We start from the raw sequence: 72,089 nt of genomic DNA on the forward strand, positions 1-72,089 counted from the left end.
TTTGATTTATAATGCTACTAGTAAATTGTGGTAAGTTGAGATCTTTGGCATTGAATCATATGATACGATCAAGCTGTTATCTAATAGTTTTTTCCCTCTCTTCTGGAATGTACTGGAAACACAAAGGCACATTATGTTTTAATTCTACAACTTTCCTTTAAATTTTTAAAACATTTAGTCCAAACTTTCTGTCTTTCGAATGCCACTTGACTTTATCATTTGTCTAATGATTTAGGAAAGACCCATGGTGTACAGTGGGATAACCATTGGGCTATTAACCAAAGGTTGGCAGTTCAAACCAACCAGTCACTCGGGGTGGGGGGTGCGGGGAGATGAAGCTATCGGCTCTCAGAGTTCTGGGCTTTAGAATCTTATTGACAGCTTGCCTCTGTGGTTTTGAGTCAGAATAGACTCAGCTGCAGTGGATTTCGGGTTGTTTGATTGACTTAGGAAGGAGGAAGGGACTCTTTGTGGACTTAATTTTAACAAGAAAGGCTTTCCGTAGGTGTAGTATTTATTATTTTTTGTATGCTCTTTGTGCACATGATTTTGCTATTAGTTTATAAGCTTCCTCGATAAAGCATGTTAATACCAGTCACTTTATGGCTCCTATAGCATTCAATCCAGTAGCTTGCCCTTAGGAGGCAAAGGATTATGTCTTATACTGATTTGAACAAAGAAAACTGGATTAATTATTTGAAACTAAAGCGAACCTGTAAGTTCAAAGTTGTTAATGTTGTTGGTTGCCAGAGAAGAAACCATGAGCAGAGTCACACATGTATTTTGCATTTTGAAGAAGCGGTTTTCAAAAGTTCACACAAATTGAAGGGAAGGGAAGGAAAAGTTCAGGTTTTCAATTTATTTATTTATTTGCAGTGTGATAGCTTACATGTTGCAGTTTTTGTTAACTATGCTATCATAAAGGTTATCAATGATGCACAGATTTTTTAGGGGGGTTTCCAAGCTAAGATAGGGAACACAGATCTGGCAATTTACTTCTAAAAACTTGGCCAGTGGCCGCCTTTGAGTAGCAGCAGAACATTGATAGATAGCGTGCTGGACAATGAGCGCCTTGTGTGGGAGGGACCCAGAAAACGACTGAAGAAGAGCTGCCTCCTCAAGGTAAAGCCGACCTTACCAATGCGCATGGGAGCAGCGAAGTTTTTGCCACCTTCGTGTGCGATGTAGCACGATTCAAAATGAGAAGAAATGGAAGCAAACAACCATCACTAGCTGGCATGTGCAATGTACTAAGTATAAACCTAGGAACATTGGAAGTTGGAAAAATGGAAATGATATGCTATATGCACTAAATCCCAACGAATAAAAAACAACAAAACCGAAAAGGAAATCGTCCATAACTTTATAATATAAAATCAGGAGTTTAATTTGGTTAAACGGTCAAGATAACCAAAGGGCTGAAGGAAAAACAAATGCAATTTGGTTTTGAATTAGTCATTTTAGGGACAGGAGATACGAGTTGTGTTTTAGCTATGCAGTGACCATCCACATGTGTTCCCAGAGGCCACCCAGCAGAAGCAGGTGCAACAAAGGGAGACAGGCTTTTTGTCTAATGTTTGCTTGTTATTTGGATTTATTTCTGGTTCTACATTTTTTGAGATCTGGATGAATTGGAACATAACTTGACAAAACTCCAAACCAAATCCACTCCCGTAGGGTCAATTCTGATTTAGAGAGAGACCCTATAGGTCAGAGTAGAACTGCCCTATAGTTTCCAAGGCTGAAATATACACATATATACATATACATACATATATATAGTAACTTAGGTGTGAGGGATTATTTTTCAGATCATCAGTTCTGCATTCCACATTCTAAACTACTAATCGACCCTCCATCTGCTGACCCTGTGCTCCTTGACTGCCCTCCTTCCTCCCGTGGGTCACCATCATCAAGACTGCAAATATTGAGGGAAGGCGACTGCCACCTCTTCTTCCACAGGACAGGAGAGCAAGGACTCCCGACTTTGGGTTAGCAGTCAAGCGCTTTAGCCATTGTGTCACTAGGGTTCCTCTGACTGGCTATAACCTCTCACAAACTCACCGAATCAATTCTGACTCATGGTGACCCTACAGGGCAGCGGGGACTCGCTGCTGTGGTGTAACTCTGTACAGGAGCAGAAAGCTGCATCCCCCTACCTCTGGGAGAGTGCCCAGTGTTTCAGATGCCCACTTGGTGGGTAGCAGCTGAACACTGCGTAACCAACTGGACATAGGAGGGTTCATTTCCTTTCTTTCGCTAGGAGCCCTGGTAGCAAAATGGTGACGTGCTCACTTGCTAATAGAGAGGTCTGTGGTTTGAATCCACCAGCTACTCCCAGGGAGAAAGATGTTCTTATAACAGCAGTTCTAAAACTGCATGGCAACACATGTACACTGTCCTATAGGGTTGCTTTGAGCCAAAGTTGATCAATGGCTGTGACTTGGCCTATTTGGCATTTATTCCAATATTTGTGTTATATTAAAAAGGTGTATAGTGTGTATAAGTCCTTCATAGTAACCCTGCCAGGCAGGTGTTCTTCTTCTTCTTTTTTTTTTTTTTTTTAGAGAGAAAACAAAATCTAGGAGACATGAAGTGACTCACCATCACACACCTTTTGGTAAGGTCACAACTTACCTGTCTATGCTTTTTTCTAACATGCCTTTCATCCCGTGATTCAAATGAATGAAAAGTAATAGGATAAAAATATTTCAAACATATATAGTCATACTTAGAGATTCTTTTATAGTGACAATTATAGTAAACAAGACAAATAAAATGTGACAAATATAAAAAATCCAGTGTGCATGTGAATTTTTTGCTTTTGCCTTGTGTTGTTAGGTGCCACCACGCAGGTTTCGACCCAGAGAGAACCTGGAAGGAACACTGCGTGATCCTGCTACTCCTCGTGGTTCCTCTGCCTGAGCCGCTGATGCAGCCAACATGCCAACCCATCTCCTGAGGCCTTCTGCTTTTTGCCACAACCCCACTTTCCCAAACATGATGTCCTTTCCCAGGGACTGGTCTCTCCTGACAAGTCATCCTAAGTATGTGACACGAAGTCTGTCCACCTTTGCCCCTAAGGAGCACTCTGGTCATACTTCTTCCGATGCACATCTGGTTTTCCATTTAATAGTCCATGGTACTCTCAGTATTCTTCCTCAAACCACAACTAAAATACATCTCATCTTGTATGGTCTTTGGTGCAATGGAGAGAGCCTTAAACCTCAAAGTAACATCCTTGCTCTTCAACACTCTAAGAGGTCTTGTGCAGCAAATTACCCAAATCAATACGTCTTTAGATCTCTCAATGGCTGCTTCCAGGACATTGATTGTGGATCCAAGGAAGACAAAATTCCTTGGCCATGCAACCTTGTCTCTTGCTCTTTCTAACATCGAATTGTCATCCACACTGAAGGCTACAGTCCTCGCTCTTCATCAGCAACTGCTTCGAGTCCTGCTCACTTTCAGCAAGTGAGGTTGTGTCCTCTGCATTCCCCAGGTTGATAATAAGCCTTCTTCCAGTCCTGATGCCACGCTCTTCTTCATACCATCCAGCTTCCCTGATGAGCTGCTCAGCATATGGACTGAACACTACGGTTAGAGGCTATAACCCAGTGGCATGGCTTCCTGATTTTAAACCACGCAGTCTTGCCTTGTTCTCTCCACACCCTACATGTACACCTTGAAGATGAGCACAGTGAAGTGTTCTGGAATGCCCTTTCTTCTCAAGGTTGTACAGGGTTTTCTCTGGTCCACAGAGTTGAATCGTAATATGACTATTTTTGGCATAGTTAATGAAACACAAGTAAACATCTCTCTGGTGTTTCCTGCTTTGAGCCAAAATCCAACTGACATCAACCATGATACCCTTTTTCCCACGTCCTCTTCTGAATCTTGCCTGATCCTCTGGCAGTTCCTGTCAATGGGCTCTTGCAACCGTCGTTGTACGATCTTAAGTAATAGTTTTCTTGTGTGTGATATCAATGATAGCGTTCTATAGTTTGCACATTCTGTTGGGGCACCACAATTCCCCACAGTCTAGAAGCTTATTGCATATAATCCTAGAAGTATACATGACTACCAACTCCAAACCAAACTCATTGCCATGGAGTTGATTCCAACTGATAGCAACCTTATAGGACAGAGTAGAACTGCCCCTGTGAGTTCCTGACACTGTAACCATTTATGGGATCAGAAAGCCTCGTCTTTTCCTGTAGAGTTGGTTGGTGGTTTTGAACCGCTGACCTTGCACCTAGCAGCCCAACTTGTAACCACTACACTACCAAGGCTTATTCACCCACACAAAGGTATATTAATTATGAAATCTATTTCATAATTAATATAGCATTTGTGGCTGAATGAAAGATCATTGAATATAAATGTATGTGAAGGAACATATAAATCCACTTTTAACAGGCTTACAGAAACAGGCATAAGAAGTCATGATTGCTTCCTATGATAATAAGTGTGTGGTGTCCATAAAAAATTAATAGATGATAAAATGCAAAGGAATACATTAGTACTTTGGGCTCCATCGTTCCTCTGTAGATATAGTCACTAGTGCCAGAAACTTGTCTCTAATGTCACTGCGATATCCACTTCTATAGCTTCAATTTACAAATGTTTCAATGAAAAAATAGGAATATTATTTTTAAAGTATCCCATTCCCACTCCCAAAATGCTCAGCCACCATTCAGCTGAAGGGAAACTGTCATCACCTCCGAGCAGACCCTAGTGCCTTTTCTACATGAAATCATGTATCTTAAGAAAAATGCAGACGGTTGCTTGTATTTTTCTACATGCATTTATTTCAAATACAGACTCCTCCCCACACCACTATCACCAACCACCACCAAGAACAGAACTTTTTTTTTAATCATTGTATTGGGACTCATACAACTCATCACAATCCATACAGTCATCAATTGTATAAAGCACATTTTTACATCTGTTACCCTCATCATTCTCAAAACATTTGCTCTCCACTTAAGCCCCTGGCATCAGTTCCTCATTTTCCCCCCTCCCTCCCTGCTCTCGCCTCCCTCATGAACCCTTGATAATTTATAAATTATCATTTTGTCATGTCTTACACTGTCCGACATCTCCCTTCACCCACTTTTCTGTTGTCTGTTCCCCAGGGAGGACGTTATATGTAGATCCTTATAATCAGTTCCCCCTTTCTACCCCACCCTCCCTCTACCCTCCCAGAATCGACTCTCTTGACACTGGTCCTGAAGGGATCATCCTTCTTGGATTCCCTGTGTTTCCAGTTCCTGTCTGTACCAGTATACATCCTCTGGTCTAGCCAGATTTGTAAGGTAGAATTAGGGTCATGATAGTGGGGTGGGGAGGAAACATTTAGGAACTAGAGGAGAGTTGTATGTTTCATCATTGCTATACTGCACCCTGACTGACTTGTCTCCTCCCTGCGACCCTTCCATAAGGGGATGTCCAGTTGCCTACAGATGGGCTTTGGGTCTCCACTGCACACCCCACCTCATTCACAATGATATGATTTTTTTCTTCTTTGATGCCTGATAACAGATCCTTTTGGCACCTCATGGTCACACAGGCTAGTGTGCTTCTTCCATGTTGGCTTTGTTGCTTCTGAACTAGACGGCCGCTTGTTTACCTTCAAGTCTTAAAGACCCTAGATACTATATCTTTTGATAGCTGGGCTCCATCAGCTTTCTTCACCACATTTACTCATGCACCTGCTTGGTCTTCAGCGATCATGTCGGGAAGGTGAGCATCATGGAATGCCAGTTTAATAGAACAAAATATTCTTGCATTGAGAGAGTACTTAAGTGGAGGCCCAATGTCCATCTGCTACCTTAATACTAAACCTATAAATATATGTACATAAATATATTTCCCCATCTTCATATATAAATATATTTACATTATACATGTCTTTATTTAGACCTCTATAAATGCCCTTTGCCTCCTAGCTCTTTTCTCTATTTCCTTTGACTTTCCTCTTGCCCCACTATCATGCTCATTCTTCATTTGGGTTACAGTAATTCCTCTCAGTTACATTACCCTTGTTCACACCCTAGCAGGCCTCCTACACCCTCCTCTCCACTGATTTGGATCACTTGTTGTTCCCTTGTCCCTGGGTTTGTTAACACCACTTCCTTTCCCCCCACCTCCCCCTCTCCCTTGTTCCACCGGAACTGTCGGTCCCATTGTTTTCTCCTCTAGATTGTTCATCCAGCCTATCTTTTTAGACAGACCTGCAGAGATAATAACATGCACAAAAACAAGACAGAGCAAAACCAAGCAACAATATACAACAAAACAACAACAACAACAACAAAAGATTGTAGTTAGTTCAAGGACTGTGTGTTGGCCTTTAGGAGTGTTTTCTGATGGGGTGCCAAGACCTGCACTCAAAGTCTATTTTTGGTATTCCCTGGGGACTTTGTTGCTCTGTTCCCCTTGCCATTCTGTTGCATGCCCTTAATATTTTGCCTCAGTGTGGTGGTATTAGATCGGGCCCAAATCCCACACTGTGTCTCCAGTGTTGTCCCTTGTAGGACTATGGGTCAGTGAGGGATGTCCTGTCTCATAATGGGGCTGGCCATATGATCTTCTCTGTAGATTGGCTGCTCTGAGTGGGAATATTGTCCTCAAGGCTTGGTGGGCCATGATGTGCTCCACTCTATTCCTCCCCCTTCATTTGCTCCCATGTGCTCTGATCAGACATGTCCCTCTCCCTGAGCTGCATCTTCAGTGCTGTCCTTTGAAGTGAATTCTTCTGAGGGGAGGGACAGGTGTCCACAGAGTTGGAATTGGGGTTGGGCCCTCAAAATCCTCCACTAGTTCCCTATTCCATGCCAGCATGTTGCATTCACATCTTGGAGCACCAGGTTGAAGTCTGGTCCCTCTTTCCCAAGAACAGTACTTCTAAGCAATGAATTATCTCAGAAATGCTGGAGCTCTTGGGCTACTGGAAAACATATCCACTTGGTATTTAGTGTCAAAGCCCAGGCTGTCTACTTCTTAGAGAAAACCGGTTTTTAATTTGCAGGTGTTTGGTCTGGGTTTTGACTTAACATGATCTAGTGGTTAGAACCAACACTGTTGAGCTAAAAGCCGGGACTGTAACATGTCTTCAGCTGGGAGAGAGTCATGCAAGGGTTCTGTTCCTTGTTCAGAAAAAGGGCGATGGATATGTATTTCTGTAGTCTGTGAACATCATCGGCAAGGGCTATCCTGCTGCCTGGGAGTGGTGCCACAGCCTCCAGTGCCTCTGGTCTCACGCTCTTACCACTTCCAAATGTCTTGGTATAGATTGATGAGACCTTCCCGATCTGGACCAATTTGTTGTAACATTTCAACTGATATCTTGTCAATTCCTGGATTCTTGGTTATGCTAATGCCTTTAGTTTATCTTAGACTTTTTTCTTTGATATCATTGGTCCTGGATCATATGCTACCTCTTCAAGCGGTTGAAGAGCAATCCGTTCTTTGGGTTTAGCGACTGTGCATTCCTTTCATCTTCTTTTGAGACCTCCGACACCTTCAATGTTTTCCTCATACAATCCTTCAGTGTTTTCTCTCAAGGCTCGAACTTTCTTCAGTACTTCCATCTTCAAATGTGGTACGGGTATTCTTGGTTTTTTATTCTTCTAACTTTAGGTCTTCAACTATCTCATAATGATTACATGTTCTTCTCCAGCTGTCCTTGAAATGTTCTGTTTAGCTCTTTATTTAATTTTTTCATTTCATAGATTTTTTTTAAAAGAATTTTTTATTCTACAATGAAAACCAAGTTTTAGAGTCTCTTCTGACAACCACTTTGCTCTTTTCTTTACTTTGTGTTTTATGATCTTGTATTTTCTTCCTGCATGATGTTCTTGATGTCATCCTACAATTCATCCGATCTTCATTCATTAGTGGTCACGGTGTCAAATCTATTCTTGAAATGGTATCTAAATTCAGGCAGGATAGACTCAAGGTTATTTTTAACCCTCATGGACTTGCTTTAATTGCCTTCAGCTTCAACCTGAGCCTGCAAATCAGTCATTGACGAGCTATTCCACAGTCAGCAACTGGTCTGGTTTTGGTGACGATATTGAACTTCTCTATTGTCTTCCCACAAATGAAGTCAATTTATTCTTGTGTCTTTCATCTGGTGAAGTCCACTTGCATCCTCTCTGCTTTTGTTGTTTGAAAAGGTATTTGCAAATGAAAAAGGAAAATTCTGTCATGTTCTGTCTGGCTTCATAGTTTTGACCATAGTCATATTTTTCAATTATAGATCCTTTCTTTGTTTCTACCTTTGACATTCTTATCACCAGTAAATATCAATGTATCTTGATTGCATAATCGATCAATTTATAATTGAAGAAGTTCATAGAGTTCATTAATTTAGTCATCATTGGCTTAAGTGGTTGGCATAGAAATTTGACTAATAGTAGTATTACCTAGTCTTCTTTGCAGGCACGCAGATGCTGTCCGACAGCATTGCATTTTAACATAGACATTGAAGGGTTCTTTTTGATGATGAATGTGATACCATTCTTCTTGAATTTGTCATAGTTGGTATAATAAACCGTATGACTATTGAATTCAAAATGACCAATTTAGCTCACTAAATAGCCTAGGAGATCAGTCTTTTTGGTTTCTATTTCATTTTTATGGCTTTCCATTTTCCCACAATTATACATTGGATAGTTCATGTCGTGATTGTAAATTGATATTTTCAGGTGTTTCTTCTCATTTTGTGTCATGCCTCACCGGCCAGTCAATGACAGGTGTACTCCATCCATGGCCTCATGGTTGACTCTACCTTGAGGAGGCAGCTCTTTCCCCAATCATAGTTCGAGTGTCTTGTAATCTGAGGGGCTCATCTCTGGGCACTATATCTGAAGTGTTCTGCTGCTATTCAAAAGGCTGTCAGTGCTCATACCTCGGAAGTGGACAGCCAATTTCTTTTTTCCAGTCTGATTTTCCTCTGGGAGCCCTACTGAAGCCCGTTCACCATGGGGCACACTGCTAGTGTTTGAAGTGGTGACGAGGGCATGCCTTCCAGCATCAGAGTAACACACAAGCACCATCGTACGACACACTCAAAGATGTGTGTTCCTTTTAAACTTGAGGGAGAACCAATTCCGAAGATTTTCATGTAGTCAATGGAAAATTCAGGTATGTTTATGTGTTTTTTTTTCAAATATGATATGTAAACTGAGGGACTGAAAAAGAATTTCCAATGATGAAATGCTCAAAGTTCAGACAATAGATCTGTACTGAGGTCATACTGACTGACATATGAAAATGTCATTTTATCAAAAGTATTTATTTTCTCTTTCGCTAGGAGCACTAATGAGTACGGTAGGAAAACACTGTTGGTTCATTTACACTTGGTCCAAACTACCAACTTTCATCTCATCATTCATGGAGTGATTACAGAAATAATAAGAATTGATAAGCATTTGAGGAAGAGAACTTTCATACTAATTCAAGTGACTAATACTATATACTATCAAAAGCATGGCAGCCATATTCTCTGAACTCTTAATATGAACACATTACCTAATATAAATGCATTTATGGGATTGTCATGGATTAAATTATGTTCCCTCAAAATAAAAGCAACTTGTCAAGACCAAGGTTCTCCATTATGAAATGACTTAATCATCCACCACGATGTGATCTGTTCTGATCAGCAATTGGTTTTAAGGGGGTCAGGATGAGATACAACACCTTACATCAAGTCACAGCCTTGATCCAATGTAAGTGGAGTTTCCCTGGGGTCCGGCCTGTATCACCTTTCATGTTAGAAACCAGGGGCCACCAGGATATGTTTATATCATTTGGGCCCAAGTCCTTGTGCTGAGAACCTTCTAGATCAGTGGTTCTTAACCTTCCTTGTCAGGGGAAGCTAGCCCCTAACACATCATTACGGGTCCGGTAGGCGCAATTGTACAACGATAATAAGTAAAGATCATAGTAAAGTTACAGAGTGCATGAGAGATAGAAATGAAGTATTGAAATAAATGGAGTCAGACATGATTCATGGTAGCATGCTCACCTCAGCCCCGCCTGATGGTCCACGTGGAGGGAGAGAGAGAGACCTTTAATGCTAGCCCAGGCTTTTTATATTCTCTGGGGACATGCAAGCCCCTTAATTATAGGTGAGTACAAATGTCACAAAAAGGGGTTGTGCTATAGGTAATGCAGTAATGAGAGGGGGTGGTCTAGGGACATACATGCAATAATAAGAGGAGGGATTGGGGGTATACATGTGATAAGATGGGCGGATAACTTTACTTTGGATGTCACAGAGCCAGTTTGGCCTGTCCCCTGACTCAACTGATAGAGACCATTATTGGTAGGGTGTGAACACTTGGTCGCAGGCCTCAGGGAGAAATAGTTTATAGTCCCCCACAGCAGGGAGCAAGGCCTACCCTGTAGTCTGGTGACTAACTGCCCTGGGGAGGATGTCTGTAAGCCTCTGACCTCCCCCACACTTCCTAATGCTGTGACCCTTTCATACAGTTCCTCATGTTGTGGTGAAAACCCCCACCTCCCATAATATTATTTTCGTTGCTACTTCATCACTGTAATTTTGCTACTGTTAGGAATCAGGTGACCCCTGTGAAAGGGCCATTCGACCCCCAAAAGGGTCACGAGCCACAGATTGAGAACCACTGTCCTAGATCCAGGGGAATTTAAGCTCACGCCTGTGGACATCTTTAAGACACACCAGGCCCACAGTTGCTGAAAGCAGAAAAGATCTTTGCCCATGACATAGAGGGAGAACACCTTTCTTAAAGCTGTCACCTTGAATTGGGGCTGCTGGCTTCCCAAACAGTAAGAGAAGCAATTCCTTGTGCTTTCTTGTGAAAACCGTTCTATTGACATACAATTCAAGTGTTCAAGCACATCAAGATCAGTTGTACAGGTATAACTACAATCGATGTTAGAATATTTTCTTTGTTCTTATACTTGTTGTTAACTCCCTATTCCTCTCCCCAACCTCCTCTGTCATACCCCATGGAACCATTAATCCAGTTACGGACTTTAGAGATTTGCCTATCTCAGATTTCATCAACAGAAAAACAAAAGAGAAAACAACCAAAAATTAACAACTGTAATTGTTGTAGTAATGCTAGATGGCTAAGTTGGATTATTTTGTCGAATAAAGGGACTTTGGTTGTCGTAAACATAAGCATTCTGAATCCGTTTCATCACATCATACCATCCCTCCTGCACCCAGGACCGACACTGAGTCACTTGTACTCTCTTCCTTACTGAGTGTGAGCGGGCGCCACAGTCAGTCAGCTGGAGTTGGCACGTAGCTATAAGGAACATTTTTGTATAAACATTTTGTTTAGGTGTAGTTTCCGTTGACTCTTTTAAAAACATCTAATTGATAGGCAATTCACACATTATATACATCAATGGCTCTAATATATCAAAAAAAGTTGTGTAATCAGTACTACAGTCAACTGCGGGGCATTTTCTTCAGTCTTGCACCCACTATTATTAGCATCTCCTCTGCCCCAACCTACCCTGATGTAGCTCAAGTGACCATTGACCTAGTTGTTTTCCCCACAGGCTTAATGTGTCAGGATTTCATATAAAGAAAATCATACCAAAACAACAACACTCCCAAGAGTAACAGCACTAAAATTAAACACAGAAACCCCATTCCAAAGGAAGTTGAAAGTAATAAAACAAGGACAAGTTCAAAATGGGTCAGCGGGAACCGATCACAGGATCACTGCATAACACCCCACCCAGAGGGGAAGAACAACAGAAACATGGGCAAAGGGAGACAGCAGACAGTGTACGATATGAAAACAATATTATCAGGTGGGAGGGAATAAAGGAGCTGATACTAAGGGCTCAATCAGAAAGTAAATGTTTAGAAAATGATGGTGGAGGTCCCTCCCGCCACCAACATGGAGACCTTGTACCAAGTCCCGTTCTTGGTGCTCGAATGCCCCAACCTGAAGCTGAAGAAGCCGCCGTGGGTGCACATGCCGTCGGCCATGACGGTGTACGCCCTCGTGGTGGTGTCTTACTTTCTCATCACCGGAGGAATAATTTACGATGTCATTGTGGAACCTCCAAGTGTTGGCTCTATGACTGATGAACACGGGCATCAGAGGCCAGTAGCCTTCTTGGCCTACAAAGTCAATGGACAATATATTATGGAAGGACTCGCATCCAGCTTCCTGTTTACAATGGGGGGCTTTGGCTTCATAATCCTGGACCGATCCAATGCACCCAACATTCCAAAACTCAATAGATTCCTTCTTCTCTTCATTGGATTCGTCTGTGTCCTGTTGAGTTTTTTTATGGCTAGAGTATTCATGAGGATGAAGCTGCCGGGCTACCTGATGGGGTAGAGGACGTTTGAAGGAGAACTCGGTGGAAGCTGGATTTGGCCCCGTGAATGAAGTTGTCAAGGGTGTGTGTGCCGATCCCCGACGAGGAAAGGATGAGCAGCAGCAGGGAAAGGAGAACGAGAGCAGTCCCAGGAGAGTGGGGCTGGAATTTCCTCTCGGGACTGTCAGAGACAAGCTCATCTCAGTGTTCTAACCCTTCCTCTCTGCTGACTGAGACTGACGCACCACCAATGTTTAATGGCATTTTCTCTTTAGAGTTTCATTTCTTAAAGAAAATATACTCTATTTCTCCAACTAGAAAAAAGAAAAGAAAATGATGGTGGCAACATATGTACAAATACGTTTGGTACAATTGATGTATGGAATGCTCCAAGAGCTGTAAGATCCCCAAATAAAAAAGATCACTTTAAAAAGAGGGAAAACAAATGGTAAGATGTCAAATTGAAAGCAAACTGTAGCTGCAGTCATCCACTTTCCCAGACAGGGTGGGTCCCCACTCCACACCCCCTCAGTCACAATGATATGATTTTTTGTTCTTCGATTATGCACCTATTTTATCTTCCGCAATTGTGTTGGGAAGGTGAGCATCACAGAATGGCAGGTTATTAGTGTTTTTATGTTGAGGGAGGACTTAAGTAGAGGCCCAAGGTCCATCTGCTTCCTTAATACTTAACACATAAATATATGCACATAGGCCTATATCCCTTATTAGATATTAATATATTCACATATGTATATGCCTATATTTATACCGCTATAAATGTCTTTTGCCTCCTACTTCTTTCCTCTATTCCATTTTACTTTCCTCCGGTCCCATTATCATGTCTGACCTTCATTCGCTCTCAGTAATTCCTTTCGGCTACATTGCCCTTGATCAAACCTCACCAGGCATTCTATGCCCTCCTCGCAATCAATTTTTGATCTCTCCTTGTTCCCTTCTCCCTGGGTTTGTTAGCAGAGCATGTAAAGCCTAGTCTGATCTCACTGACTCCATCCTGCCCCTTGCGAGCCTGTTATTCCACGTCACTCCCGGTCAGGGGCAGTGCCTGAGACCTCCTCTCAGCTGGTGGAGGCCCACTCCTTTGTTTTCCCTTTTTAAGTTACTCCGTGTTTCTCCAGGGTGATCCTCGGGGCTCTCTGTAACAAAACCCAATGAAAATGTGTCCTAAATACAATATTGAATATGATAACAGAGCTAGAACGTATTGTCTGGCCCTAGTTTCTGTTTCAAGTAAACTCATGAATCTGCACAACTCTGAAGGTTAGTGCCATTTCTAATTTCATCTGATAGGTGAGGAAACTGAGGCACTGTGTCTAAATCACAAACCCTGGCAGTAAAGGCTCCATGAAATGTTCTCTAATGCACAACCCTATGTTTCCTCTCATTAAAAATATAGATTCATAAGCGTAGGAACACACATTTTAAACAAAATCCCCAAATGATTCTCCTATCCGATGAGATTTGAGAACCCTAGCAAGTACACTTTTTGTACAAATAAGGAAAAGTAGGAGGTGAGCGCCCTCTAGTGTGTATACAAGTGTCACGCACTGACGAACTTTCCATGGACTTGATGGCAATGCAAGTGAGGTTGTGTCATCTGCATTCCCCAGGTTGTTAATACGCCTTCCTTCAATCATGATGCTACAGTCTTCTTCAGATAAGCCAGCTTCTCTGCTGATTTGCTCAGCATATAATTGAACGCTATGGTGTGAGGATACAACCCAGACACACACCTTTCCTGAGATTAAACCACGCAGTATGCCCTTGTTCTGTTCTCACAACTGCCTCTTGATCCATACACAAGTTGAAAATGAGCACAGTGAAGTATTCTGGGATTCCCATTCTTCTCAGGGCTATCCAGTTTATTATGTGTTGTGTGGCCCACACAGCCGAATGCCTTTGCATTGTCAGCGAGACACACGTAAACATCTTTCCGGTGTTCTCTGCTTTGGGCCAACATCCCTCTGACATCAGCAATGACATCCCTGGCTCCACATCCTCTTCTGAATCCAGCTTGCACTTCTAGCAGTTCCCTGTCAATGTGTAACTGTTGTTGGATGATCTGAAGTACATTTTGCTTGTGTGTGATATTGACGATGTCTTTCCATAGTTTGAACATTCTGTGAGGTCATCTTGCGTTGCAATGGGCACCAGTAGGGTCCCTGCCAGTCAGTGGGCCAGGACACTCCCGCGTTTTCTGGCATGGAGGAGTGAGTGCTTCCCATGCTCTTCAGCTTTCGGAAACATTTCAATGGCTATGTCGTCATTTCCTGTAGCACGCTGCCATTCACATGGTCAGCAGCTGAAACCAACAGCGGTTCAGTGAGAGAAACACTCGGCATTCTACGCCCATAAGCACGTACAGTCTCAGAAACCCAGAGGCAGTCGCTATGAGTCAGCAGGTCTCGAGGACAGTGATTTTTGTTTCTGGCTAATGCTTTCAGTGCAGCTTGAACTTCTTCCTTCATCATCATTGGTTCTTGCTCATACGCTACCTCCTGAAAAAGTTGACTGTTGACTAGTTCTTCCAGGTACAGTGACTGTGTATTCTTTCCATCTACTTTTGATGCTTTCTGTATCATTCAATATTTTGCCTATAAAATCGCTCAAAATCGCAATTCCAGGCTTGAGCTTTTTCTTGAGGGCTTTCAGCTTCAGATATGCTGAATGTGTTCTTCCCTTTTGGATTTCTAATTCTAGGTCATAGTGGTTTTTAATTTAATAAATCTTTTTATTAGGGCCCAGGCAACTCTTATCACAATCCATACATACTCAATTGAGTAAAGCACCCTTATACATTTGCTGCCCTCGTCATTCTCAAAATACGCCTTCCACTTGGGTTCCTGGAATCAGCTGTTTACCTTTTTTTCCCTTCCCCCTCCCTCCCTCTTCCCCCTGAACCCTTAATAGTTTATAAATTATTATTTTATCTTATCTTATACTGCCTGGCGTCTCCCCTCACCTACCTTCCCATTGTCCATCCCCCAGAGAGGAGGTTACACATAGATCTCTGAGATCGGCTCTCCTTTTCTACACCCCCTTCCCTCCCGGTGTCGTCACTCTCACCGCTGGTCTTGAGGGGTTCATCTGTCCTAGATTCCCTGTGGTTTTTAAAATTAATTATCATAGCTGGATGCTTTGGGGGAAAGGTGAGGGTTTCTACTCCTATCAAGAATTACAGTCTTGGATAAACCTGATTAAAAAAAACCAAAAGATTTGTATGAGGAAAATATGAACACTATTACAAGAAACCAAGAGTGGCCTCAACAAATTGAAGAATATCTCATACTTGTGGACTGGAAGACTCAATGTTAAAGATGTCAGTTCTGCCCAGGCACTATATAAGTTTAATGTTATCCTGATATGAATACCATCATCCTTCTTCAAAGAATTGGAAAAACTGATGACCAACTTCATATGGAGAAGGAAGAAGTCCAGAATTAGCAGAGAACTCCTCAAGAAGAAGATCAAAGTGGGTCGACTTGCTCTACATGACGTTAGCACATATTATACAGCCACAGTGGTCAAAACAGTGTGGTACTGGTATAACGACAGATATTCAGACCAACGAAAAAGAACCGAAAACCTAGAAATAAAAACATCAGCATACACATAACTGATAAGGGCCCAAAAATATCAAATGAGAAGCAGATGCCCTTTTCAATAAGTAGTGCTGGAAAAAGTAGATATCTACCCACATAAAAATGAAACAAGACCCTTACCTCACTCCATGCACAGGAATAAATTCAAGATGGATCACAGACCTTGAAGTAAAACTCCAAACTATTAAGGCCATCAATGAGGGAATTGGGGCAAATCTGAGAACCTTGGTACAGGGAACACATAGGCTATCAGAAATAGGGAAGGACACAAACACAGAGGAGGCACAAATTGACAAGTGGGATATACTGAAGATAAAACATCTGTGTACATCAAAAGAATTCACCAGGAGAGTAATAAGAGAGCCCACAGACTGGGAAAACATCTTTACCAATGACACATCAGACAAAGGCCTTATTTTAAAAATCTACAATACTTTGCAAGCTCACAATAAGAAAAAAAAAACAACTGCCCACTAAGGAGGTGGGCAAAGAACCTGACAGGAACAGAAATTTCACAGAGTCTGAAATCCGAATGGCCAAGAAACATATGAGAAAATGTTCTCGATCTTTAGCCATAAGAGAAATGCAAAGCAAAACAACTATGAGATACCACCTGACACCCTCAAAGGTAGCCCAATTCAAAAAATCAGAAAGCAGCAAGTGTTGGAGGGGCTGTGGGGAGACAGGAACTCTCATCCACTGCTGGTGGACCTGTAGGTATGCACAGCCACTATGGAAATCGATTTGGCAATATCTAAAGCAGAAGGAAATTGAGCTACCATATGACCCAGCAAACCCCCCCCCCCCCCTACTGGGCATATACCCAGAAGAGGCAAGAAGCAAACCACAGCCAGACATGTGTGCTCCAGTGTTCATTGTAGCAGAGTTCACAATTGCAAGGAGCTGGAAACAATCCAAATTTCCATCAACAGACAAATGAATTAAAAACCCTGTGGTACATACATACAATGGAGCACTACAAATTCCTAAAAAGGAGTGATGAATGCATGAAGCACATTGTCCCGTGGGAAGAACTGGAGGAAATCATGCTAAGCGAAGTAAGCCAAGCACAAAAGGACAAGTATACACAAGTCCACTGAGGTAAGCTTAAAAATAATGGGGCATATGCTACTGTTTACATACATGCTGTATACATACATACTGTATACATACATTCCTGGGGTGAGGTCCAGGTGTTATGGCAGGGGCCAAACCTAATCCAGGCAGCCAAATAAATAGGGGGGAGAGAAAGAAGAGGGGGGAAAAAGATATGGGGTGGGGAGCAGGGCACTAACCCACCCAAGAAGAGGGTATTGTTTATGTCTCCACAGGAGAGGGAGAGAGAGAGACCAGGCTTCAACCTGATGCGCCAAGACATGACCACAACATACCAGCATGTACCAGGGAACCAATAAAGAGATCTGCAGGGGGGCCCCAATCCCAACTGTGTGGAACACACACACACACACACACACACACACACACACACACACACACACACACACACCCGCCAGAAGACTGCACCTCAGAGGACAGCATTGAAGCTACAGCTTGGGGAGAAGGGCATGTCTGATTAGAGCACATGGGAGAAACGACGAGGGATGGAGAGGGATGGAGGCCCACCAAGCCTTAAGGATGATGATACCGCAGACAGTGCACAGAGAGGACCATAGGGCCGGCCACACCAGGAGACACAACGTCCCTCACTGAACCATAGCACTACAGGGGACAACACTGGAGACACGGTGTGGGAATTGTGCCCAATCTGACCCCATCACAGTGGGGCAAAACGCTAAGGGCACGCAACAGAGCAGCAAGGGAAGCAAAGTGATGAAATCCCTGGGGGATACCAAAAATAGACTTTGGAGAGCGAGTGTGGCACCCCATCAGACTCCACTGGAAGGCACTCTTGGAGGCCAACAGACAGACCTTGAACAATTTATAAGCTTTTCCATTTTTATCAGTGCCTTTCTTTTTGTTATTTTGGTGTGTTTTTTTAGTTATTGTTTTGTTGGTTTTGACTTCCTTTGTTGTTTTGTTTGGCTTTGTCTGGTTTCTGTGCTTATTAGTGTCTCTGCATGTCTAGCTAGATAAGACAGGTGGGATAAACAATTCAGAGATGAAAAGAATGGGACCCATGGTTCCGGTGGGATACAGGAGAGGGAGAGGTGGGATAAAGGAAGTGGGGGTGGGAGGGAACCAGTCCAGGGACAAGAGAATAAGTGAACTAAAATCAATGGAGAGAGGATGTGGGATTCCTAGTAGAGCTTGATCAAGGTCAGTGTAGCAGTGAGGAATTGCTAGACCTGAATGAAGGCTGAACATGATAGTGGGACAACAGGAAAGTGAAAGGAAATTGAGGAAAGAACCAGGAGGCAAAGGACATTTATAGAGGTACGTATGTAAATATATTTATATATAATGAGAGGGGGAATAGAACTATATACTCATATCTATATGTTAAGGATTAAGGTTGCAGATGGACATTGGGCCTCAACTTAACTACTCCCTCAACACAAAAACACTTTGTTCTAATAATCCGGCATTCTGTGATGCTCCCCTTCCTGACATGATCACTTAAGACAAAATGGGTACATAAGCAAATGTGGTGAAGAAAGCGGATGGTGCCCACTTATCAAAAGATATAGCATCTGGGGTCCTAAAGGGTTGAAGATAATCAAGTGGCCATGTAGCTGAGAAGCAACAAAGCCCACATGGAAGCGGCACAACAGCCTGTGTGATCAGGTATCAGGCATCTAAGACCCAGAACAAAATCATACCCATTGTGAATGGTGGGTTAGGGGTGGTGCAGGGAGTGGAGAACCAAAACCCAGCCCAACTGTAGACAATTGGACAACCCCTTACAGAAGGGTCAGAAGGAAGAGACGACCCAGTCAGGGTGCAAAATCACGCAACTTTCCTCTAGTTCTTTAAAGCTTCCTTCCCCTCACTGTCATGACCTCAATTCCACCTTACAAATCAGATTAGGCCACTACCACATGCACACTGCTACAGATAAAGAGCCCACAACACAGAATATATATCCAGGAAAGATAAACCCTTCAGCGTCAACAATCAGAATAGAGATACCAGTATGATTAGGGGAAGGTACAGGGAGAAAGGAGGAATCGATCACAAGGATCAACATATAACCCCCTCCCAGGGGGACAAACAACAGAAAAGTGGATGAAGGGTGCCAGAGGATGATGTAAGATATGAAAATAGTAATCTATAACTTATCAAGGGTTTATGAGGGAGGGCAGGTGGGGAAGGGAGGGGGAAGAAATGGGGAGCTGATATCAAGGGCTCAAGTAGAAAGAAAATGCGTTGAAAATGATGATGGCAGTATACATGCAAACGTGCTTGACACAATGGATGAATGTATGGATTGTGAAAAGAGATGTAAGAGCCCACAATGAAAGTATTTAATAATAATTAAAAAAGCATTAGAGTGTTGGAAACCCTTAAGGAGCAGTTCTATACTGCCCTATAGTCTCGTTATGAGTTCCACTCAGTGTAAGTGAGTTTCTTTGGTTGATCCGTTCGTTTTAATCACAGCAGGAGCTGCCTATGTTCTTACAAGATCCCATTCCCATCCCAAGCCATCATGGTTGGTTCCGGAGGTGGGTTGGGGGTGGGGTGGGTATCTGATCCAAGGTGGAATAATTAAGATTCTGTGCCAGAAAGTGCAGGGAGCTCTGACGGGGTGGTGTTTCTGAGTTGGGCTGTGATCTGCAAGGTCAGTAATTCGTGAACCACCAGCTGTGCCTGCTCCTCAGGAGGAAAGACAGGGCTTTCTACTCCTGAAAGAAACATTTTTTTACACTCCTTAAAAAAAACCAAACAACTACCTATTAATGTTATTGAATTACAGCTTTGGAAACTTGCAGGGGGCAGTTCTACCCCATCCTATGGAGTCTCTGGGAGTCCCCATTGACTCTCTGGAGGTGAGTTTGAGTTTTTTAGTTGTTTTTTTAAACGGTAAGCGTTATGCTGCAAAAACAAATTACAAATAATCCTTTAAATTTCTTTCTTCATTGTTTTCCCCCTGATACAAGAATTCTAAGGCAGGCAGCCCACGGCTGCTCCAGCTACTTAAGAACATCATCCAGTCCGAGGCTCTTCCTAGCATCCCACTTGGCAAATTGCATCGTGCAATGTTCATAATCTGGCTCACAAAACAGTTGTGGCATCTCCACACATTACGCACATATCATAGCAGGAAGAACTGGGGAGATGTTAAAGGGAAAGAGGAAAGGGCTGGAGAGGCAAGCCAGGCGACTCTGCCCTCCCCCTTTATTATTAAATACTTTTTATTGGGGGCTCTTACAGCTCTCATTGCAATCCATACATTCATCCATGTGTCAAGCGTGTTTGTACATATGTTGCCATCATCATTTTCAAAATATTTCTCTCTACTTGAGCTCCTCGTTTTCTTCCCTCCCTTCCCAACCCTCTCTCCCTCATGAACCCTTGATAAATTATAAATTGATATTTTCATATCTTACACAGTCTACTGCCTCCCTTCACCCATTTTTCTGTTTTTTGTTCCCCTCGGAGGAGGTTATATGTTGATCCTTGTAATCGATTCCTCCTTTCTCTTTCCACCCTCCCCTTAGCCTCCTGGAATCTCTATTCTCATGATTGGTCCTGAGGGGTTTATGTGCTCTGAATTCCCTGTTGTGGGCTCTTATCTGTAGCAGTGTATATATTCTGGAATCTGCCCCTTTTGTAAAACTTCCTAGAATATCTGGGAGGAGTATAGATATATCTGTAAGAAACTAATTTTAGAATTATCTCAATTAACAGAAGCTATCCTCTGAAGTCACCTTTTAAAGAAATAATGGATTGCCACGTAAAATGTTAACCATGAACAGGGTGCTTAATTTAAAAACCTGGGTGCCCAAAGGAACAAAAGTCCCTGAGGCACTTTTGTCAAACTGAGAAGGAAAGGGGCAAGGAGACTAGAGTACTTGAAGTGAAACCAACAAGAATACAGGAAAGAGCGTGCTAACATTGCGAAAAGTCTACCTATAATTGTTCTTGAATAATTTGTGTTCAGGTAAAGAAAAATTTTTAATGATGTTTTGGTAAAAACGATGGTATATTATGTCCCTGTCTGACAAGTTCTGACAAAACATATGTACACATATACTTGTATATATATGCACATATACACACGTACAATGCATATGCATATGTACACATGCACATTCTTATAAACATATATGTATATGTGTACATGTATATATACATATAAACATGTCCTGCTCAAACAATTTCCAGAATTAAAATGCTAGTGGAGACTAAATAAGTTGCATGTATATTTATAATATACATATGCATATTTGTATCACTATTGAATTAATTCTAACACATAGTATTCTGACTTATTCTTTCTAGGGATAATACTGGCTGTACTTCTTCCAAGATATTTCTACTACTAGAAAATGAAATTATTCTGCAGACTTAAGGACAATTATATGTTACATATGTCATATATTTAACTCCTATTTCCTCGTATGTATATATTAATAGACGTATTGACATATAATTCACATAGCATACAACTCAATAATTCATTCATATTAAGAATAGTTGTACAAACATCACCAAACTCTATTTTAGAATACCAGCATATATTTTGATTTCTCTTGGTGATAATTGGAACCCCATAAAGATGATTCAGATTCACACTGACCTGTCAGAGCCCTTCCTAGCCTTATGTAACAGGGATGAAGGGAGGCAGGGGACTGGAATCAGAGGGGAAAGGCGGGAGGCCCATTGCACAGAAGAGCCAATGAAGATGGAGCTGGGAAGCTTCTACGCAACCCGCTCACGGCCAGCGCACGTGACTGGGCAAATGTTCAAACTGTCCGTTTCTGCTTGTTTTCTTACTAACTTTAGGGTATTCTCAGAATCAGAGTAATAGGAAAGAGGGTTCTTCGAGAAAAGTGACCAGAGCAGTTCATTTTCATTAACTAGGCCATTTATCACCACCACCAGGCCTGACAAGCCCCATCACAGGCATCCAGAAGCAGCAAGCAACTCCTATTTGAGAGTGATAATTCTTATCTTTCCTTGCCTCCTCTTTCAACCCAGTCCCCCCATACGTTACACTACAGCTCCATGCTGGTCATTTGTCTTCCCTCAAAGCAATTTATTCTGTTCTCGATCCAGGCCTTTGCCCTCCGCTGCATCTTAGCTGCTGTGTGTGGCTGGGTAGGCATGTTTCAGCAGTTAACTTTGGTGATATCTTTACTGTGAAAGCTGCCAGATGCAGTTAGTTTAATTCAGAACCACTCAGCTTCCGTCTCTGCTTTTGGCTACTCAGATGGAACTAGTGGGAACAGTCACCAGTGCCTTACATCATTATCCATTGCTGTGGTTGATTCCGACTCCCAGCAACCCCCGGCAAAGAGGGTGAAACGTTGCCCAGCCCTGTGCCTTGTATCTCCCCACTGGTACAGCCCTGGGGTCAGTCTGTCTTCTCACAGAGATTCTTCCTTTTCACCCCCCTTCTGCTTTACCGAGCCTGATGTCCTTCTCCAGGGACTAGTCTCTCCAGATACCATGTCTACAGTTGGTAAGATGATGTCTCCAGACCCTCCCTTCTCAGGAGAATTCTGCCTGTACTTCTTCCAAAACATTTCTACTAGTAGACAATCGAATGATCCTGGAGACTTAAGGACAATGTAGCCCATGACAATTGTCCTTAAAAAATGTTTGTGCTAACACCACGGGCCTGTGGGATGGTTGCTTTTTGTTCTCATGAGCTGATTCAGACCCATGGTGACCTCATGCGTGTGCGGAGACCTGTTCCATAGGGTTTTCAAGTGAGTGACCATGTAAACTGCCAGGCCTGCCTTTCCAGGCCCATGGGTGGGTTTAGACTGCCATCCTTCCTGTAAACAGTGGAGCACTTAGCCCTCAGCCACCCAGGGACTTCTCTTAGTCTGATTACAGTCATACAAAACTTGAGAATCCTGTTAACTTCTTTCCCCATTTTGTGGGAGGGGAAGGAGGTAAACGGAGCGCTAGATTGGGGAAGCAGGATAAGGTATTCCTCCTGCCTCAAGAGTTGTCAGGGTTTTGAAATGGGAGAAATATGTGGCCGTACAAAAAGTGTATTACTTAGTCATCAAACGGCTCACGAAACGATACTAAGTGTTTTATCAAGGTGCCCCGGTGGCACCTTAGCACTATGGGCCGAGTACTTGGCTGTTAACTGCAATGTCAGAAGTCTGAACCCGCCAGCCTTTCAGGGTGAAAGATCTCCAGCTTCAGAAACCTCGAGAAACAGTTCAGAATTGAAACTCAGGGACAGCCCTATGAGTTGGAATCTCCTCCCGGCAGCTGGGTGCAGGGGTCGAAGTGTTTTAAAATCATGTCTTAATCACTGAAACATTCCACCACGAGTTGTAATGAAAGAGTTGCTTTGCTTTTCCTACTCGTCTTTGTAAAAAGATCAGTAGGCTTTGGAGGCGCAAAGTGTAAGAAGATTTCCGTTTCAGAACGGAGATGGGAGCACAGTCCCAGAAGGTCTTTTCCTAGACATCTTTTAAATGGCCTGGACGAGTTTTGCCTAGGGCGCCCTGATGGCCTGCGGGTATTGCCTTGTGCTGGGAACCACAGTATCAAGGTTTCAAACCCACCAGCCTCACAGGGGCAGAATGTTGAGGCGACCGGCTTCCTTAAAGATGTACATTCTGGGAAACCCTACTCGGCCCTACAAGGTCATAGGTACCGGTGGTGGGTTAAACATTAGCCTTTTGCTAGGAACTTCCAGGTTCCACGCCCAACCATCGCGCCTACGCAATCCAGAAGCTCTAGGGGAGCTGGGCCCCCGCGAAAGGGACATTGATTGCCTCGGTATCCGTCTGCAAACCGACACTGGGCGTTTCAGTGGAGGCGGAAGTGGGGAGTTCACGTTAGGCTACCTCTGACACCACCAGCGCTCCTAGGGAGCAAGGTGAGGCTCTTTACTCCGCAAACGGGCTTGGAAACCCACAGGGGCAAACCTACTGCTGCCAGTTTTGACCTCTACCCTGACCTATCACAGGGCCGCCAGGAGTGAAACTTGACTCCACGGCCGTGGGTGGCTTGCGCTTGCACACTGCGCCCCCGCTCTCCCACTCCCGGGCGGGACCAGTCCTTCTGGGCGGGGCTTCGGCGTGGCCGCACTGGGCGGGCCGGCGCCTGCAGGCGGAGATAGCGTACGAACTACAACTCCCAGCGTCCCCCGCCGCCGGCGCCCCGCCGGACCCGGCAGTCCCTCCTGAGAGCCGCAGGTTTCCTACCTTTGCCCCGCAGGGCACCCCGGCTGAGAGCGCGGGGAACATGGCCCTCCAGCTGAGCAGACTGGGCGCCGGCCCCGGCTGGGCGGCCGCGCGAGGCGGCTGCGGAGCGCTGCGTGCCGCCGGCCACGTCTGCCGGCTGCCTGGCGCGGTGCAGAGCCGCGGGCTGGGCCACGGCTCCACGGCGGGGGGCGGCCGCTGGCGCGGGGCCCGGCTGCCCGCGGCGCTCGCCGGCCTCGCCGGCCTGGCCGCAGCCGCCCTCGGGCACGCGGAGCGGGCGGAGATGGTCCCCCGAAGCTCGGGGGCGCGCAGCCCCCCGCCGGGGAGGCACGAGGAGCAGGACGAGCTGGCCCGCCGCTGCAGCTGCTTCATGGCCGCGCCGGTGACCGACCTGCGCGAGCTGCGGCGGCGGCCGGGTGACATGAGGACCAAGATGGAGCTGTTGATCTTGGAGACCCAGGCCCAGGTGTGCCAGGCGCTGGCACAAGTCGACGGAGGCGCCAACTTCTCTGTGGACCGGTGGGAGAGGAAGGAAGGTGAGGAGGTCGGCTGCTAATGGAAGGCGGCGTTGGGGACAAGCGGTCGGGTTCTAGACCGCCGACCAGCTTTTGTGGTCCAGAAGTGGGCGTTGGCAATGGGGGCCGGCGTATCCATTCCAAAGAGGGGCCACCTCGGCTCAGGAAAAGATTACACCATCAGGTGTGGACGCCGTAAAGTGCGGGCTCAGATCCCCTCTTACCCTAGTACTGGGCCGTTGAAAATCTTCACAGTTCTGTAATGGCATCGTCCTAGATAGTTTAGGAATATTTACAGCCATAGTCAACGTTTGCAATGGAAGGTAAATTTTCCCTGCTTGTCTCAGCTTCTCTGCGTGAGTTTACCTTGTCCACTCCTTTGGAGCTAAAAATCAAAAGCCCAACTCACCCCATTAGGCTTCCTTCCTTTGGAGAGAGGAGGAGGAATCGACCCACATGTCAACTAGTCATCCCAGCTCGGGGTGTCATGTCACAATCGTCCCACTTCGTTTTCCCATTGCACAAGAAACATGTCATTGACTTTTCCATACTTATGTATTTATCCGCAGTCAGATTACAACCTTATAGTGAAACCCCACATTCTACTCGTACACTTTTATGAATTTCTGGCTCTTTCTAGCTGGAAATACTACAGCAACTTGTCACTAGCAGATTCTAAGCTGTCACATCTGTATTAAATGATGGCAAATCTGGCTGTCAGGGTGTTTGCCAATCTTGAAGAGTTTTCAAATCAAAAACGCTGAAGCAGGTTCTCAACCTGTGGGTTGCGACCCATTTGGGGGTTTGAACAACCCTTTCACAGGGTTCACCCAATTCCTAACAATAGCAAAATTAGAGTTATGAAGTAGCAATGAAAATAATTTTATGGTTGAGGGGTCACCACAACAGGAGGAACTGTATTAAAGGGTCTCTGCTTTAGGAAGGTTGAGAACCACTGTCTTAGGCTGAGCCCTACACCAACTGTGTGACCTTGGGAGGTTACAACCCCTCCCCCACCGTTTCTCTCCCCTTTGCTTGTCATCCGTGAATTGAAATGATAATATACAGGGGTATTTTGATGATTCAAGTGAGTGAGTATATATGTAAAGCACTTAGACTGTTGTCTGCTGCCCAGACAGTTCGGAGACATTGTCTACATGACTCATCCTGTGATCTTTCATAAGATGGTTTTCCTCTCTGGGGCCTCAGCTTTCTCATCTGGAAGAGTGAATGAAGGGTTGTGCTGGGTCATCTTAAGGTTCTGTTCTGTGTAGTTCCCCAAACTGTTAGAACTAAAGCAAACAGACCTTGTACCTTGGCGAAACAATTGCGCCTGTGGTAACCCAAGCGGTTTTAGGAAGCAATAGCTACCTTTAGTAGCGTGCAGCACTGCTAAATTCTAATGGTATCTCACTCATTGTTGGTGTCTCTGCATGGTGCAAACGGTGGACACATGTGGCTGCTAACTGAAAGGTTGGAAGTTTGAGTCTACCCAGAGGAACCTTGGAGAAAAGCCTGGTGATTTACTTCCAAAAAATTAGGGGCTTCTACAACTCATCCATACATGCATCAATTGTGTAATGCACATTTGTACATTCATTGCCCTCTTCTTTCTCAAAACATTTGCTCTCCACCTAAGCCCCTGGCATCAGGTCCTCATTTTTTCCCCTCCCTTCCCACTCCCCCTCCCTCATGAACCCTTGATAATTTATAAATTATTATTTTGTCATATCTTACACTATCAGACGTCTCCCTTCATCCACTTTTCTGTTGTCCGTCCCCCCAGGAAGAAGGTTATATGTAGATCCTTGTAATTGGTTCCCCCTTTCCAACCCACCTTCCCTCTACCCTCCTGGTATCGCCACTCTCAGCACACGGTTCTAATCTTACACATGTGGTAGCTCCCTTAGGATTGATGACAATTGGTTGTTTCACTCATTATAAGGTTCTGAATTCCTTTGAGTTCCAATAGCTATAGTTTTCAGTTACATGTCAACAAAATTAAAAGACAAACAGCACACCGAGGGGAAAAATGGTATAGTACAGAGCAGGTAGATTTACTAGTAATAGAGGATACTCCCTTCAAATACACGCAGGCCTGTTTCTAGTCTTAGCTTTCCCTCACCTGTCATAATTGATGGGTGCTATTGTGAGCAGTAAAGAGCCCTGCTCGTGTATTGAATTACTGTGCACTGGGCTGCCCGGAAGCTCAGGGTCAGCAACGGTAATCCACTAGCCCCTCCGTGGGAGAAAGATGAGGCTTTCTGCTCCTGTAAAGATTTATAACCTCAGGAACCTACAAAAAAGTTCTACTCTGTAGCCCCCCCCATAGGGCCTCTGTAAGTCAAAATTGACCCCATGGCAGTGAGATTCTTTTGGTTTATTCCAACAGCAGAAGGGAAAATAGTGTAGTACCTTATTGTTGATGATAGCCGAAGAATATAGAAGAAAGTGTTCATTTCTCTCTATGAAAGCCAGAGTGGATACATACAGAGAGACTGTTACTAGATCCTTAGGACAGGGGAGGTTGGAGGGGAATGGGGAGCTAATAATGGGTACAAGAATGAAGAAAATCTTCTAAAATAGTGATGATTATATAACACTTTAAAATAAATATAAGCCATTGAATTATCTGGCACATGAATTACATGCCAGTTAAACTGTTTAAAAAAAAAATTCTCAGTCGGATGCAGCAATGAAACCACCCCATGGGATTTTGACTTTTTCAAGCTCCCGTGGAAACATTTGGGCAGTAAAGACATGACAAAAGGATGGAAAACTCATATTCTAAATTATGTGAACGTCATGCCAGGCAGCAAGTTCATGCTTCGAATGGTCTTTACTGTGGTTTAAATGCTCTCTGCAGCCTGTCCAATTAATAAGCAAAGGCGATTATAACTCATCACAGCTCACTGAGAGCATTAGACCAAGATGGAGATAAGCTGCTAACATTAAGCTAAATCATTTTGAGGTTGAGCTTTCACATTAATGGGCACAACCCACTTTAAATTGGGGCTCCTAATAGAGCCAAGGTAATTGCAAAGGTCCCCCGTAAGCTTTCATATGTGCCTCTCTTGTGTTCTCATATGACGGACTGGATAGAGAATCAGCACCTGGGTGGAGACTGGATGGTCAGCCGGTCCCTCTTGTCAATACAAGATACAGAAGTGCTCTCAGATCCTATATTGTGCTCATGTAAGTCTTCATCCCTCTCCCTGCCTCAGCCTGTATCATCATCTGGGACTGCATGGCTTACAATGAAAGGCAAGACTTTGGGGCTAACTACGAAGAACAGGTTTCTCCTGGTCTCCTAGGGCATCAGTCTTTCTTCTAAATCCCTGGGTGGCACAGGAAGAGAGGTGACCAAAGAGTTTCCTCCCGTCAGAGACAAAAATGGGCTCTAGTTTTTCTTTGATAAAAGCCTGGGCCCGTGTGAACCAGAAACAGGGAATGGCATCTGACCAGACCGTCAATTATCTTGCAACAGGTTTTGTAAAATAAAACTGTCTCTGCTTCTTAAAAAAGTAAGAAATGTTCAGTTTAGAATTGGGAAGAGGCTTCCTCTTGCCCAAGATCAGCAGCTAATGGCATAAAGCTCAACTGGTCATCCAATTTTATTGTGTTTAAAAATCACCCTCTCCCTCCCCCCCGCCCCCACTGTCATGTTCCGAATCCTACCTTGCAAGCCTGATTAGTCCAGAGGATGTACACTGGTACAGATGGGAACTAGAAACACAGGGAAGCCAGAGCGGATGATCCCCTCAAGACCAGTGGTGTGAGTGGCCATACTTGGAGGGCATAGGGAGGGTGGGTTGGAAAGGGGGAACCTATTTCAAGGATCTACATGTGACCTCCTCCCTGGGGGACATGCAACAGAAAAGTGGGGGGAGGGAGACGTGGGACAGAGCCAGATATGACAAAATAATGTATAAATTATCAAGGGTTCATGAGGGAGGGGGAGTGGTGAGGGAGAGGGAAAAATGAGGACCCAATGCCAGGGGCTTAGGTGGAGAGCAAATGTTTTGAGAAGGATGAGGGCAATGAATATACAAATGTGCTTTACATAATTGATGTCTGTATGGATTGTAATAGGAGTTGTATGAGTCTCTAATACAATGATTTAAAAAATCATACCTTGTCTAGAATATCACTAATATTCCTTTGGGAATTTTAGTACCCAACCACCTTCATGCAAACACCGATAGGGGTTTTGTGCGCTCCCTTACACGTTCTTCCGTTTGTCACGTTGACGTCCACAGGAGGCGGTGGCATAAGCTGTGTGCTTCAAGACGGCCGTGTTTTTGAGAAGGCTGGAGTGAGCGTTTCTGTGGTTCATGGACACCTTTCTGAGGAAGCCTCAAGGCAGATGAGAAGCAGAGGGAAAGTCCTGAAGGCGAAAGATGGTAAATCGGTTTCCACAGCTTTGAACAGTTCATGCAAAGTCCGCCCGCTTTTTTGTCTCTAGAAAATGCCATGTGCATACCTCGATCCCCTATCAGCAAGTGTCGAGGAATAGCTGGTGGCTCGCTGGTAGGACTCTTGTGTTCCGTGTGGACACCCACTTTTGATTTCTGGCCGGTGCACCTCAGGCACAACCCCCACCACCCAGGTGTCAGGAGGCGTGCGTGCTGCCGTGATGTAGACCAGGGCTCTGTGGCGCCCAGATCAGGTAGACTCACTAGGAAGGAAGGCGGGGCGGCTGACTTCTGATACATCGCCTTTGGAAACCATCTGGGTCAGAATGATTCAGGCCCAGGCATGCTTGCAGGACTGGTCAATGTTTTGTTTCCTGGTGCCTGGGGAAACCGTGCATCAGGGACAGGCTGAGCAACACTAACAGTCACTTTTCACAAATATTTTGAGAGAAAACAGAAAACCTTTTGACAATTGATCCAGATAACACATTGAAGCTGATTTCTTTGCGTCTGGTGTTCTCAGCTCACTGTGTGATTGGCTTTCTAGGTAAATTGCCATTTTTGGCGATGGGCGTGAGCTCTGTGATCCATCCTAAGAATCCTCATGCTCCCACGATCCACTTCAACTACAGATACTTTGAAGTAGAAGAAGCAGACGGTAAGGAAGGGGCTCTCATGCTGTGGAAACCCGTGTTGTGCAAAATATGTATTTTAAAACAGGCCAGAAGGCAGGAGATCTGAAAGTAAGAGTGAATGTAGTCTTCCCAGCTTTGTGCCCCAGCAGGTGCAGTGAATTGTGCACTAGGCTTAAACAGTGAGAAGGGAGTGACTGGCCTCTGACCTCTTCGTGTTTTCTGCAATGTGATGTAATAATATTGACTACACAGCTGGGCTGTCTGCAAATATAAATTCACTATGTCCCAAGGAAAACCTTATGTCTGAGGCCGAGTTGCAATTGATTGCTTGTGGACTGTGTTCAGTTGCATTGCATGGCTGGTCCCCTGTGTATATCAGTGGTTGACAGTACAGTTGCCCTTGTGGGTCCCCCTGTGTCTCCCTTCACCATGGCCAGCTATCATCACATGTCAGAGTGCAGGTGCCTTGCCTTACCCACACTTCTGGATGTCTCTGCAGCTGCTGACATTTATAGTCACCCTTTTAATTTTCCATTTTGAAGCCATTCAGTTTGTTCAACCTTCTAACAGCTGGAAGTTGATAAGCGGTTCTTAAGGGAGTCTCCAGGTCGTACACGCTGTTGAGCACTCAGCTGCTAACTGAAAGTTAGGTGGTTCAAATCCATCCAGAGATGTCTTGGAGAAAGGTCTAGTGATCTCCTCCTGAAAGTCCACAGGGCTGAGAACCCTGTGGAGCTCTCGTGCTCTGACACAGGGGTCAACAGGAGTCAGAATCGATTCCAAGGTAGCTTGAAAAAACAAAACCAACAGCCGGTGTTGACAACCACTAACGAAAGCACATAGCACTGTGGCTGTCGGCTTCTGTAACGCCTTGTAGTATAGGTACCCTCTATAGGGTGGCTGTAGGTCAGCTTTAACTCCACTGCTGTGGCTTTATAGGTGCCCTGGCCTTTCAACTGGATCCAGAAAACAAAACCCAGACTCACTGTCATCAAGTCCATGCTGACTCATAGCGACCCCCAATGTGGTTTCCCGCATTGTGGCTGTTTGCAGGACAAAAAGCCCCATCTTTCTATCTGCAACCAGATAGTTGATTTTAGTTGTGACCTAGCCAAGGTACATGCAGCCAGAGTTGGGACCTACAGTCTGGTCTGCCTGTGTGGTATTTTTTATTCCCTGTCATGAGCATGTCATTTCTCTTCCCTATACTTGCTTCTCTTTTTCCCTTTTTGCCTCCACCTCTGCTTTCCTGCGCAGGTTTTCCTAGCCATTCGTGGCTAAAGCTACGGTTCTCTTCTTGGACCTGTCACTCATTTCGTGCATAACGATCAAAGTTGACAAATTAGGCTTGCAAACACGGTCAAAAGCATGCTGCATCTCATTCGAATCAGATGTGTTGACTTGGCAGGTGGCAAACAGTGGTGGTTTGGTGGTGGATGTGACCTGACTCCAACGTACTTGAACCAGGACGATGCTGTCCATTTCCACAGAACTCTGAAGGAAGCATGTGACCCGCACGGGCCAGAGCTCTACCCAAAATTTAAAAAATGGTAGGTAAAGGCACGGAACTTGGCATGATCCTCAAAGTAGCTGGCTAACTATAACTATCTGTATATTTCTGTCTGCCTAACCACCCTCCCTGCCCCCCACCCCCCGGCTCCCAAAGGTAATGTTTTGTCACGTAGCACCATGTTCAGCCTGTGAAGATTGAACTCTGCTCACCAGAACTGGAATGCCATTCTCTGTAGGAGTAGTTTTAATAAGTTAATTATTTACAAACGTGAATATGTGTACGTCTAGATTGCAAATTGGGTATCAGCCTTTTTGGATGATTTAAAATGGTCTGGAATGATAGGTGTGGATCTTACAGGGGAGTGATATGTGGCCGAGGATCAGAGGCTTTTAAAAAAAATCATTTTATTGGGGGCTCTTTCAAATCTTCTAACAATTTATAATTCAATTGCATTAAGCACATGTGTACATATGTTGCCATCAACATTTCTCAAACATTTTCTTTCTGCTTGACCTCTTGGTATCAGCTTCACTTTTTGCCCCTCCCTCCCCTCCCACCCTTTGTCAATTATGTTATTATTGATATTTTTTGTCTTACACTGTCTGTTGTCTCCTTTCACCCATGTTTCTTTTATTCGACCCCACCGGGAGGGGTGGCTATATAGCCTTATGATGGGTTCCCCCTTTTTTCCCCTCTCCCCCATCCCCCTACCCTCATGATAACGCTACTTCTACTACTGCTCCTGAGGGATTTATCTGTCCTGAATTCTACATGTTGAGAGCTCTTATCTGTACCAATGTGTGTACTCCAGTCTAGATGGATTTATAAGGTAGAACAGGTCATGGTAGGATGGGGGAGGGGGGAAGCATTCAGGAACTAGAGGAATGATGTGTGTTTCATTGGTGCTGTACTGCACCTCAGTTGACTCGTCCCTTCCGTGTGACCCTCCTGTGAGGGATGTCCAATTGTCTACAGATGGGCTTTGAGTCTCCACTCCAACCTCCCTTTTTTGCATCGATATAATTGTTTGTCTTGGATCTTTTAATACCTGATCCCGTCAACACCTCATGATCACACAGAGTAGTGTGCTTCTTCCACGTGGGCTTATTTGCTTCCTAATCAGGGGCTTTTTGAATCTCGGGTGGGATGGTAACCACCCCAGATGAGAGCTACTGTCTTTTTGTTGCCATGTGGATTCATTAGTGCTTAGAAATGCTTAGAGAACTACTGAGGGGAGATGCAGTTGTAGGAGTAAGGAGGCCTTCGAACCATGAGGTTCGTATTTCAAACCCATCAGCCGCTCTGCAGGAGGAGGCTGTCCCTTCTGTAAAGATTAGCATCTCAGAAACGCCATGTACGGTCGCCAGGCGTGGGAATCAACTCCATGGCAGTAGGACTGGGGGCCAGAGGGTGGGAGGGAAGGGTTGTTTTCGTCATTTCCAAGGTTGGGCCGATTTATGTTTCAGATGTCCTGACTTTGATAACCCAGAGACCGCCTGTAATATACTTTGTATTAAAGGCTGCCTTCCCCACGTTGCCTAGGACATGCGTTCCTAACGACATTAATGAAAAGCCAGCTAGCCTCACCTGAGGTGCATTTTAACAACGCCTCAGGTTTAGGGCTGTGCCTGTGCTTGCTGCCTTTCTGTTGAAGCAGTCAAGGCGTTGTTAAGGTGACCCTTGAAGTCACCTTTCATGTTTTGCGTGTGCGGGATTTTCTATTTCGGAGCCCTCACGATGTTTAGGAGGTCATCGAAAGCACTACGTACTTCCTAGAGCTTAATCCTTCCAGCTTCGTGGGAAACCCATGGTGGTAGGCAGATTGGGAGAGACCCAAGAGCCGTGGATCCTTTCGTGTGCTGCCCCCTGTGGACAACACTGGACCTGGCTGAGGAGGACGCACTCTGAACATTTCCTGCCTGCAGCTCGCTCTCCCCGCAGGCATGCGTGCGGAATCACATTCCGTTGCCAAAAGAAGCCATAGGGGGACAACTTATCCCTCTGGTGAGGAAAACCTCTCCGGAGAGTTCAGGGGTGGTGGGCAGGCAGACCTAGTCGGTGTCACGGCCCTGCTGCCGTCTCCTGCCAAAGCACAAGCAGCACCGCGTGCTTCAAGAAGCACGGAATTATATTGGACCTTTGGTTTCTTTCGCCGAAGTTCATAAGCATGTCATACCCTGTAGGTGAATTCAAGTGACATTGCCTGATCGCTTTGCAGCTAGGGGGAGAGGCACTCTCACCACGGAGCTTATGTGTGAAGCTGCCTGAGGACTGAGTGCCTTCCGCCTGGACAGTAAAGGAGCCGCGGACTGGCAGCTCTCATTGCTTTTCAGGTCTTCCCTGTGCCCCCTCTGGCTCCTCACTGGGCGTGGTTGCCTTCCAGGTGTGATGATTACTTCTTTATCGCCCACCGCGGAGAGCGCAGGGGCATCGGCGGGATCTTCTTCGACGACCTGGACTCCCCCTCCGAGGAAGAGGTGTTCAGCTTTGTGCAGAGCTGCGCCAAGGCTGTCGTCCCGTCCTACATCCCCATCGTGAAGAAGCACTGCGAGGACGCCTTCACGCCCCAGGAAAAGCTGTGGCAGCAGCTCCGGAGAGGCCGGTGAGTGAGCACTCAGGGTCGCCCTGCATCTGGGGCACAGCAGTACTCTCCTCACCCAGGCTGCTTTGTTGCCCCGGGCGGATCCTTGGTAATGGACTCCTTCATAAAAAACAATCCAACCCCCTCCTCCTCACAGCGGCGAGCCTCCAGTCTAGCCCAACGCTGTCACCTTTAAGGAAGGAGACCGCCACGTCATTCTCCCGCGGGTTCCAACGCTGACCTTTGGGATGCCTTCCTGAGCACTTACCAATGTGCCTCCAGAATTTCTATTTGTTAAGACTCACCCTAATTCCTGTTCACAAGTAGATGGGTAGTGAATGACTATTAAGACACATACCCAATCGTGTTAGGAGAATTGCAAAGTTTATTCAGTTCACCTATATACACCCGGAGTCTTGGTGGCACAGTGGTTATGCATTGGGCTGCGATCCCCATGGTCTATTGGTCAGCAGTTCAAAGCCACCAGCTGCTCTGTGGTAGAAAGACTTGGCTTCTCCTATAAACAGTTAAGTCTCAGAAACCCACAGGGGTCGCTGAGAATCAGCCATGAGTCCGTAGTGGTGAGTTCTTGAGTATATCCATTAGAGGCTCAGAATGGGCAGGTAGTAAATACTGACTGAAATTAATTGAGGTGATTTTTAAACATCAAATAAATCATTTTATTGGGGGCTCTTACATCTAATAAACCATATATCTGTTATCTCCAGCAGACATGTACAATTGTTGGCATCGACAATTTCTAAACATTATCTTTCTTCTTGAGCCCTTTGGGATCAGCTGTTTTTTCCTCCACCTTCCCCTCCCCTGGTACCTCTGCCAACCCTTAATATATTATGTCTTGTGATTATCATTTTTACATATCTTAGACCACCCCTTGTATCCCTTCACTTACTATCCTGGTATTCTTCCCTTGAGAAGAGTTATTCTGCCGTCAATGCCATCGTTTCCCCCCTCCCTCCCCTTTCTTTCCCTGACCCTCCCGGAATCGTTGCTCCCATTACTGTTTCTGAGGGGCCTTGTTTTTCCTGAATTCTGTAAATTGAAAGCTCTCATTTGTGCCACTGTCTGTACACCGGTCTAGCAGGAATTGCGAGATTGGACTGAGATCATAAATAGTCTTTTCACAGCACACACCAGCTATAGGCTGAAAGGTGGCCATCATTGAATATGTTTGCTGTTTGATACATTTGGAACCATACCTCTCTTCACCTATATTAAAGGTTTCATGAATGTTTAAATTGAACTCATACTGTCAAAAATCATATTTAAGGATAATATTTATTAAGTATGAACTCCTGATAGTACCAGCTACTCTTTTTAGACAGTCTGAATCTATTCTTTTTTCAGTAAACATACGAGATAGTTGTAGTTGTCCTCATTTTACGGATAATAAAACAGTCTCAGGAAGTGTCCTGTCCAAGATTACACACGTAGTACGCAAATCTAAGACTTTAGATGTGGAACTAATGTACCGCGACTTCCAAATGTACATTCTTTTCTGTACAAGAAGGAAATTAGGCAATGAGTCAAGCCAGCTGTGCATTCAGCCAGGTGAACTTGTTGACTGCCCTATTTTCAGCCATGTTGTACCTGTGGGCAGGCTCCAGATTGGTCCTACCAGAGCACATCCGTTTCTGAGTTCTGTCTCAAACAACTCTACCTTTTGGATGTAGATTCTCTAGCTTATTAGGTGGCTACACAGACATCACTACAGACAATCGCCATAATGTAAGTGTATTTCGGAAGTTACCAGCTGGTAATGCAAGTGAGAAAAGCTCAGGGTAAAGTTGTTCATCAGGACGGAGTTCTTTTAAGGCTGCTAACAATTGTCCAAAGGACTTCACTCGGCTGTGAGGCTCAACGTGAAGGCACTCAGCTCAAATTTAACAAACCCAGCTCCGGAATGAAGTACCCAGAGGTACTGCGCTCCAGTAAGCCTCAGCCCGAAGGCATTCAGCTCCCCAGTTAAGTGCCCAGGGCCATCCCAGTCCACAAGCCAGCCTCTTGCCCCCAAGCACTCAGCTTGCCTTGTTCTGTGGGCTGGGAGGTCCACCACTCGTCTCCCGTGCTGGCTCCTGGTGCTGCTGCTGGGCCTCGGCTGTCAGTCAACAGTTATCTTCTGGGTCCAGCAGGGTCACTGTTCAGGGACTTCAGGGGCCAGAAGATGGGATCTACTCCTCACTTGCTGGCAGTGAGATCTCCTCCTCACACTTGTCAGCTCATTTGATAGCCAGCAGGATGGCAGGCCACTGAATCCCGTGACCAGTTGCTCCCAGATGCATGCTGACAGTGTCCCTCCAGTCCTTCTTTCCCAGATCCAGCCACTGAAAGGCTGTTTGGTGGGAGCTAGAGACTTCGGCTAGAAGAGCCGTGTTAAATAGGTCATTGCCCCTGCAGTTTCCCATTGCCATCGTAAATGCCTCCATACTTTTCTAATCCTTGCCCTGTAAAATGGATTTTCTCACTGAATGTCAATTCTGCTCAGAACATGAGACAAGGAGCTTGGTGGTACATTGGAAGCACTTGGCTGCAAACCACAAAGTCAGAGGTTGCACCCACCAGCTGCTCCTTGGGAGACAGATGTGGTCAGCTTCCATAAAGACCTCGGTCTTGACACCCTGGGGCAGTTGTATTCTCTCCCATAGAGTCACTGTGAGACGCAGCCCACTTGACAGCAGTGGGCTTGAGTTTTCTTTTCTGGAAGAAGGGAAAGCTACTGCTCTGAAAGGACAATTGAATTCCTCGCCCTGCCACTAACGGGGTGTCATTTTTGTGTTTGCCCATGCTACCTGCCTTTCAGTTATAAGCTTGAATAAATGAGATTTGATTAGGTTTTCTTATTAGAAATTTCATTAACAGTTTATCTGTGTTGGGACATGTGTGTTTTTATATGTCTCCATGATTCCCCATTTTTGTTTGTATCGCTCCTTCCACCCCTGCCCTGTACTGTGGTGTGCAGCTGGCAAAGGTGAGCACGGCGTGGGCTTTGCCCAGGGGAAGCTTGCAGTGTAGGGGAAAGCATACTTAAAGCAATACGTTAAAATTCCAGGACAGGGCAGGCTTCTAGACTTCAAATGTACACAAGATATCAAATGCAAAGCTGATAGAATGTTTGGAATTCTAATGAGCTAAAACCTTCATAATATATGAACTATCTTAGGTGTGAGTCAGGTTCATTAGTTTTTTTTTTCATCTTTTAAAACTATTTGATGATATTTACATATTATACTTTAGGTTTACAAAACAATCCTACAGAAAGTACAGCGTTTCCATAAGCCCCTTGCTCACCTCGGCCTGGTTTCCCGTTATCCGCGTCTTGCATGCCCGTGGGACTTTTGCTGTAATTGGTGAAGCAATACTTATAAATTACTAGGAATGCGGTCCTTTTTCTACGTTAGGATGTATTCTCTGTGGTGTACGGTTCTGTAGGTTTTGACAGATGCATGCTGATCGGTTTCCATTGTGTCAGTATCATACAGAAGAGGCTCACTGCCCCATTAAATGCCCTGTGCACCACTGTTCATGCCTCTTTCCTCCCCACTAACCCCAGCAGCCCCTGATCTGTGCACCGTCCTCAGTTTTGCCTGTTCCCCAAGGCCATAGGGTTGGAATCATACAGCGGGAAGCCTTGCCACACTGGCTTCGTACCCATGTAAGGTTCCTCCCTTGTTCTAGTATCTTGATCTCTCACATTTGTTTTCCTCTCCGATTAACAACCTCCCACTGCATGGACATACCACAGTTCTTTTATCTCGTCACCTGTGGAAGGTGTCCTGGTTGCTTCTGGTTTGGGGCCATTGTGCATAAAGGTGCTGACCGTTTGTGTCTAGGTTTTTGTGTGGGCCTAAGTTTTCCATTTATCTGGCTGACATTTTAGAAGTTCCAGTCGGGGGTGTATTTGTCCAATTTCTTTTGAGCTAGGCAGAAATGGAGTGTGAGGTTACATTTCTGTGGTGTCGTGCGTTCCTCACTGCCCCCACCTTCTGTCTTCCTTTTATCTCTGAGCTCCAAGGTGGCAGTACCTTCTGGGCTTGAAGATAAGTCTAGCGACTTACTGGGGTTGTCAGCACCGTCTTCGTTTTCGTATCCGGCACTCATAACCACTTCTCAGTGTCCTTCCCAGTTTACTTGTCTCCAAGGGCCACCCACCACACACATAAGCTTCCTGCCACTGGCTAGCCTGGTTCCCCGTTGACTATACAGTCCCTATTTGGCAGTTTATTTCGTCTTTTACCCTCAATTACAACGGCTCTTTCCCTAAGCCTTTGATATGTGCTGTCACCGTTTCTCTCACCCACCCACAAGACAATAGAAAAGAAACACGTTTTTTCTTTCATTTTAATTTCTTTTTAAAAAATGGGGCTGGGCAAGAGAAAGAGAATAGGATTTGGAGCAGGTAGTTACATTGAAGGAAATGGCTGAAGTCCACACTTGGTAGGCAGCTCAGAGAGGATGCTGTGTGGAAAGCATCATAGCCTAGATCTTGGTGGGACCTGGTGGGAGTCAGAGAGCTTACCAGAGGGAATGGCACCTTTCACCCAAGAAGTGAAAGGAGCTGAAGAGCTGACAGGAAAGAGAGTAAGCGAGCCAGAAGCAGTAAATTGAGGGACCGTCTGACAAGGGTCTCCCTGGTAGGTCCTTGTACACGCTGATAGAAAATCGTGACCATTCTGAAATGACCGTCATCTCAGAACATTAGCATCAGGGGTGAAAAAGGTGACCAAGAGACTGGAATTTTTTTCCTGGCGTCTCAGTGAAGAGATCATCGAAACGTCTCTCTTAGATGATCTGTTGGGATGAGTATGAAGAAGGTACTAGTTACTGATGTGCAACATTGTGTAAATAGTGAATAAATGGTAAAGACTAAGAAAGGATCCAGGATATAGTGTATTCACATTTTTGGAGGACTTTTTGCAAGTTTCTATGAAAAAAAAATTCAAGTACTCTGTGGGTTTAGAAAATATTTTGATTTTGTGGACTTAAACAAAGAAGCCCACCATGGTTAAGTGCTCAGCTATTACAGGGCAGATCGGGGCATCTTTCCTGAAGACGACAGCCTGTAAACCTATTGAGTAGTTTTACCTTGTTCTAAAGGGTCGCTACGAGTCAGAATCAACTCAAGCACATTGAACTTAAAAGCAGGAACCAAAGGAATCAGTGTGAATATCTGAGAACAGGTTTGATCAAGAGAGTAGTTTTCGAATGAGGTGAGAAATGATTTGAAGGAGGAAATATTTTCAGATTTGTGGATCAGTCTAAATGTTTCTAGGGAGCGGAAGTTATCCTTCTGAAGTGGGAGGAACACCCACTTTACAAAGCATGCCACCCACTTTACCCCGATGTCAGACGCTGGGTGGAGTCTAGAACTTACTCTGTGGTCGTTAGTAGGAAGCTAATGTTTCAGACCAGATTCCTGCTGGTGTCAAGAATTATTTAATTATTTTCTGGAAAGTAAAAGGCTGAGTCTCGTGATGCAAACACACATACCTTTTTAGTGTGACTTATTAATATGCAGAAAGACTGCTTTGTATGAGTACTTAGTGATGTATTTACTCTAAGAAAAGGGGTGCATCAAAACATATTAATACTTTTGAAGACATTGCTGTTAGCTGTCCCTGGTTTTCCAGATGGAAATGTTTTGCACTGTCTTTGTGAAAGTTCTTTCAAACCTTGGCTCGGAAGCATCTCGGACATGGGCAGTGCCAGCAGGGGCTGTGCTGTCTTGAGAAAGAACAAAAGTTCTTTTTTCTCTACTGCCCGTGGGTGGGGCCTTCAAGTTTGCAGCTGTGTGTCCACTCTGTTTGTTTACCGGAAAACATAACCTTCTTGTTCGTGCTGGCGCGGACTCTCTATCCTATTGTCTGGTGGAGAGAATGCCCTTTATTCATTCTCGCCCAGATGGAGAAAAAGCAACTGGCTGTGGATTGGGAGCCAGCTCCATCTGCCTGGGGTGGGGAGAGGGAGGAGAGCGAAGAGCCCCTTCCCCTTTTTTCAGCATTTACGTGAGAGTTAGCCTAATGCTACGTGATGTCTCCTTGGCAGATATGTGGAGTTTAACCTGATCTACGATCGGGGCACAAAGTTCGGCCTCTTCACTCCAGGATCCAGGATTGAAAGCATCCTGATGTCGTTACCTCTGACCGCCCGGTAAGGAGATGACGTAGAGCAGGTATCCCTGCTCTCCTTGGTTCCCTGTCCCCCCCCCCCAAATATGAACGTTGACACCCCAAATATGTAATCTCAGGCCTAGTTGGACTTGACTTTACTGATTTTAGAGTAAAGTGAAGGCCACAATTCTGGAAAATCAAGTTGTGTTTTTAAGGGGTACAGGACGCGTGGCGTTGCTTTGTGAGAACAGGACAGAAGGGGAGACTGTGGAGTTGGGTGGGGCTGCCAGCAGGGGGTCTGCTTCAGCTTCTCTACCCGGTACGTTTCTGGGACAAGCTATGGGCCAGGCATGTTTATTTGAACACATCAACTGTGTCAGAAAGGACTATTCAAACGTTTGCAGGCTGAGGTATTGCATCTGTTTGAAGCAAGGAGAGAGTTCAGCACGGCAGCATTCTCTCTGCCTTGCATGCCCTCGAGTGGACGTCTGTTCACTTTGTTTGCGGAGTTTGAAAGCCACGTGGCTATTTTTGTTGGTGCCATTAGGATGATGGCCTCAAGATGTGCAGTTGTCTTGGCCGGAAGCCCTTGAGAGTGATGTGTATGCAGTGTGAAGTCAGAAAGATGAGGAAAGAGTGCCCGAGCTTGCCTTACTGGATGACCTGAGAGGGCTGCTTGTGCGGTCAGTAGCTCTGCAGTCGTCACTGCCCCCACGATGGCACTGACGCTGCCCTGGGAACCGGTGATTTCAGGATCCCCTGCCTTGGGAAGGCAAGGTCACACACATCACTGGCATGTGGTCCAGCCACCAGACAGGGCAGGAGTGCCCACATCGATGAGCCCTCAGGGCTCACAGTGGTCTGACCACCCTCTAGTGACGGTGCGGATCCCAAGCTGCAGGTGCAGGCTGACTCCGGACGAATCCATTGTTCTTTGGCAGATGTGAACAGGACAAAGAAGTGAAAGGTGTTTTTCATTCTTTTTAGAATTTTTCAAGTCTTTACAAATGTAATTACCTTGCAATAAGAAGTTTAGAGGTCTACGTGTCAGACAAACGTGTGTCATTTGTTTTTATTATTATCACAGTTCTTACCTTCTGCTCTGGTCCTGCACAGGTGGGAATACATGCATTCACCCCCAGAGGACTCCAGAGAAGCTGAGATTCTGGAGGTTCTGCGCCAGCCACGGGACTGGGTGCATTGACGCAGGCGGTGGTGCTGGGCCTGGGGGACACACTGGGTGTGCGCCCTCGCTCTTCGCGACAACGTGACCTGAATGTAGCAGTCTGTGAATTGTGCCTTAGTGCTCCTCAGTCTTCCACCTCCTAGGTAAAACGTGTTTGAAACGCTACAACCTCCTGTTAGACGCTGCGAGTGTCGCTCTGTGATAGGGCAACTTGTTCCGTCGCACCATTTAGCTTACATAGAAATGAAATACTTTAAAAATAATTTTTTATGACTAGCTTTGAAAGTAGGGCACTGAATTGATAAATACTGAGTAAAGGGAATTTACATATGTTTCATATACTTTCATTTTTTACCACGGAAACTTATCGTGGGGCAAGTTTGGATTTCATTAATTCAGTAAAATTGATTTTCTGGTCATTTTAGAAAGTAGCTTGAAACTGAGGTTCAAGTCTTAGCTTGCTGTTACTGACGTTTCTTGGCCATTATGTTTATATTTTATATAACTTAGGAGACCATACTATTAAAATAATCCTTTTTATTACTATGTATATTTAGGGGAACTTGATATTTTCTTACTTGCTGCATGTGGTACAGTCCAGCGATTACTTGGAGTCGTTAACTTCCACAGTGGCATTATTGGAACGCACATAAGGATGTCTGAATTGTCATTTTGAATTTTGTAGACCTATAATTTGCTAATATTGGGATTCTCTGGACTATTGAAACTTATATCCCTGGATTCCGATACTTCAGTTTTTTGGTTGTAGACAGTTTTACGTGGAAACTTGGCTAAGAATTATGCAAGCAGCTTTGCGGATTTAGGGAAGTCTCTCCTTGGGGATGAGTGGGGAAGGGCTTTTACTTTCTGTCGCAGCTGCTAGAGCTAATTTGAAAAACACGTACAGGCATTTTTTTGATAAATACTGCTTTGGTAAAATGGAGTAGCTGAAATTACCATCTTTTTCAAAATGAAGTTTGTATAAAAATAGAGATTCTTACCTTTACTCCTAAGAGAAAATCACAGCAGAATTTCTAATATGAGGCTTATTTATACAATTATGTGAATGTATTGTTTCAGTCATGCGAGTGGAGTCTGTAAGGAAAATACCTTCTAGTTATTAGAAATTATTTTAGAAGATGTTGAAAATATGCCATTGTGTATGACTCTTGGGGACTAGAAAAATGTATAAGCTTCACTATACTTGAATACTTGAACTGTTTTACAATGAATCCACTAATAAATTTTATTAGAAAAAAGACTAAGAAATGTTTGCATTCTTCCTTTTTGTTAGTGTAATTGGTATAAGGAAGACACAAACAGTTGTTAGTACTGAAATTGTCTTTCTTCACGCTTTGTTGTTGTCAGTTGCCACCGTGTCGACTTTAACCCAGAGTGACTCTGTGTACAACGGAACAAATGCTTCCTGGTCCTGTGCCTTCCTCACAGTTGTTCCTATGCTTGCAGCCACTGGGCCGTTCCATCTCAGTGAGAGCCTTCCTCCTTTTCTCTGGCCTCTATGTTACCAGGGGGACGGCTCTCCTGACAACACGCGCAAACTGTGTGTGTCAGACAAAGTCTCACTCTCCTTGCCTCTAAAGAGCACTTGGCGGTATGTCTTTCAAGACAGATTTGTTTGTCCTTGGCAGTACTTTCAATACTCTCTGCCAGCCCCACAGTTCACTCTTAGGAGGGAGAAACAGTCGTGAGACACCCTACAGAGTTTCTAATCTACTACACCCCACAGAGTTTCTACACCCCACAGAATTTCTAATCTACTACATGTGGGTCATCATTTCTCGGAATTTACTGGGTAGCAAGATGTTTGGTTCTTTGGCATTTACCCAAAAGAAATAAAAATTTCAGTTTTGTACTGGGTTTTCTGTGGCAGCTTTATTCATGACAGCCAAGATTTGAAAATAGTTCAGATGCTGCTCATCGGGAGAACAGATACAGCAATTATCTGAGAATACTAGTCAATCAAAAGGAACAAACTCGGTAAGTGCAACAACGTGAATGAGTCTCAAACTGTGCCATGTGAGAGGAAGAGGACACGCACATGCAGAGTCCGTATGACTGCATTATGTGCAAACGTGGATAAGGTAAGGCGCTAACGAGAAACAGAGCCTGGGTTGCTAAGGGTGAGGATGGGAGAAAGGAAATCCTTTAAAGGGGAAGACAAGTTTTTAAACTGATGAGAATGTTTCGTACATTGATCGTGGTAGTGGTTACAGGACTGTGCATTTATCAAAACACATCAAACTTGATGAGTAATGATATTTAAAATCAGTCAATTTTGTTGTGTGTAAACTAGACCTCTGTGAAGCCACTAAAATGAAGAATAAAAGCAGAATGTAGAACTATAGGAACAATTGCTCAAATAGAGCACTCCTTTTAAAACAAAGGTAGTCTCTTAGCAGGTAGATCTGGTAGCCTGCATCTTTTCTTTAAGGTTGTTGGATGCTGGGCACTAAGATGACATTTAAAATTTTTTTTCTGTGATTTTGATTTTCATGCTCTTCAATAACCAAATAATTTTCATTATAGGAGAGGAAAAGTGTAACAATTGTATAGCTATTGAAAATTAGATCCTTCTATTGCTTAAAGTGAATCTTTCTTTGAAACTCTTAATTTTCTTTCAAATTCAAATTCTGGGCCTACTCAGGCTGTACTGCAACTGGCTTGACCTGCATTTCTTAGCTCTGAGGTCACCTGATCCTAATATGTGGCTCCTGCTGTCTCCTGCCTATATAGGAAAGAGGGTTTGAAATGTTTTAGAGCATATCTCTAGCCAGGACTTTCTAACGACCACACTAATACTTGCTTACCTACTGCCATTTAAAAGGAGAGAGAAACAGTGATATCAAAATTCCAAAGAGATAAGTAGATATAAAATAGTATTAAAATTTATATAATCTCCTTACCAGTGATCATCCTTATCAACATATTTAATCATGTATTCTTCCAGACACATTTGTTACGTACATCAGAATAATAAATGAACGGTGTTTTAAATGAATAGGCAGAGTTTTAAATGTCAGTAAAGTACATCTAAATCATTTGGACGGTTTTAAAGTTTTTTATTTTACCTTATTAACCTGTGCACTTTCATTTTGACATTTGGCTTATTTTCTAGTGCTTCACTATCATAGATAACATTTTGTTAGTAAAGTCAGACCTGTTAAGAAAATAAATACCAAAAAACCCAAACAGACTCCTGCCATCAAGTTGATGCTAACTCCCAGCAACCTTATAGACAAGGTAGAACTAGCCCTTTGAGTTTCTGAGACTAACTCTCTGGAGCAGGGAGTCTTCACGTAAATCCACTCCTTATAGGTGAGCAGTTTGATAAATGTTGTCAAATGCATGCCATCACGTAAGCACCACCATAATCAAAACAACATTCTCGCCAGTCCCCCAATTCCTTTTCACCCCTTCATAGTTAATCCTCCATCTCCATGGAAACTGCTCGTCTGTTTTCTGTCCTGTAGTCTGGCCTGTAATGGACTCATACAGTATGTAACTTCTGGAGTCTGACTTCTTTCACTTAGCATAATGCATTTAAAATTTATTCATTTTGTATGTATTGGTCGCTATAAGTCAGCATTGACTTGATGGCAGTGAATTGTTTTTGATTTTTTTCTTGGTGGGGAGTCATTTTTCTTTGGCAGGCTCAATTCACTTTATTACTTTTTTTAATATAAAATTGACTGTGGTAGTCACTGCTAGAACTTTGGTTCTCTGCACGGGTCTTCACAAGATGGTCAGTGAGTATGGAGACTTGGTGAACAGTCTCTTTCCAGAGGTCAGCGGTCAGATAGCTGTAGGTCTTGGAGATGGCATCAAACGTGGCCTTGGTGAAGTTGCTCTGGGTGGCTGTACAGCCCCTAGCCGAGGTGTAGCAGCCATCAATCCTGCCACCATCAGCAGCTTCTTGAGCATGGGCTGAGACAATGCCAGTGCCCCTGGGGGCAGGGATGAGACGCACCAGCACAGACCCACTGCAGCCGATCAATTTGCAGGGAACCCTTGTGGAGCTTGCCGATCTTGTCCCCTCAGTAGCCTTGCCACATGGGGACAATAGACAGCTTGGCCAGGACGATGGCCCTGCGGATGGCGGTGGCAACTTCCTTGGAGCATTTGACACCCAGGCCAATGTGGCCGTTGTAGTCCCCGGTGGTAACAAAGGCCTTGAACCTGGTCCACTGGCCGGCTCGGGTCTGCTTCTGAACAAGCATGATCTTTAGGACCTGTCCTCAAGGGCCATTCCCAGGAAGAAGTAAATGATCTCAGACTCCACGTGATAGGCAGGGCGAACAGATAGATGTCCTCCAGGTTCTTGATCTTCATGTCCTTGACCAGATGACCCTGCTTGGTGACACAGAGCCACTCCTTAGGCTTTGCTGCCTTGAGCTCCGCCGCTGCTGAAGCCGCTGCAGAAGTCACCCCGGGGAGCTCCCGCCCCAGGGCCGGGGACCCCAGGCCCTCCTGCTGCACCATGTCAGGTGTCATTTGGTGTTTCTCGGAGAAGAAGTGGTGAGGAGTCACTTTTCAATTGCTCAGTATTAGTATTCAATAGTTGATGAATTTGGAGGATGCCAGAAATTCAAACAGGATTAAAAACAAAATGCAGAATGAAAAGCATCATTGCTGATATCAGATGAATCTTGGTTGAATGCAGAGAATACCAGAAAGATGTGCTAGGTAGGTTTATTGTGCCAACCTGGCCAATAAGAACATGTGGGATTAATAAGGTTGCAGTTTGATTGTAGGGCAAAGAGATAAATGGCTCGGTAAGCCCCACCTCTCTTTCTCTTGTCTCTGGTGATTGGACCAGTGTGCAGTTGCCTTCTCTGCCTCAACTCGTGAGCTACACTATCTTTGGGACTGGCAACTTGTGGATCATGTCACTAGAGCTTGAGGTTCCTTCGAGACCTGCTTCACCACACTGCTGGTGTATACATAGCTTGAGCTTGGGCCTGTCCTGTTATCTTGCTGACTACTGATGACCTGCCCTGCTATTTGCTGCCTGTGGCTGGGCTGCCTGCATTGCTCTAAAGAAGATTCAGCTGTCTGCTTCCTTGACCTTGGGCCCAGTAGACCATGCGTTGAAGGTCTTTTACATTTTAAAATTTATTTTCTGTGTATAAGAAAGAAGTTTATATACAAGAACAACAGAATAAGAGAAAACATCCCAGCCTAGTCCAGATCAAGTCCATATGCCTGATATTAGCCCATATGTCTGCTACCAAATTATAAAGTCCTCTTCAGACTCACAAAACACATGCAATGATACTGAATGCAGGAAGATCACAGGCCAGTGGGTGGGAAGTCTTGTGGATCCAGTGGTGTAAACATCTCAGCACTGGCAGGTGTCTCCATGTGGCTTCTCCAGCTCAGGGCACTAGTGTAGTTCCATGTGTCAGCTGCATTGTCTCAGAGTGAGAAGGGAGAGTGAGTGTGTCTTCTGCCTCCAGGGAGGAAAAAAAAATCTGAATTCCCAGAATCCTCAGGGGAAGGCCATGCCCACACAAAGGCCTCATTGGCTAAACAATGATTGACAGGCTAGACTCCACCCCTTCACTCATTCTTCTCAAATTGACAACAACATATAACTATCAAAGATGTTTACTTGCGTTTTATTGACTATGCAAAAGTATTTGACTATGTGTATCTTACAATTTTGGGGTAACACAGCAAAGAATGGAATTTCCAGATCATTTAATTATTCTTATGTAAAACTCATACGTAGACTAAGCGGCAAGCTGTTCAAACAGAAGTGGGTACTGAGTAGATTAAAATGTGGCAAGGTATACATTAGGGTTGTAGGATATAAAGACTTTCCCCAGCTTTGTCTTCCCCAAATATATGTCCAACCTAAGAGGCTGTTTGCCAGGACACGGTGGGAGGTCAGATGCTTAGAGATACTCTCCCTAGAGGCATTCAGCCATCCAGAGCAATCAGACGCTATTGTTTCTCCCACTATCGGCGGGTCTCACTCCCTGCTGTTGAGGGCAGTGGATTCCATTCCATGGAAAATTTAGAATAAATCAATCTCCAGATCAAGGACAATCAAAGTTATGCTCCACCTTGAATCTAGGATCCACCCACTTTGTCACATGTGTACCCCGGATCCCTCCTTTTCCTACTGCATATGCACCCTTAGATCCCCTCCCATTACTGTATTGCCTTCGCTACCAGCCCTTCCTGTGATGTATGTCTTTACCCGTATTCAGGGGGCTGGCACGCCCCCTAAAGATCTATAAGATTTGGTTAGAAATAAGTCAATCGCCCTTGTGTTCTTCTCTGGTCTCTGGATTTCCATGTGGACCACCCAAAAGGGTTTAGGTGAGTTTGGTACCATGAAATGTGTCTGAATCCTTCATTTCACTCTCCCCTACATCTCTTATTCTCTATGACTTTACTGTAATCTTTACATATTATCGCTGTACGATTGGCCTGCCAGGCCTGTGATGATTTGTTAGGGGCTGGCTCCCCTGATGGGTTGTAAACCTTCACCATATTTACTCAATCTGTCTGCTGGGAAAATAATCCAAGACACTGGACTACATGACGAAGAATGCAGCATTAAGATCGGAGGATTAATCAGACACAACTCGTGGTGTGTAGATCATACAACCCTGCTTGCTGACAGTGAACAGTACTGGAAGCACTTAGCTGAAGCTGCAACTTGATTGACAAGAAATTAATAAATTGGGATTCAATTAGCATGTTAGCTGGAAGGGTAGAAGGATGACAAATAATAGATAAGGAGGTGACTCTAGAAGACTAACGCTGCAAGCAAGGACTCACCTCACCAAACGAAAATGGAAGCAACGTTGGTTAGACCTGAACCTAGATGAATCAATTTGAAGACTTTTCTATACAGAAGCTTTATTTACTTCTTGATTAATAATAGAGACATTCACCTGTTCCAGCTTTGTGGATCTAATTTAATATACCTCCAGCCGAGTTGCCCCTATGGCAGAGTTGGTGTTGCAGCTCTCGGTACAAAGCCAATCTGACTTCCTAAATGATTGTACAGATGCCAATTTGTTGAAACCACATAGAGTGGATGAGGCTAGATTTTGTGTTCAAACAGATTTCAAGTGTGAAAGGGTGGAGGACTTTTCAAAATAGTGACTGAGCATAGCTCTTAGAGTAGAACCTATCAAATTGATGGGAAGATGGAAAGCACTCTAATTACCTTGCTCAGCAGGTATTTGTCATTGCATGTGCAAGATAAAACCACCTGTAGAAACAGGTTTGTGAGGTTTTCTGTTGTATAACTTATGACGGTTTCTGGCAGCAATACAAGGAATCTAGTAAAGCCATTTTTACATGCCTATGCTTCACACACATTTAAATGTATTAATTTGGGTTTATTGTGAAATTATAATTGTGCATATGTATGTTTTAGGGAATAAGGGCTAAATGTTTAAAGTGAGGCTTCAAGTTCATAATACCTGTGGCAGGGATAATACAAGACAGGCTTGAAAATAATTTCTAAATGGTCTTTGAAGGGATAACAGTTTGTGCAGAGAACCAAATAATATTAAGCTTGAAATCACAAAATATGACAACAATGTTACTCAAGTACTGACGGGCTATTTATTAATAAGATGGCACACACATAAATAGTATAACGACAGTCCGTACATATGTTGTTCTGAGTGTGCATTGAATCCAGATGGTGTTTAAGACAGACAAGGGCAATTGCTGTCACTGTTATTGTCAGGGCTGTGTAGTTGGCTCTCACTCCCAGCAATCTTATGTTTAACAGAAGGACTCATGGCAGGATCTGGAGCCGTCCTCACAATTGCTGATGTGTTTGAACTCATGATTGCAGCCATCAATCCATCTCAAGAACGGGCTCCCTCTTTATCGCTGACCTTCTCTGTTTCGTCCCAGAAAGCATTTTTGAAGATTGGGAAACTGGTCATGGAATGATAAGACAGGAGCATAGCTGGCAGCTGCCTTAGCAAAGGCCAGAGGGGACAGAATTAAGAGACTGTTCAGAAAAATGGTGACTGGTGGGAGTCTGTTGGAGGATGAAGCGCATGGCAGGAAGGCAGCAGAAGATTGCTTCAAGGGGGAGGTACAGACAGATCAGGCTGTTTCTGCCATTGGGATGGTTACTTTTACATGTCAACTTGGCTAGGTGATATCGCCAGTTATTTGTCAAGCACTGGTCTATAGTGTGGAATCCCCACATGGGATTAAATTCGTTCCATAATGTAAGCAGACCCCAACCAATCAGAGCAAAAAGCGGAGTTGCCCCTAGGGCGTATTCTGCTTCTGGCCTATAAGTAGACAAGTTGCTAGGACTCTACACTCCTCATCTGACCTAGGAATTCTGGCATATGAACTTATTCCTCCAAAATTGTGTCAGTCTATTCTAAAATCAGCCTCTCTCCCTTCCCTGCCAGCAGCACAGAGGCCACATCTGTGGCAAGGGAGGAGTAGGGTTAAGCTCCACACCCAGCCCCAGGCTGATTACTACAAGACAGAGGTCAGACATGCCTGCACCCGCTATCTCTCTCACCACATTCTGACACCAACTCTTCCTCCCGCATGACTTCTCAGCTGGGTTCGAGAATCCATTGAAATGGTCATGTAGAACTCACAGATAATATTCAGGATTATGGGGCCTTATTAGGGGGTTAAGTTACCACAGCAGCCAGGATCAGAAAATGGTAAGGAAATAGCCGTTGGTCCACAGCAACATCTCTACTCAGTCAGCACCCAGCTTCTCTCTGGTCTCCAGCCTCTCAGCCATGTGGTCCTTTGGTATCTGCCTCAGTGGGTCAGGAAACCTGCCCACTACTCTCCTCAAGGTCTCATGGTCTCCTTGTCGCAGCCTCTGGTCTCTGTTTGTGGTTCCAGCACTTCAGGCTGGAAGGGCTCTCACACATGTTCTGACAGTGATTCTTCTTCCTTGATGCTTCTGGGAATTCTCTCATTCTGCTTCTGCGATATCTCATGTTTACAGCCTGCGGAATGACAAACCTGACTGATGCCTGAGTGAGAGAGATTGCCACACCTTCCTTGAAAGACATTGACCTCTATACCTTATTTGAAAGAAATTCAGAAGACAGCTATCTGGCCAAGTGCCTGGAAGAGAACCATACCCATTCCCAAGAAAGGTAGGAAAAGAATGCTCAAACTGTAGCACAAGCTTAGTGCTATCACACGCAAATAAACTTGTGCTAAAAATCATTCGGCAAAGGTTGTAGCAGTACATTGACAGGGAGCTGTCAGAGGTTCCGGCCAGAACCAGAAGGGGACATCGAACAAGGGATGTCATGCTGATGTTAGGTGGTCCTTAGCTGAAAGAGCATATCAGAAAGACGTTTACTGGTGTTTTGTTGACTATGCGAGGCGTTCAATTGTGTGGACCATAATGAACCGTGGATAGCTTTGAGAATAATGGGAATTCCAGAGCACAACATTGTGCTCTTGTGGAAGCTTTACATGGTTGTATCCTCTTATCATACCCAATCGGTATGCCAAGGAAATAAGTGGAGAAGCTAGATTATATGAAGAAGAATGTGATATCAGGATTGAAGGAAGGCTTATTCACAGCCTGTGATATGCAGGTGACACAACCTTGCTTGCTGGCAGGGGGAGGACTTGAAGCACTTGCTGATGAAGATCAAGTACTGCAGCCTCGATATGGATTAAAACTCAATGTAAAGAAAATAAAAAGCTTCACCACTGGACCAATAGGTAACACCATGACCATTTCAATTCATATCTGTCTATTATATTGATCTGTATGTGTTCCATTTAATTTTGGATGGCTTCCAGATTTTTTATGAAGAAATTTTACTTCACACATCCCCCCTTTCTCTCTCTGGCTCCTCAGTCTGCAGGTTGCTGATTTTATTTCTCTAGGGAACCTGGTGAAGGCAGCTGTGGTTTTCGGACATGTTGTGGGGGCATAAGAACACTGACCCACATCAGAACTGTGACCCACAGTTTACGTTGAGCCTAGCCCTTGCATCTTACAGTCCTCGGCACAGATCAGATGGGTGAGCAAAACTGAGATCTCGATGTTTTCAGCCCCCAGCCATGTGAGTATATGCAACTGAGCTTCCAAGCCTTGTAGAGCAGACAAGACATCCTCCAAGTGCCCTCTCCATTCCTGATTCACAGAACCTGTCAATGTAATAGAGCAATGGCGGTTTTCTGTCTCTAAACTCAGGGTGGCATGTTAAACCAATAGAGAGCTGGTCGTTAGATGCCATTAGCGGAAGGACAGAGAGGCTGTTTTGATGAGCTGGCCATGCCTGCCAGCCAGTGATGCACGTGTTTGGAAATAGGGGTCTAGAGCTCTGGAGGGACGTTCATCCTGGAAGCACACATTTAGCCATTATTTGTGCGGAGGCAATCACAGGAAAAATGGAATGAGTTGGGCCACCTGAGAAAATGCACGCCGTGTAGTAAGAAAAGGGTCAGGGACAAACTGGCAGAGATGGCAGAGATATGAGCGCAAGACGTGTCCGACCAGGAGACCGAGAAACAACTTAGCAGATACATGGAATAAAGAAAAGGGAAACAAAGGGACATTGGATGTGCTCGTGCAATGGTTAGATTTTCTATCAGCTTGCACCTGTGTGAAGTTAGGGGTAGAATGCAACCCGGGGTGGTGGTGGTGGGGAGTGGCTTTTTAAAAGAGATGGTGTGGAGAACATCTCACTCCCTCGCCTCTCTCCTTCTGGCTTGACTAAGTCCCATGCCTCATGTCTGGGGCCAGACACCCAAGTGGCCTGTCGACTCTTGTTGCTGTCTGCATCCCACTATGTTGTCGCAGGCAGACCTCGGATCCATGTGCCTCTGCACCCACCAATCTATGTGCACACATTTATAGGTTTAGTATTAAGGTAGCAGATGCACATCGGGCCTCCACTCAAGTACTCCCTCAATGCAAGAAATACTTTGTTCTATTAAATTGGCATTCCATGATGCTCACCTTCCTGACACGATCGCTGAAGACAAAGTGTGTGCATAAGCAAATGTGAAGAAAGCCAATGGTGCCTGGCTAACAAAAGATATAGCATTTGGGGTTTTAAAGGCTTGCAGGTAAACAAGTGGCCATTTAGCTCAGAAGCAACAAAGCCCACATGGAAGAAGCACTACACTCTGCGTGATCATGAAGTGCTGAAGGGATCAGTTATCAGGCATCATCAGAACAAAAAACTCAGATCATTGTGAATGAGGGGGAGTGCGAAGTGGGGACCCAAAGCCCATCTGTAAGCAACTAGAAACCCTGTGGGGTAGTTCTGCTTTGTCCCCTAAGGTCATGCTGAGTTGAACTGATTTGATGGCAATAGTATTCTTTTAATGTCCATGTGTTTGATAAATTAGGGATTAAATTCAAAATTGTTTAAAAATACCCTGTTTGGATATAGGCACTAAAATTTAGATAATGAACTCACCTCCATTAACATGGGGACCTTGTTTGTAATGGTCTCTTCAGATGAAATTCTTGAGATAACCAGTAGGGGGAGGTGTTGTGCTCAAGAAGATTCAATTCGTGGTTTACACACACACACACACACACACACACACGCATAAAAAATAAGAGACAAAATTGTAAAAATATGGAAACAACCCAAGTTTAATCAGTAAGAGAACAGGTAAATAAATAAATTCTGGTATAATAATAAAATGGAATGCTATAGACTATCATACATCATGTATATTTGTGTATATATAAATATATGTTTAAAAACCCCAAAGCCTAGATCCACTGCCACCTAGTCAATGGTGACTCATAACGACCCATAGGACAGAGTAGAACTTGCCCTCGGGGTTTCCAAGGCTGTAACCTTCACAGAAGCAGACTGCCAATCTTTCTTATCCTGCAGAGTAACTGGTGGAACCCAGTTACTTTTTGGTATTTGCCTAGTGCTTTAACCACTGTGCCACCAGGGCTCATTCTCTCTGAATGGGTTCTCAAAACATGAGCACAATGCCATTAAGTCTATTCTGACTCATAACCCAAAAAACCAAACTCACTGCCACAGGGTTAACTTCAACTTGCAGAGATCCTTTGTAGAAAATAGAACTGCCCCTGTGAATTTTCAGGACTGTAAATCTTCACGGGAGTAGAAAGCCTCAGCTTTCTCCTGCAGAGCCACTGGTAGTTTCAAACTTCTGGCCTTATGGTTAGCAACCTAATGCAGGCCCCACTAAGCCAACAAGGCACCTTTCTGATGTCAAGCAACCTTACATAAGGTTTCTGAGACTATACATCTTTATGGGAACAGACAGCCTCATCTTTGTCCCATGGAGCAGCTGATGGGTTTGAACCACTTACCTTGCAATTAGTGGCACAACACCCAACTCACATGGAAACTAATGTGGATGAATCTCATAAACATAATTTTAAATGAAAAAAGGAACCTGCAGAATAATACATATGATTCCATTTGTATAAAATTCAGTTGATGGAAAGCTATACGATAGATTGGGTAGAGATAGAATGGGTGAAACGGCTCTAGTGAAAAGGCAGAAATAAACACCAAATTCAAGCGTGGGAAATAGAATTGAGGCAGAACTTCCTAGAGTTTCAAAGTTGTTGGTAGTGTTGTATTTGCGGAGTTGGGTGTTGGTACACTAGTGGCCGTTTCAATATTCCAGTGTATCAATAGAATGTTTTTTAATATTTTAACTTTATTTTCTAAATATTACTTTACACATACTATTTAATCTAATGACACATTGAATTAGGCTGCACAAGTCTTGTTTGAAGTGTTGAAGAGCAAGGATGTCACTTTGAGAACTCAGGTGCACCTGACAAAAGTCATGAATTTTCAATCACAATATGCATATGAAAGTTGGACAATGAATCGGGAAGACTGCCAAAGAACTGGTACATTTGAATTACAGTGTTGGGTGAAGCGTATTCAAGGCACCAAGGACTGCCAAAAGAACAAACCAATCTGTCTTGAAGAAGGACAGCTGGACTCATGATCTTTAGAAGTGAAGTAGGGAAGATGTCATCTCATGTACTTTGCTTATGTTATTAGGGGAGACCAGCCCCTGGAAAAGGGCATCACACTTGGTAAATTCCAGTGCCAGAGAAAAAGAAGAAGACCTCAGTGAGATGGACTGGCATAGTGGCCATCACTATGGATTCGAACATAATGGTGTGGGGAGAACACAGGACCAGGCAGTGTTTCGATCTGGTGTATCTGGAATCAAATGAGTTGGAACTGCCTTGGTGGCAGTTGAAAACAACATGACTATCTATTCCAAATCACTTATGATCAGGAGCAGAAAAACTCTCTTGCCCTCGTAGTAACCTGTGCCTCTCTGGATTTTGTTCTTGGCATCTTGGTGTTTGTTTCTCTAAATATATTCTCCCTAATATTTAATTTACTATATCTTACTATATATACTTTATGGAGACTTAGGAGAGAGAAAAATATGGTGAAATGAAAAAGAGAGTCATTCAGAAAAGATATCCCACTAGCATCAAGAAAGAAAAAGCCACAGCTAAGCACACGCAAGATCCTTGCCTGAAATTACAGAGTCCTCAAGGCACCAAAGAACACAGCATTGAGTTATGAGACAGAGAAAAGGAGCCATCCTGAGCCTTTGCAGTAGACTGGTGGACTTCCCTTCCACTGAAATTATAATGCTGAGAATCTCTAGGTAAGAGGTTGGCTTGCAGAATGGAGTGAACTTTGAGCATTGGCCAGCACTAAAAGAGGTGTATAACTCTTGCCCAAGAAGGACAGAGGTCCAGGGAGATTTCGGCTGATAGGCTGAAGACCAGAAAGAGTTAGACCTGCCCACACGGCACAGTAGAGTTTCTGTAGATAAAAGAACCACATCCTTACCATTTTGTAACCTGTCAGTTTCCCTAGTTTCCCTAATACACTCCATACTGTCTGTGAATTCTGTGTGGCTAGTGTTGATGGTGGATCTAAGTAAAATAACATTGGTGACACCTTCTACTTTTTCTCTCATTTATCACGATGCCATTTTGATGACTTCCAAATTTCCTAGATGCATATTTCACGCACCCCATGTTCAGTTTACTGATGGATGCTTGCAGCTGTTTCTTTCCATTTTCAGTAATGCCACATCAATAAATGAAGCAGATAGAGCAAAATGTGGACCAAGACCCAAAATCATTAAAAAAAATAGACCAGGCTTACTGGCTTGGTAAAGGTTGGTGGAGCCCTTGACAGGAAGGACTGTAGGTCATCATTCAAACCTAGAATTGACTTCACCAACGTGATTCACCTTTCAGTCAAATGATAGGCAGGCCTATAAGATGAACTATAACACCAGGGCGGTACACACTCCTTAATGTGAACAACCAACCACAGGACATGCCCTGGGATGAAACTCAGAAAGCAGAAGGGAGAGGAAGAAGAACTATTGGAAATAGTAACGGAGGGAGGAAGTACAGAGAGTGTGGTTCCACTAGGGGGAATGCCACTGTCATAACCCAGCTTAGTTTGGGACCTCCACTTTGCTTTAAACTGCCTTCAAACACCGGCAACCCCACCCCCCAGGTAGTGGCCAGCTGCCCTTAACCCACTTCCTTCCCCTCCCAGGTCTCCTGACAGACCTTGAATTTCTATAGATGGCCAAGGACTCTTTCTGGCCTCCTGCCTGCCTGATACGTAAATGTAACTGCCTGCATTTTCCCTCTCCCCTTTCAGCCAGCCCTCTGCCGTAACTATAAAGACCCAGTGTATCCTTTGTTTTTTCAGGGCTGTAGCCTCCTCTTGCAGCAGCTGTTCATAAAGTCTTTAATTATTAATAAGTGGTGTGGATCGATCTCCCCCAGTACAATGCAATCAATGTCATGAATCAAAATGTGTACGCTTTGTTGAAGGAAAGCCCAATTTTCTCTTTCACCTTACACTCAAATCAACAGAAAGGAAGAGCAGTCACATATTATTTCATAACCATTTTAATACTTTGGGGTGTTTTCTTCTAGTTATTTATAGATGTTTTAATATAATTCACAATACCATGATATATAATTGTATAACCTGATATTTTTCCTTTAACTTTATATTGAAAATATCTCCCCATTATTTAAAAAGTTCAAAGGGAGAAGACAGGCTAGGGTTGACCATGAAAAACTTTTTCAAAGTGAACTCATTGATGAGGGAGTTGTGATTGTGCCAAGGAGATTGGGGGTGGGAGGGATGTTCTAACCTCACACTCCTCAAGTCCTCCATAAAAATGTGGTCTCCAGACCAGGAAGGACATTAAAAATGGACTCCTTAAGTGAATAGTTTCCCAAAATAACAAAACAAAATACTTTACTTTGTTGATTTTGGTATTCCCAACCCAATATCCAGAGATTCCAGCCAACTTTTTTTTTTAACCAAAACCCATGATTCTGATTCTGACTCATAGCGACCAGTTCTCAACCTGTGGATCATGACCCCTTCGGGGGTCAAATGACCCTTTCACAGGGGTCACCCAGTTCATAACAGTAGAAAAATTATAGTTATGAAGTAGCAATGAAAATAATGTTATGGTTGGGTGGTCACCACAATATGATGAACTGGATTATGGGTAGTGACATTAGGAAGGTTGAGAACCACCCATTTTATAGATTTGCTGAGGTTATAAAGCAGACAGCCTAGGAGTGCTATCTGGTGGAGTGACTGGTGGGTTTGAACCAAAGGCCTTGTGGTTAGTAGCCCGAAGCCTACCTGACAGCACCCCCAGAGCTCCTTAGTCAACTTTTTAGTGTCTCCTTACAGGAATGGATGGCCAAGGAGCAACAGAGATTTGAGGAAAGTCTATATAGACCGATGAAAGACAGAGAAAACAAATGCAATGAACAGACTTTTAATTAATATCCTCACACAAACAAGAGATCAAACTTTATATAGAAATAGAGAGGTAAATAAAAGAAGAAAGAGCTAAACGATTTAAGAAAGCTTGTTTCTGAAGAACAGGACAAATGGGACAGTGGATTTCTCACTTGCATTACAAAATTCCTTTAGTTCTATGTGTTTGGTTTTCTTTTTGAGAAAGTGACTGACTACTTTGTAGGTTAATAAAATCATTACAATGTAAAGACTATGGTCATTCTTAAAGCCCCAGAATATCATTGAATGATGCGGGGTTTTTGTGTTGAGTTTTTTTGTGTGTGTGCTTTTTTTTTTTTTTTACCATAGAGGTGCTCCTTATCAGAATGAACTTTCTATTCTATTCCATTCACTTTATCGCATGCATTTCCCATATAGACTGCTTTCCTGTTCTAACCTTATAATTATAATTAATCAAATTCATGTTATCTTCTATTTCTACCTTAGAAAAATCATGTGAGCTTAGAGCAAAGAACTATCTAGCAGGTTTTAGTTAGTTCTTAAGATTCATAGGTGTGTGTGTGTGTGTGTGTGTGTGTGTGTGTGTAGGGGGGACTCAAGTACTATTTCTTTTAACACTAATAAAGAAAACTCGTGTTCAATTCAAACTATAGAGTCCCAAATTTCTTAAATTTCAAGATACTTGAGAATTGGGGTTTCACAGTGTTCTAGGTGTGTGACCTCACTAAAATTTTGTCTGAGAGTTTAGGAGTTACATTTAAATCAATGGCCACTTAACAATTTGTCCCTTGTCTCTGGGGTCATGTTTTTCAAATACAGTTGCCCTCTGGATCAACCACAAAGACACCTCACGAGTACAATCAAGTGAAATTACTTGGTGTGGCTCTTCTATCCATAATCTTTGTAACTCCTGCCAAAGAACTAGGTGAGGGCATGCAAATAAGGTGCGGAAGAATCTAGCTTAGGGATTGGTCAGTTTTGCCATTCCTCTAGGCATCAGAGGCACCATCTCATGAGAAGGAACAGAGGTACTTCATGACCATCAAGAAAAAAGAACCACTGGGAAAGTGCATGGGAAATCCTTGCCTGAAGTGGTGGAGGCAGTAGAGGCACTAGAAATCACAGCACTGAGACCATGAGACAGAGCAGTGGACTTCGCAGGCTACAGGAGTAAATCTAAGGGCCTTCTGTCAGGGCGCGGACTTGCAGAGTGGTGCACCCTTTGGGCATTTATTGGCACTAAAAGAGCCGTGTGACACTTCCCCAAGCTAGTCTCAAGGGACAGAGTGACTCAGAGGCCAAGGATTACAGAAACAATTGGAGGCACCGAGAAAAATCCTTAATGTTTTCTGATCCTATGAGGCCTGCTGGTGTTGTGGTTAGGTGCTGGGCTGCTAACTACCAGGTCAGCAGTTTGAAACCACCAGCTGCTCTGTAGGAGATGGACAGGAATTTTTACTCCTCTGAAGAATTACAGACTGAGATACCCACAGGGGCAGTTCTAATCTGTCCTCTAGGGCCACCATGAGTCAGCATTGGCTCTATGACAATGAGTTACTTTGTTTGGCTTATTCACTTCTCTAATAAATCTCATTACGGTGAGTATTGTCTGAGAGTTCTATGTGACCATTGCAACAAATGATCAGCAGAGAAATAGAGTGATGTGTGAGGAGTGGCTGGTATCAGAAGAAGGGAAAGAAGGATGGAGGGTAGAGGCATGTCTGACCTCTGCTTTGTGGCAATTAGTTATGCACTGTTGTGGAGTTGGATTCCCCTTCGTAATGAAGTCAGAGGAGATCAGATGTGGTCTGATATAGTTAAAGTTTATTGTGACAGCCTGGCTGATAAACACATGTGGAGTTAATTGAAGGGTGGAGAGATAAATGGCTTGGTGAGCCTCGCCTTTCTAGTTCTTGAGTCTCTTGCTTTGTGATGGTCAGACCAGGGTGCAATTGCCTTAGCCAGTTCCCTGCTTCAGCTAGCAAGGCTCACTTCCTTCAAGACAACCCCAAGGAGAAGCTGCATGGACCTACCCTGACACAGCCCTGGGTGCCGTGGAAACCCCTGCCAGCACTGAGATGCTTACACGTTCACTGATTTGGCTTTCCTCCTGTAGTTGGCATCTATGCATGTGTTTTGTGAGATGGAGGAGGACTTACTTTGTGGCTTGGTGTTGGACATATGGGTTAATGTTGGATGTGTGGGTTTAAGCAGCACTGGGTTGGGATGTTTTCTTGATGTGCACTTAACCTTTATATAAAACTCTCTCTTATACATGAGTTTCTGTGGATTTGTCTCTCCAATGTGCCCAGAGTAACCCATGGTCCCTCCATCATTGGTGTCATCAGGCGTAGAGGTCGTTGAGATGGATTCAAAGTCATGACAATTTGGCCACTGTCTCTGGGTTTATGCTTTCTAAACACCGTATCCAGCTGACAGAACCACAAAGCTATCTCACGAGTATATAGGACTTTGAATATATCTATGTTTATACAGAAAGCAAGTTAAAAAACAAATACCCGTATTCCAGTTTTTATCATTCTATATTTCAGGTTTCTTCCAATTATATTTTATTGACAACTTGACAAAAATAACGGCCATGGATGAACAAATCCTCTATAAGATTTCTTGCCAATCACGAGGACTGGGAAGTGAAAATGTCTTAACAAAGAACAATCCCCAGACAACTTCCTATTCCTCCACCCTCTCCACCAAATTAGAGGAAGTCCAACGGGAGAAAGGAGCCCGCTTGAGACTTGACCAAAGCACCTGATTTCTTCCATGTAGGACCACACGTGCTACAAGCTGCTGCCACAGCCTCATTACTATGCGGTCTGAGGAGTGTGAGATATAGCACAGGTGAGTGAGAAATCAAATACAAGACACTTGCTGCTGAGGAAAACTGTGTCATAAGAAGAAATTTGCTTTTTCTTGAAATCTTTGAGCTTCCTCTTGATGCTGCCACATGGCTGGTTTGTACCCTGGCCAAGATATTATTAGTTTTCCAACAAATTTATTGACTCATAATTCACATATGATACAATTGAACAGTTCAATCATTTAGTCACATCAAGGGGAGTTGTACAGTCACCACCACATTTATCTAAGAGGACCCACAACCCCCTTGGTCACACTGCCTTCAAACAGAGCTGTGCAATCACTCTCAGTTCTAGCACTCCCTCCCGCCCTCACTGGTCACCCTCCAAAATCCTCTTCCCCTCCCCATCATCCATCCCCTACCCCTGCATTCCCTACAAAACCTTGTCACAGATATAATCATAGATCAATTACTCTTGTGCTAACAGCTGGGAAAATCAACAGAAAACAGTGCTGGACAAATCACACGAAGGTGGGAAGGATAAGTTCCTAGTATAAAAGCAAAGATAAAAAGGATGCATAAGAGGGAGAAGACCTCCATCAACGTTCCAAAAGCCAGGAAAGAAATTTCTGTCATGGGACCGCTAAGAGATTGCTTGTTCGCAGGACTAATTCAGACCATATCGATAGGGAGGACACTTGGCCTGGTACTGAGTTTGATCCCGCATCTTCAGGATTACAATGGCTGTTTGGGACTCTTGCTTTGGCTAGAGAGGATCTTCCAGCAGCTCAATGTGACGCGATACTCTGCAGATGGGTTTTGGACTCCCACTGTCCTCCATAGCTTTCTCCAAATTGGGTGACTATAATTTTAATTCTGATACATTTCTCTTCACCATATTCAAATTTTATAGTTGTCTTCTTTAGATGACACAAGCTGGTGTGCTTCCTTCGTGTGGACTTTGTTGGCTCCTTGCTTAGATGCTGACTGGGTTCTTGTGCAGACTGAGGGTTGAGGGCTTGGGGCGGGTGTGTAGGTAGAGTTCCTGATTGTTACTTTACTTTTCTTGTGTGATGCTCTTAGTTTCATGTTTCTCATAACTTTTTAGTGCTTTTCTATAATCCTGGAGAATGCCAGAAACACCACACATTCCTCATTCTTGACAGTAAAAAAACTGTACCTGAATTTTTATTAGTTCAGAAATACATTTCAGAGTTACACATATGCACATGTTGACAAACATATATAACGACACAGGATATCGGGTTTTTTCTTAATTACTTGCTTATATCCTCGAAGCCTATAATTTTCTCTTATCAGAAATATTTTTGTTATGTAATGCTCACAAACATTTGTGTTAGTCTGGGTAGATAGAGAAATAAATCCATAGAAACTCATCTGTGTATAAGAGAGTCTTATACACAGGAGAGGAGATGGGTTAATTAGGGTGTGAGGTAGTATCGATGAAGAACACAGCTTTCCCCCAGATCCTGGATGCTTCCTCCCCCCAACTACCATGATCCGAATTCTACCTTGCAGGGCTGGATAGGACAGAGGCTGTACACTGGTACATATGAGGGTTGGAGGTCAGGGAATCCAGGATGGATGATACCTTCAGGACCAAGGGTGTGAGGGACGACGCTGGGAGAGTGGAGGGTGAGTGGGTTGGAAAGGGGGAACTGATTACAAGGATCCACATGTGACCTCTTCCCTGGGAGAGGGACAGCAGAGAAGGGGGGAAGGGAGACTCCGGATAGGGCAAGATATGACAAAATAACGATGTATAAATTACCAAGGGCATATGAGGGAGGGGGGAATGGGGAGGGAGGGGGGGGAAAAAGAGGACTTGATGCAAGGGGCTTAAGTGGAGAGCAAATGCCTTGAGAATGATTGGGGCAGGGAATGTATGGATGTGCTTTATACAATTGATGTATGTATATGTATGGATTGTGGTAAGAGTTGTTTGAGTCCCTAATAAATTGTAAAAGAAGAAAAGAGAAAAAAATGATTAGGGCAAAGACTGTACAGATGTGCTTTATACAATTGATGTATGTATATGTATGAACTGTGAAAAGAATTGTATCAGCCCCAATAAATTGTTAAAATAAAAAAAAATTTTAAAAAAAAGAGAGTCTTATATAAAGGGTAACTGTATATTAAGAAAGTATCCCAACCCAGTCCAATCCAAGCCCATAAGTCCAATATTAGGCCATATATCCGATACCCATCTATAAAGTCCTCTTCAGACGCAAGAAATACATGCAATGATGCTGAGCACAGGACAATCACAGGCCACTGAGTAGAATGTCTTTGGATTCAGAGGCGGCATAAGCATCTCAGTGCTAGCAGGGTCTCCATGTGGCTTCTCCAGTTCCCAGGACTGCATCAGGGTAGGCCCATGTGGCTTCTCCTCATGGATGTCTCATAGGAAGTAAGTCTTGTCAGTAGAGAGTCTTTAACAGAGTGAATATTTAGAGAGAAGTGTCTTTCATCTCTAAGGACATACAGGGGTTCTCAGAATCCTCGGGAGAAAGCCATACCCACACAGAGGCCTCATTGGCTATGATCTGATTGACAGGTTAGACTTCACCCTTACACTCTTAATCCTCAAATTAACACACGATTATATAACTACCACAACATTTAACATGAAATTCATTTACAACTTTTGCCACTTATTTTTAAATGTGGAATGTTTCATTCTTATTTGAATTTTGGTGGTTGGATGTTTCATCTTTGAATTAATTAATACTTGTTGTCTTATTAAAAACTCTCTCTTGCATGCACATGTATTTTTCGATTCCTTGAAATTTATCATAGATGTCTCCTCACAATTTTCTTTTTAGATCTATTTAATTCATATGTCTTTCCCATATATATAAACAAAACAAATATAAATGTAACCTCACATAATTACTTCACATAATGAGAACCTAGTTATTAGTTTCAATAGTATTTTATTGTATTTTTGGTAAGGATTTTAAAAAAAGTTTAGATTCCCTCTCAACAATTTCTCCACAATGATATTGGGCCACTTGCTTCACAACTTTCTTATAATTTGAGTCTTATTGTTAGATATCCATTAATAAATTTACCCTGCTTCCTTACATTTGCAACCTTTAAAAAAATTGTTGCCTTTTGGCCTGAAATAGGCAATTTTTCAAAGGAGGACAGTCCTTAGAGCTATAATCCATTATTTTTAATAGCTAATTCGTTGTTTAACTGCAATGTGACCTCAAGAGTTAGTTATGTTCAAGGATTGAAGAGTCTCTTAAGACAATAGTTTCTGGGAGTCCTTCAGTTTCAATGAGTAGGTGTAGGACAGTGGTTCTCAACCCGATTCATAACAGTAGCAAAATTAAAGTTATGAAGGAACAGTGAAAATAATTTTATGGTTGGTGTCACCACAACACTAGGAACTGTATTAAAGGGTCGCTGCATTAGGAGGGTTGAGAACCACTGGTCTAGGAGGTCTGGTTTTTTTTGTGAGGGAAGGGAGGTGGTTGGTTTTGATTGGTCTTGTTTCATGTTTTTCTCTGAGAGCTTAGTTTTTAAATTTATACTTCTGACATCCCCCAAAGTAATTAAGGTGACATCACCACTTTGTCATACTCTAGTGTCTTTCCTATTGTTATGATGCAGGAAGCTGTGCTACCAGTGAGGTCACCCATGGTGAGCAGGTTGCAGTCGAGCTTCCAGACTAAGACAAACTAGAAATAAAGGCTTGACTATCTGCTTCTGAAAAGTCAGCCACTGAAAACTCCATGGAACACAATTGCACTATGACACATGGCATTGCCATCGAGGCCAAATGGGTGCATAAGCAAATGTGGTGAAGAAAGCTGATGGTGCCCGGCTATCAAAAGAGATAGCGTCTGGGGTCTTAAAGGCTTGAAGGTAAACAAGCAGCCATCTAGCTCAGAAGCAACAAAGCCCACATGGAAGAAGCACACCAGCCTGTGCGATCACGAGGTGTCGAAGGGATCAGGTATAAGACATCATCAGAACAAAGAAATCTTACCATAGTGAATGAAGGGGGAAGTGCAGAGTGGAGACCCAAAGCCCATTTGTCAGCCACTGGAAATCCCCTTGCAGAGGGGTCTAGGGGAGGCGATGAGTCGGTCAGGATGCGATGTAGCACCGATGAAGAATACAGCTTACCTCTAGTTCCTAAATGCTTCCTCTCCTCCTCTCCCCCACCCCCCGCTGTCATGATCCGAATTCTACCTTGCAAGGCTGGACAGAGCAGAGGATGTACACTGGTGCATATAGGAGCTGGAGGCACAGGAAATCCAGGGCGGGTGATACCTTCAGGACCAGGGGTGTGAGTGGTGATACTGGGAGGGTAGAGTGAGGGTAGAGTGGTGATACTGGGAGGGTAGTGGTGATACTGGGAGGGTAGAGGGATACTGGGAGGGTAGTGGTTATACTGGGTTGGAAAGAGGAAGCCGATTACAAGGATCTACATGTTACCTCCTCCCTGGGGGACAGACAACAGAAAAGTGGGTGAAGGGAGATGTCAGACAGGGCAAGATATGACAAAATAATAATTTATAAATTATCAAGGGCTCATGAGGGAGTGGGGAGTGGGGAGGCAGGGAGAAAAGAGGACCTGATGCAAAGGGCTTAAGTGGAGAGCAAATGCTTTGAAAATGATGAGGGCAATGATTGTACAGATGTGCTTTACACAATTGATGTATGTTTGGATTATGATAAGAGTTGTATGAGCCCCTAATAAAACATTTTAAAAGAAAAGTGTAAAAGTGCCACACAGGCATTAGGAAATAAAGGATTTTATTTATTATGAAATAAAGGAGTTGCACAGCACGCCTGGCTTCTCCAATTCTGCACATACCAAGGTAGGCAGTTCTAAAGGACCCAACCAAAATAAAAATGAGGATTATCACATGTTGTGAAGATTATAAACAATATCACCAAGGAAGTCATTGAATGAGAATCTAAATTGCTGCGGAAGCCTTCACTGAAAACACAGTAAGAGCTTTTTTTAAACAGAAAGAAAACCCTAAGGAACACATGGGGTCCACACAAGGCAGAGTTGACTTGACCACACTACTTTGACTGTTTGCTCAGCAGGAAACTGGGTGGTGTCGTGGATTCTATGTTGGGCTGCTAACCACAAAGTCATCAGTTTGAAACCACCAGCCACTCCTCTGGAGAAAGAAGAGGCTTTCTATTCCCAGAAAAAGTTATAGTCACAGAAGCCAACAGGGGCAGTTCCCTGCTCTATAGGATAATTATGAGTCAGCACTGAGTCACAGTGCTGACACACTGTGATCATATCATGGAGGTGTGCATCCAATGACATGATTTTTTGTTCTTTGATGGCACTTTTACACTTTATACAACCTAATTCCAGGGAGAAGACCACTGAGCCTTGGGGCTATGCTGTTGGCCAAGAGTATCTTTGCATGCTTGAGTCCTGTGGCCATAGCTGATTCTTTATGCTTATAGTGAGTGAGGCTGAAGCGCTGGGTCATACTGCATCCATTTGCCTTCCTGGGGATGGAAGAAGAGGGACTGAAGATGGAGTCACTGAGGTCAGTCTCCAGAGCACTGCATACCTACACAGCTGAAGTCAGGTGAAGGCGCCCGATTGGCACCAGTTTTCACATGTTGTCACAGATAGTTTCCGAGAGAATTAAGCACTTTCTGTACTCCTTCACTGGGAGGTGGAGGAGAAGTCAGGTGGAAGTTTGCACCTAATTTCTGGTAGACTCTGCCTGTGCACCTGATCTTTATCTGTGTCCTTTCACTATGATACCCTGCAACTGTCTGTGTAACATTTCTCTGAGTTCTGTGAGTCTTTCCTGTGAATCTTTGGACCTGTGAGTGGTCTTGGATACCCCCCACCATAAGTATTCAGCAAATAAGTTAAAGGCATTCTGCAGAGATTAAAGCAATCAATCAGATTTCTCATAAAGAGGAAATCTGGGCAAATATTTGGTTGGTACTTTAAATGAAAAGGGAAGAGTAGACGAAATTGGTCAGGAGAAAAGTTAGTCATTCCACATTACTCTTGATCCCCTTCTAGTCAAAAAATCTAAGCATATTATTTTCAGCTCCCGATAGACACACTTCTAAGAGAGACAATAACACAAGTGTGATGTGCCCACTTAGGAAAAACTGCCCATTGAAGACCAAAAGGGTAGCATTTACCAAGGACAAGTATCAAGGATTAGGAAAAGAAGCCTGGGAACAGGAAAGGCAGGTAGGAAGTGGGTGAAGCAGTGGCCCATTGAGGGGAATGTGATGAATGAGCTGGGACAACTTGTGTGTGAATTATTGCATGCAACCTGATTTGCTCTGTTCACCTTCACTCATTTCATAGTAGGAACTTTAAAAAGGAAAAAAAATATGAGCGAACTGAGTAACACATACCAGAGGGACTCCACAGAATCCAGCCCAGAAGAGTTACTAAGGGAAATTCAACACTGCTGGATCACAGGAGGAGCATCATAAAGATAAGTAGGCACAGACCCACAGGTTTTGAGGGGCTGAGGACTTTGGGCTTACCATAGTGGAGGTTGGCAAGGGTTTAACCTTAGCCCTGCCACTGTCTCAGCTGGAGCCTAGACCAGCTGGAACTGGCCCAGGGGCTTAATCTCAACACAGCCACAGTTTACTGCCACCTTGGAGCAGGGATTAAATCCTTGCAGCCCCACAGACTGGGATGGGGGCTCAGCTACATTGTTACTCTTGTTTTCCTCTCTTCTCTCTATGCCCTCACTGTCTCAGCGGGCTTAGTTTCTTTCCCCCTCTTTATCTCTTTCATGTTCTCTCACTGCTGACCTCCAGACCACTTTCCTTATCCTAGGGCATTTACACCTTCCCTCCACCTAGTTAAGTGAGCTCTACCGTGTGAAGTGTAGCCCAAGGCTGGGGAAAGCTCACAGGCCCTCCACCAGGGGATACTCTGCCAAACTTCTTGACTGGCGGGGGGAGCTCCTATATGTCCTCTGTGGGACCACGTGACTGAGTGAACTTCCTCCCGCCTACCCTAGTGCCTCACATGGACTAAGACAACTCAGCCAACACTCACCAACATTCCAAGCTGCTGCAGGAACCTCTGTCTCACCTCCAAAGTGATCTACCTGACCAGGGCAATTCTGCCCACCATTTGCGGTGTTCTACACTAAAGCAGGCAACCTGCAAGCTTCTGGGGCACTCCCCTTGAGAGGGAACCACAGGAGGATAAAGTTGTAGGCTAATTCCATAGTGAAACTAGCTGCAGGAAGTTCAAAGAAGCATTTCTACAAGTTTCCCAGAGAGAGCCAGTGCTCTTCGACTCCCTGGAAAATGGTACCTGGCTCCTCTAAAACAACACAACACAAACAGCGGTCTGCCCCAACAATCTTGATTAAAAAACTAGGGGAAACAAAAGACCATTGCAGAAAATGTCTTGAACCTAACAATGTGCATAGAAGAAGCAGTCATTGATCGTCCACAGAAAGAAATTTTCAGAATGCTGCTTGGAGTCATACAGGATATGAGGGAAACAATACAGACAAAGGATGACATTATAGAGGAGATAAAGTCCATACACCAAAGGGAAATACAAGAGTTTAGGGAGGAGATGATAAAACCAGTGGCCAATTCACGAACCTTGAGAACTGACTGGAGGAAGCACAAAACCACACCAGTGACCTAGGGGACAGTCAAGCAGAATTAAAGAAACACGAACAAATATCTAATAAGGTCATCAGAGAACCTGAAGAAAACCTAAGAGCTATGTCTGATGCTATGAAGAGGAACAACATCTGGTAATAATTGGATTACTGGAGGATGCCACAACAAAGAAGTCATCTGCAACAATAGTGAGAGAATTCTTGAAGGAAAACTTCCCCAGCTTAATGAATGAAAACCAGGCAACCCTTTAGGAGGCCAAAAGAACACCAGCTAGACTGTATGCCAAGTGGAAGTCACCAAGGCACATGATAGTTAAACTATCCAACTTTGGGGAAAAGGAGAGAATCATGAGAGCAGCTGGGTAAAAACAAGCGATCACATATAAAGTTCCCAAATAAGAATATCCTCAGACCTATCAGTGGACACTATGAAGAAGAGGAGAGAGTGGAGGAACATATTCCAAAAATTGAAGGAAAATAATGCAAACCCAAGAATACTCTACTCAGCCAAATTATCGATCAAGATAGATGGAGAAGTAAGAGTCTTCCCAGACAATGATAAACTAAAAAAATAGATTAGAAGAAACACAGCCCTACAAAATATCTTTGCCGACCCGGTGTGGGCAGACGAACAACATTCATGAAGCATAAATAAACGACCACCACATAGAACAACCTCACTCAGAGGGCAACAAAGAGAAAACAACCCCCAACAGAACATTGGCTTAAGGGTGGAAAGAAGTCAAGAATGATCTACAACACACACACACACAACACACTAATAAGAAAGGAAGGTTGGAAAATACCCAACACAAAAGGTATAAGATCACTTCACAGATGGAGATGATAACCCTGATTATCAATGGACTGAATTCAGGCATTAAAAGACTGAGGCTATCAGACTGGCTTAGAAAACACAACCCATCAATCTGCTGCCTACAGGAGACACATCTCAAGGCTACAGACAAAACTAGGCTAAGAATCAAAGGCTTCAGAAAGCCATATCAAGCAAACAACAATTCAATTAAAAAAAAGCAGGGGTTGCAATCCTAATATTGGATAAAATTGATCTCAAAGTGAAAACCATAAAAAGAGATATGGAGGGACACTATATAATGCTCAAGGGAACGGTGGACAAAGAACCACTAAGCATTGTAAACATATATTCCCCAAATGAGAGACTTGCTGAATACGTCACCAAACACTCCAAAAGATGAAAAAAAGAAATCACACCCTCAACAATTATAGTGGATGACATCAATACACTGCTCTCTGAGAAAGATAGATCACAGGGAAAGAAATTCAAAAGGAGGCCAGATATCTAAACACTACAATCAGACAATTTAACCTGAAAGATATTTACAGAGCTTTTCATCCAAATATAAAAAATTCACATTCTTTTCAAGGTCGTATGGCACATATTTGAAGATAGACCACATGCTGGGGTATAACGCCAATCTACACAAATGTAAGCACATTGAAATCATACAGACCTCTATCTCTGACCACTGTGCCATAAGGCTTGAAATCAAGAAAAGGAGATGAAGAAACAAGAGCAAATAATTGGAGGATGAATAATATTCTACTGAAAAAGGAGTGTGTACTGGAACAGATCAAAGATGAAATTAGGAAATTTCTAGACACCAACGAGAATGAGAACACGACATACCAAAACTTATGGGACACAGCAAAGGCAGTTATCAGAGGAAGTTTCATAGCAATACATGCACACCTGAAAAAGGAAAAGAGACTTATGATTAATATGTTGGCACATAATTTACAACAACTAGAGTAGAGTCAGCAGGAAAATCCTACTAATAGCAAAAAAAGAGAAATTATCAAAATCAGGGCTGAGATTTGGGAGGGAAAATAAGAAAACTATGGAATAAAATTAATACTGCTAAAAGTTGGTTCTTTGAAAGGATAAACAGAATCGACAGACCACTGACAAACCTAACCAAAGAAAGGAGGGAAAATTTTCAATAGCAAAAATGAGGGATGAAAGAGGGGACATTACAACAGATGCTAATGAAATCAAATGATAATTACACACTACCATGAAGGATTTTACTCCAGTAAATTCAACAACTTGGAAGACATGAACACATTCTTGGAAAAGCATTCCCTCCCTAGACTATCCCCAAAGAATGTAAGGAATCTCAACTGACCCATAGCAATAGAAGAAATAGACAAGGTTATGAAGGGATTACCAACAACAAAAAAATCCCCTTGCCTAGATGACTTCACATTAGAACTCTACCAAACATTTAGGGAAGAACTAACACCAATCCTACACAAACTCTTCCAGAACGTAGAAAAAGACAGCAAACTCCCAAACTCCTTCTATGAAGCTAGTGTAACTCTGATACCCAAACCAGGCAAGGATCCCACAAGAATCGAGAAATACAGACCAATATCCCTAATGAACATCGATGCAAAAATCCTTAACAAATTACTGGCCAATATAATACAAAAGTATATAAAACAAATAATTCACCATGACCAAGAGGAATTCATACCAGGGATGCAGGGTTGGTTCAATATATGAAAGACCATTAGTATCATTTGCCACATTGACATGAAAAAGTATAAGAACCACATGGTAATATTGATAGATGCAGAAAAAGCATTGAACGACATCCAACACCTATTCCTGTTTAAGACACTTGAGAAGATAGGAATGGAAGGAAAATTCCTCAAGATAATACAAGCTATATATGAAAAACCAACAGCCACTGTGGTAGTCAATGGCGAAAAGACTAACACAATCCCACTGAAAAATAGTGCCAGAGAAGGATGCCCCTTGCCCCCACTCTTATTTAATATCATACTGGAGGTTTTAGCTAACAGCATAAGGCAAAGAAAATACATCAGAGGTATTCTTTTGGGGAAGGAAGAGGTGAAGCTATCGATATTTGCAGATGATATTATTTGATATATGGAAAATCCCAAAAACTCCACAAGGGGAGTACTTGAAGCAATAGAGGAGTCTGGCAGAGTGGCAGGATATAAGATCAACAAACAGAAGTCCATCGGTCTGCTATATATATCAGATAAGACCATAGAAGAGGAGATCAAAAGGTGGTACCATTCACAATAGCCAAGCGCAAACTGAAATATCTAGGGGTATACCTGACTAAAAGAACAAAAGATCTATATGGGGAAAACTACAGAACACTATTACAAGAAACCAAGAGTGACCTCAAAAAATGGAAGAATATCCAATGCTCGTGGATTGGAAGATTCAATATAGTAAAAATGTCAGTTCTGCCCAAGGCCCTATATAAGTTTAATGCAACCCCAATACAATTACCCCCATCTTTCTTCAAAGAAATGGAAAAACTGACTAACAACTTCATATGGAGAGGGAAGAAGCCCAGAATTAGTAGAGAACTCCTCAAGAAGAAGGACACAGTGGGAGGGCTTGCTTTACCTGACATTAGCACATACTATGCAGCCACAGTTGTCAAAACTGCATGGCATTGGCACAGTGACAGATACTCAGACCAATGGAAAAGAACTGAAAAGCCAGAAACAAAATCATCAGCATACAGACAACCTATCTTTCATAAAAGCCCCCAAAATATCCAATGGAAAACAAATGCCCTCTTTAACAAGTGGTGCTGGAAAAAAAATGGATATCTACCTGCAGAAAAATGAAGCAAGACCCTTATCTCACTCCATGTACAAGAATAAACCCAAGGTGGATCAAAGACATTGAATTTAAAGCCCAAACTATTAGGGCCATCAATGAGGGAATTGGCACCAACTTGAGAACTTTGGTGCAGGGAATATACAGGCTATCAGAAATAGGGAAGGACACAAACACAGAGGAGGCACAAATTGACAAATGGGATCTACTGAAGATAAAACACCTGTGTACATCAAAAGAATTCACCAAGAGGGTAATAAGAGAGTCCACGGACTGGGAAAACATCTTTAACAATGACAGATCAGACAAAGGCATTATTACTAAAATCTATAATACTCTGCTACCTTCCAAAAAGAAAAAAAATTAACTACCCACTGAAGAGATGGGCAAAGGACCTGAACAGAAGTTTCACAGGGGCAGAAATCCAAATGGCCAATAAACATATGAGGAAATGTTCCCAATCATCAGCCAAAAGAGAAATGCAAATTAATGAGGTTCCACCTGACACCCTCAAAAGTAGCCCAATTCAAAAAATCAGAACGCAACAAGTGCTGGAGTGGCTTTGGGGAGACAGGAACTCTCATCCACTGCTTGTGGACCTTTAGGTATGTACAGATACTATGGAAATAGATTTGGCGATATCTAAAACAGATGGAAATTGAACTACTATACGACCCAGCAGTCTGCCTACCGGGCATATACCCAGAAGAGGCAAGAAACAAACCATGGCAAGACATCTGTGCTCCAATGTTCATTGCAGCACAGTTCACAATTTCAAGGAGTTGGAAACAACCCAAATTTCCATCAACTGATGAGTGGATTAAAAAATTGTGGTAGAATACAATGGAGTACTATGCATCGCTAAAACGCAGTGTTGAACGTACAAAGCACATTGCTGCATGGGAAGAACT

At 43.7% G+C, this 72,089-nt stretch overlaps 2 protein-coding genes across 2 annotated transcripts; both read left to right on the forward strand.

Moving 5' to 3' along the window:
• Window positions 1–11,918: 11,918 nt before the first annotated feature.
• Window positions 11,919–12,662, forward strand: LOC142441428 (oligosaccharyltransferase complex subunit OSTC-like). The gene has a single exon (XM_075543414.1). The coding sequence runs from the start codon at window positions 11,919–11,921 to the stop codon at window positions 12,366–12,368; it is 450 nt and encodes a 149-aa protein (XP_075399529.1). The 3' UTR covers window positions 12,369–12,662.
• An 11,584-nt stretch (window positions 12,663–24,246) lies between these two features.
• CPOX (coproporphyrinogen oxidase) lies at window positions 24,247–42,493 on the forward strand. Its single transcript, XM_075542429.1, has 7 exons — window positions 24,247–24,804; window positions 29,043–29,186; window positions 29,746–29,856; window positions 31,242–31,383; window positions 33,730–33,948; window positions 39,991–40,095; window positions 41,172–42,493. Exons 1-7 carry the CDS (start codon window positions 24,312–24,314, stop codon window positions 41,257–41,259), a joined length of 1,302 nt encoding a protein of 433 aa, XP_075398544.1. The 5' UTR covers window positions 24,247–24,311; the 3' UTR covers window positions 41,260–42,493.
• The last annotated feature ends 29,596 nt before the right edge of the window (window positions 42,494–72,089 follow it).

This window comes from Tenrec ecaudatus, chromosome 2 (assembly GCF_050624435.1).
Source record: "Tenrec ecaudatus isolate mTenEca1 chromosome 2, mTenEca1.hap1, whole genome shotgun sequence".
NCBI lineage: Eukaryota > Metazoa > Chordata > Mammalia > Afrosoricida > Tenrecidae > Tenrec > Tenrec ecaudatus.

What these genes read in the sequence shown, in the direction of transcription:
- LOC142441428 (XM_075543414.1), top strand. Translation starts at nt 11,919, where the DNA reads ATGGAGACCTTGTACCAAGTCCCGTTCTTGGTGCTCGAATGCCCCAAC.
- CPOX (XM_075542429.1), top strand. Translation starts at nt 24,312, where the DNA reads ATGGCCCTCCAGCTGAGCAGACTGGGCGCCGGCCCCGGCTGGGCGGCC. An exon ending in CCGGTGGGAGAGGAAGGAAG is followed by an intron (nt 24,805 to 29,042) that starts GTGAGGAGGTCG and finishes TGACGTCCACAG; the next exon opens with GAGGCGGTGGCATAAGCTGT. An exon ending in TGAAGTAGAAGAAGCAGACG is followed by an intron (nt 29,857 to 31,241) that starts GTAAGGAAGGGG and finishes TTGACTTGGCAG; the next exon opens with GTGGCAAACAGTGGTGGTTT.